The sequence below is a fragment of the Engystomops pustulosus genome, chromosome 4, assembly GCF_040894005.1.
Source record: "Engystomops pustulosus chromosome 4, aEngPut4.maternal, whole genome shotgun sequence".
NCBI classification, from domain to species: domain Eukaryota; kingdom Metazoa; phylum Chordata; class Amphibia; order Anura; family Leptodactylidae; genus Engystomops; species Engystomops pustulosus.
The window spans coordinates 60642167-60714255 of NC_092414.1; the positions used below are offsets into that span (position 1 = coordinate 60642167).

The window sequence follows — 72089 nt, forward strand, 5'->3', positions numbered from 1 at the left end:
TGTTCAGATCAACACTGAAGACAGTACGGGCAACACTCAAAACCAGTCACACTGGTTTTGTCACAAATTAATACATGCTCTTATATAATCACTGGTTACAAAGCCTGGTGTAAAGCCAATAGGTACTTGTACATCACCAGTGCTAGAAGGCTACTGTGTCGAAAAAACTTTTAGTGGACGCAACTGACAACCATGTTTACGAACTAGTAATGTAACCAGTATATAGCAGTATCAGCAGGGCCGGGAAGAGGCATTTTGGTGCCCTAGGCAGACAAGCAAAATTGCCCCCCCCCCCCCATTCACAAGTCCGAATAAGGCCTGATCCTACCATGAAAAATGAAAAGCCCCCCATTAAAAATAAAAACAAAGGCCAAGTGGTATGGAAACATCTACAATAAGACCTCGCAGACGTCAATATAGCGTAAAATAGAAAATGATGTACATCCAGTGAAAATACCTGCGATGGTAGAATGTAGCAAACACATGAAAATATATTCCAGCAATGAATATACATATATATTGATATATACAATATATATCAGCATTAAATATATAGCACATCTGGGCTGTACTCGGGCATAGCCATCACTTACTGTTAGGCTGCTGCTGTCTTCTTCTATGTTTGTGTTGGCCTGCTCCATCCCGCTCTTCTTCCGGTAGTCTCCTCCTTGTTGCCAATCCATATCCACAGCTAGAGAACGTCATGGAAACTTCTTCTGGTCATGACTTATCTCTGCAGAATTTGCCACCCAAGTGACTGTGACCTCTGGAGAACATCTCCACACTCCTAAAAAAATCACAGTCAATATAATGCCCTAGATAACAGCTAGGGACAACAGCTAGGGCATATACAGATAATACACTGCTACCCAACAATATACTTTAACACTATAATATATACTACCGTATACTTCCCCCTCATTAATCCAGTAGCCCCAGTACATTTCCCCAGTATATAGGTAGCCCATGCCCTCAGTATATAGCCAGACAATATATATTCAGCCAGATCCATGGTACATAGCAAGCAGACCCCTGCACCCCCCCCCCAGTATATAGCCAGCATGCCCCCCTGGTAGTAAATAACCATCCTGCCCTCCCCTGTAGTATATAGCCAGCTTCTCCCCCCTGTAGTATATACCCAGCCCGCCCCCGTGTAGTATATAGCCAGCCTGCCCCCTGTAGTATATAGCCATCTTTTTCCTCTGTAGCATGTTGTCAGTTCCCCACTGTAGTATATAACCAGCCCCCCTGTAGTATGTAGCCAGCCTGCCCCCCTGTAGTATATAGACAGCCCCCCTGTTCTATATAGCTAGCCTCCCCTCATGTAGCTAGCCAGCCTGCCCCCCTGTAGTATAGCCAGCCTGCCCCACTGTCTTATATATCCAGCCCCCCTGTAGTATACAGGCAGCCTGTCCCCCTGTAGTATATAGCAAGCCTGCCCCCCTGTAGTATACATCAGCCTGCCCTACTGTAGTATACAACCAGCCCACCTGTAGAATATAGCCAGCCTTCCCTCTATGTAGTAGCCAGCCTGCCACCCCCTCTAGTATATAGGCAGCCTGCCCCCTATAGTATACAGCCAACCTGCCCCCTGTAATATATAGCCAGCCTGCCCCCAAGTGATATATAGCCAGCCTGACCTCCTTGTAGTATACAGCCTGTCTGCCCCCCCCCATAGTATATTGGCAGCCTGCCCCCTGTAGTTTAAAACCCACAAGCCTGCCCCTTGTAGTATACAGCCAGCCTGCCCCTTGTAGTATACAGCCAGATTGCCCCCTGTAGTATACAGAAAGCCTGCCCCAGTAGTATATAGCCTGCCCCGTGTAATATACTTATATATACTTATATATACTTAATATATTTTCAAGTTTGGAAATATAATGCCAACCCTGAAAATAAGGCCAACAGCTCCCTCATGTCACACATTAGATCTATACATAGATCATTTAGTTACCACAAGTGGTTGTGACATGGGTCAAGAATTCATGGGACAAAATCACTATGCTACAAGCAGACACCTGGACAAGAAGGCCTCATGTAAGGAAAATGCTATTTCTAAACATGATAGACTGGGGCCAATGATTCCAATAGAAATTGAGTCAAAAGAAATTCAGCATGAAATACAGAGTTTGGAGAATTATAAAAGGTTAAAAAGTTAGAAATGTTGTTGATTTTTTTGTTTATGGAAACTTAAGATATCCCCTGAAAATAAGACCTAGTACTTCTATCGGAGCAAAAATTTATATAGGACACTGAACCACATTTATTAAGGAATTGGAAGCAGTTTTATGTCTGACTTTGCATTGAAAAAAATGTGCAAACTACTTGCACATCATGTATTTATGAAGTGTCACGTCATGGCTGCACTGTGTCTGCTACAAAATTAACATAAAAGGACGTTCCGGTGCCAATTTGACCATGCACCACATTAATTGACTCGACAGTGCTGCAGGCTTGTTAAACTGAATGCAGCAAAAAATAAATAAATAACTGTTGCTTTTTTCTTAAGCGTGGTGGGAACATGCAGGGGGCTCCAGATTATTGAAGACTGTGCGCCAGTAATTAATAATCTGCCACACTCTGCACAGTAGTAAGGCAAAGTGCACAGTTGGCTCCCCCACATCATCAGATGTGTAAAGAGTGCCCTATGAATAGTGTTGGAGACCTGCAGAAGACATGACCCCCCCCCTAACACAGTTGCAGGAGTATCATCTGTCTATCTAGGGTTGCTTTCTGACTGTCTAGCTGGTATGCAACATAGCCTCTGGGACTAGTATGTCCATAAAGTACAAACTGGGTACAACCTGGTGACTTTTAGGGGACTTACAGTGGCCTATCAAACTATTGTTTCACCAAACACTGCTGGCCATATGCTGCCATTTTACATTGGTGGTTCGTAAATTACGGTTGTCAGCTGTGTGCAATAAAAGTTTTTGGACGTAAAAACCTTTTGGTTTATTATAAACTGACTTGTTGGCCTTACATCAGGTCACAAAACCATTGTGATTGGTATAACAATGCTATTGTTAACTCAACAAATATGTTTCAAATTTTCTTTAGTCAAATAAAATTAATAAATGTATCAAATAAAGTTCTAAAGATACGATTTCCAATGCATGAAGAAGTCAGTAATTTTCATTGAGTAATAACAGGCTAAGAGATGTGAGTAATATCAGGCTGAGACATGTGAGCAGTATAACACTGAGAGACATGAGTAACATCAGACTGAGAGAGACATGAGTAATATCAGGCAGAGAGACATGAGTAATATCAGACTGAGAAATGTGAGGAGTATCACACTAAGAGACATGAGTAATATTAGACTGAAAGATGTGAGTAATATCAGGCTGTGACATGTGAGTCGTATAACACTGAGAGACATGAGTAATATCAGACTGAGAGACATGAGTAATATCAGGCTGAGAGACCTGAGTAATATCACACTGAGAGACATGAGTAATATCAGGCAGAGAGACATGAGTAATATCAGACTGAGAGATGTGAGGAGTGCAACACCGAGAGACACGAGTAATATCACAATAAGATACATGAGTAATATTAGACTCAAAGATGTGAGTAATATCAGGCAGAGAGACATGAGTCGTATAACACTAAGAGGCATGAGTAATATCAGACTGAGAGACATGAGTAATATCAGACTGATAGACATGAGAAATATCACACTGAAAGACATGAGTAATATCAGGCTGAGAGACAGGAGTAATATCAGGCTGAGAGACATGAGTAATATCAGGCTGAGAGACATGAGTTATATCAGGCTGAGGGACATGAGTAATATCAGGCTGAGAGACATGAGTAATATCAGGCTGAGAGACATGAGTAATATCAGGCTGAGAGACAGGAGTAATATCAGGCTGAGAGACATGAGTAATATCAGACTGAGAGACATGAGTAATATCAGGCTGAGAGACATGAGTAATATCAGGCTGAGAGACAGGAGTAATATCAGGCTGAGAGACATGAGTAATATCAGGCTGAGAGACATGAGTAATATCAGGCTGAGAGACAGGAGTAATATCAGGCTGAGAGACATGAGTAATATCAGACTGAGAGACATGAGTAATATCAGGCTGAGAGACATGAGTAATATCAGGCTGAGAGACAGGAGTAATATCAGACTGAGAAATGTGAGGAGTACCACACTAAGAGACATGAGTAATATTAGACTGAAAGATGTGAGTAATATCAGGCTGAGACATGTGAGTAGTATAACACTGAGAGACATGAGTAATATCAGACTGAGAGAGACATGAGTAATATCAGGCAGAGATACATGAGTAATATCACACTGAGAGACATGAGTAATATCAGGCAGAGAGACATGAGTAATATCAGACTGAGAGATGTGAGGAGTGTAACACCGAGAGACACGAGTAATATCACAATAAGAAACATGAGTAATATTAGACTCAAAGATGTGAGTAATATCAGGCAGCGAGACATGAGTCGTATAACACTAAGAGGCATGAGCAATATCAGACTGAGAGACATGAGTAAAATCAGACTGAGAGACATGAGAAATATCACACTGAAAGACATGAGTAATAACAGGCTGAGAGACATGAGTAATATCAGGCTGAGAGACAGGAGTAATATCAGGCTGAGAGACAGGAGTAATATCAGGCTGAGAGACATGAGTTATATCAGGCTGAGGGACATGAGTAATATCAGGCTGAGAGACATGAGTAGTATCAGACTGAGAGACACTGAGTAATATCAGACTGAGAGACATGAGTAATATCAGGCTGAGAGACATGAGTAATATCAGACTAAGAGACATGAGTAATATCAGACTGAGAGACATGAGTAATATCAGACTGAGAGACAGGATTAATATCAGGCTGAGAGACATGAGTAATATCAGGCTGAGAGACATGAGTAATATCAGACTAAGAGACATGAGTAATATCAGACTGAGAGACATGAGTAATATCAGGCTGAGAGACATGAGTAATATTAGACTGAGAGACATGAGTAATATCAGACTGAGAGACATGAGAAATATCACACTGAGAGACACGAGTAATATCAAAATTAGAGACATGAGTAATATCAGACTGAGAGACATGAGTAATATCAGACTAAGAGACATGAGTAATATCAGACTGAGAGACATGAGTAATATCAGGCTGAGAGACAGGAGTAATTTCAGGCTGAGAGACAGGAGTAATATAAGGCTGAGAGACATGAGTAATATCAGGCTGAGAGACATGAGTAATATCAGGCTGAGAGATATGAGTAATATCAGGCTGAGAGACATGAGTAATATCAGGCTGAGAGACAGGAGTAATATCAGGCTGAGTGACATGAGTAATATCAGGCTGAGAGACATGAGTAATATCAGGCTGAGAGACATGTGTAATATCAGGCTGAGAGACATGAGTAATATCAGGCTGAAAGACATGAGTAATATCAGGCTGAGAGACATGAGTAATATCAGGCTGAGAGACAGGAGTAATATCAGGCTGAGAGACATGAGTAATATCAGGCTGAGAGACATGAGTAATATCAGGCTGAGAGACATGAGTAATATCAGGCTGAGAGACATGAGTAATATCAGGCAGAGAGACATGAGTAATATCAGGCTGAGAGACATGAGTAATATCAGGCTGAGAGACAGGAGTAATATCAGGCTGAGAGACAGGAGTAATATCAGGCTGAGAGACATGCGTAATATCAGACTGAGAGACATGAGTAATATCAGGCTGAGAGACAGGAGTAATATCAGGCTGAGAGACATGAGTAATATCAGGCTGAGAGACAGGAGTAATATCAGGCTGAGAGACAGGAGTAATATCAGGCTGAGAGACAGGAGTAATATCAGGCTAAGAGACATGAGTAATATCAGACTGAGAGACATGAGTAATATCAGACTGAGAGACATGAGTAATATCAGGCTGAGAGACATGAGTAATATCAGGCTGAGAGACACGAGTAATATCAGGCTGAGAGACACGAGTAATATCAGGCTGAGAGACATGAGTAATATCAGGCTGAGAGACATGAGTAATATCAGGCTGAGAGACATGAGTAATATCAGGCTGAGAGACAGGAGTAATATCAGGCTGAGAGACATGGGTAATATCAGACTGAGAGACATGAGTAATATCAGGCTGAGAGACAGGAGTAGTATCAGGCTGAGAGACAGGAGTAGTATCAGACTGAGAGACATGAGTAATATCAGACTGAGAGACATAGGTAATATCAGACTGATAGACATGGGTAATATCAGACTGAGAGACATGAGTAATATCAGGCTGAGAGACAGGAGTAATATCAGGCTGAGAGACAGGAGTAATATCAGGCTGAGAGACAGGAGTAATATCAGGCTGAGAGACATGAGTAGTATCAGACTGAGAGACAGGAGTAATATCAGGCTGAGAGACAGGAGTAATATCAGGCTGAGAGACATGAGTAGTATCAGACTGAGAGACAGGAGTAATATCAGGCTGAGAGACATGAGTAGTATCAGACTGAGAGACATGAGTAATATCAGACTGAGAGACATAGGTAATATCAGACTGAGAGACATGAGTAATATCAGGCAGAGAGACAGGAGTAATATCAGACTGAGAGACATAGGTAATATCAGACTGAGAGACATGAGTAATATCAGGCAGAGAGACATAAGTAATATCAGGCTGAGAGACATGAGTAATATCAGACTGAGAGACATAGGTAATATCAGACTGAGAGACATGAGTAATATCAGACTGAGAGACAGGAGTAATATCAGGCAGAGAGACATAAGTAATATCAGGCTGAGAGACATGAGTAATATCAGGCTGAGAGACACAAGAACTGACTTTTATTATAATGAATATTGACTGGTTTTAATAACTGGTTATTACATCTTGTTTTTAGAATAGGAAATCAAACATTATCTGTTCTCATGGCTTTCATACCACTGTACATTATGGGGCACATTAACTAACCAGGCCCTGTCTGATCCCTGCTATGTGGTGTCTGACGATAATGCACTCTGATTCACTAAGATTGTGCACCTCATTTCCTGCATGTGTCGCTTCCCCGCACGGGACCACCGGAGTTCACCTTCTTCTTCCTGGTGCATGTAAGTGCATGTCTTGTGACACAATTTAAAAGTTAAATCCTGAGCTCAGTCCGGATCCGCTGTATCGTCCGACAGCACACCCACCAATTTCTGTCGCATGAAAGTCGGCGCAATTGCGCCAAAATCTGATCCCGTAAAATGTAAAAAAAAAATCTATGAAAGTGCGATCCGCGCAACCCTTAGTAAATAAGCCCCTATGTATATAATAAGCCAAGCTTTTTAACAAAGCCACGTAGTAACGTAAATGGGTATGCTAACTATCCTATTTATGGCTGCTACTACAAGGATGCAGGAAATGGTGAGGAAGATGTGAAGTGCAACCTCTGAAAATGTATCCCACATTCTATTCTAACCTCAGTGAAGATGAAATTGTGAGTTGGTCATATGGACCTTATACCTTAAATATTATGTAGTCTCAGCATTCTAAAAGCAGGATACAGTTCCAGGATACGCCGGTCCTGAGTTTTTTTTGTTTTTAAAAAAGGAACAAAGAGGTCACTTCATAGAGAGGCACCACATGGGGCCACATTTATAAATAGTAAAAAAAAAAACTGCACTATGTGCACAGTGTGACAGATCATTGAATACTGACTCAAGGTCTTCATTAATCTGTCACACCCTCTATGTACCTCATATCATACTTCATACTGAGTGTACCAGAATCGGCACCAGGGTGGCCCTTTAGTTCTAGACACTACATAAATACACATTCATGCACTTTACACATGTGATGTGTTTAAGTGCAAGGTACTGGTGCAGCCAGTTTTATGAACGCAGCATAAACGGCGTAAAGTGTAAATGGTCACTCTTGGAATGTATGAGTAAGACACAAAACTTATTATCTGGGCAGCAATAAAAACCATTACTGACATATGTCCTGGGGTTTTCCTCCAGATACTGGTCTGATAGGATGAGAGGGACATATGAGGTCAGTCTTCCACTTTTGATCTGGATCTACTGTACCCCATGTTAAAGGAAGGTCCAAAGTTTTATTTACTCACTTACCTCCCTAATCCATGTGCTCCTATTTTATCTCTTAAATGTCTGAAAGTCAGCAAGAAATAAGTTCCTAGCTTTTATACTTATTCCTACAGCAGTTATGAGTCTGAAATTTGCAACAACTTTCTCCAACATCCATCTTGGAGGATTTACCTTATAGAGAGAGAGAGAGGTGCATAATATGGAATGTCTAATGGCTTAATTATATAATAACTTAGTGGCTTGATAAGGTATGTGATGGGTATTGGATCACCCAAGCCGCTTACTTCTGGGGCCCATTGGTGATTTAGTTTCTCACATTGGCAATATCACTCACTGCAAGACGTATTAGTGGAGATTTGTCAAAAGTGTCTGAAAGCAAAACCGTTCTAGTTGATCATGCCAACCAATCAGATCTCAGCTGTAGCCAAATAAAATGAAAGCTGAACTCTCACTGGTTTCCATGCAACTAGAACAGTTTTGGTCTTATACATTTTTGTAATAAGGCCCATTGTGCTGAACTAGCTATGCACCTGTCCTTGTACTCTTCTTTTGCTCTTGAAGATGTAGTTGTGTATATGTTATCTAAACCAGTGAGGTTTATGATATGGACAGTGTCATAAGTAGAAGCTGATGAGCTCTAGGGCAAAGTGTGTGCCAGGCCCCTGACTATAATGTACGGTTTATATTCCTAGTCTTCTCATATGGGAAAGTGACACCTTATGGCCCCCCTAAGCCTCTTGTGCCTTGTTGCAACCAAACCTGCTTCCCCGCCTCATTTCACACCCCTGCTTATGGAATATTCTTCACATACTGTTTTAAATTTTTCTATTATTTGTATTTTTCAACCCTACCAAAAAGTGTCACTGCCTTGTGAGTGTCATTTCTGTATCACCATTTTGAGAACTATTCAATTCTTCCATGGATAAATTCTTCAAGAACAATATGGACCATATCATGTTTTTATTCTTTTGAAAGTTGCAATAGCAGTGATATAATAATTCATAAAGATAACAGGGAAGAAGTGTCTGAGAGCAGAACTGTTATAGTGCCTTGGTAACCAATCAAAGCTCAGCTTTCATTTTCCCACAGAAAAGCTGAGCTCTGATTGGTTTCCATGAGCAACTAGAACAGTTTTACCTCAGACACTTCTAATAAATCTCCCCCAATGTGAGCAAAATAAAGGTAAAAGAATTGAATCTATCTACTATCTTGAATATCTTCATTCACAGATTTCCAGTCTTTCCAGGAAATAAAAAAATACACAAATTTACGTAGGTAATGCTATATATTTATTTATAACACATAGATGAAATAGGATGGGATTGAGGGACATGTACGACTGACAGAATATGAGATTTTGAAAATGACCAAATATTATACGAATGATTCTGAGTGAAACCTCTTCCTGTCTTCTTAGGTGGAAGCAACTGTAAAATAATGGAGAATATAGAAAAAGTTATTATACATCCACTTATACAAATACAATTCTATAGTTCGAGTTATCTTTAATTTGTAGATGAATGCTTGAAAGCAAATCTAGACATGTAAAAGGAGGTAGAAATTCCAAAATCAATTTGATATATGCTGATATTTTCTCCAAGAGGGTCATTTGGGACACTAAACAAATCACAGGTCCATATGGTGTTCCAAATCACCCTATAGCAGTGATGGCGAACCTTTTAGAGACAGAGTGCCCAAATTACAACCAAGACCCACTTATTTATCGCAAAGTGCCAACACAGAAATTTACTTAGTGATTTAAACGCCCTTCTCTGTCAAGGCTTTCATTGATACCAGCACCCTGAGGACACCAATGAAGCAGAAAATAGAAGAAATTTGGATGATTATTGTAGCTTTCCTCTAGAGCTACAATGATAACCCAGATCTGTCCACAAATTCCCACTCCTCCAGTATTCCCAGGTAGCTCTGTCACTTTAAAATACCTCTGTGCACAGCAAGTCCTGGGCTGTCTGGGACTGCAGGAAGATACCTGGAGTCATCTCTGGTGATGGCCTGAGTGCCCACAGAAAGGGCTCTGAGTGCCACCTCTGGCACCAGTGCCATAGGTTAGCCACCACTGCCCTATAGTAAGTCCCTATGTGCCACTATTAAAACAAAAAATCTTACCCCTTTCTAGTGATCTTGTGCCTGCACAATGAAGCTCACGTACTACCCCCCAGCTTAACTGTGCAAGCGCCATGAGTGTACTGTTCCATTTTCATTGCATTAGAGAGTTCAGCAGAATTCGTTTCAATGTGCCACATTGGACCCATCTCAAGGAAAATAAAGAGGATTTTTTTTTCTTAATAGCAGGCACAGACAGAATTGCCTAAGGGTGATTTGGGACACTAAACCACTGATTCATAACGCCATGAGGGTGGTTTAGCGACCCAAATCATCCTGTCTTCTTTAAGTAATAAAGGGCCAGTGTTCCCTTCTAGGCAAGAATACCCAGGTACAGCTGCTTGGAAAAGTCTTAGATAATTTGATATCAAAATCTTGTAGGCAAAGAGTTTAATTGATTTGAATACACTATGGGGGACATTAATCATAGTGGGTCTCAGGTTCGCCTATTTTTGCGCCTGGTATGTTCTTTTTGGCTTGCGATCTATGAATAATCTAATTTTGCCTTAGTAAATGCGTTTTGGAATTGTTTCATGTCCGATTCATTTGCACCAAATTTGTCTTAAATTATTAGATCTCATTTGTGACCAGTAAGAAAGGGGGACAGAACCTTCATTTTTTCACAAAAAAAGTATCAGCATGTACAATGTCTGGACTACATTGTGCTGTAAATGCAGCTACAGATATGTTAAAACATTTTTTTTTTAATTCTTGCTCAAATGAGTCTTTTTTATTATAATGTACAAGAAATGGAGTCTGATAATATTTTCAATCTGTACGATAAGAAAATAATCACTCACAGAGATGATCCTATAGAAAATGAAGTCGTTACTTGAGAAATTTTACATTTTAAAACTGCGCTGAAGTATTTTCCATGTTGCATGGTGTTATTTTTTCATTTGGGAAGTGAAGACCTTCGTTTTCAGTAATGAAAAGAAAAGTTTTTTTCAAGTGCAAATGCTCAGAGTAGGTGTAATTTTGCAACATTTTTTCAACTATTTATGTGCAAAACAGTGATAGATGTCGTGCAAAAATTTGTATAACAGCCACTCCCTATGTCAGATAAGGTGGAGAAACTGAAAACCACTAAGTGCCGGAATTTTGCTTGCACCCAAAAAAGTCACAAATTAGAGACAAATTTACTAACTGCGCCAAAAAATTGTGCAAAAATCGTCAAAAACAGTCTAAAAAACTCTGATCAATGCCCCCCTATATATTGTTTATAGAACTGGTCTCTTCCTACCGAAAAGAGATACTCAGTTAGCCACTTATGAAAGTGGTTGTGTGTGGACAGGAAATAGTCCCTGCGCCAGCTAAAAGCAGGTCTAAAAGTACTGTTGGAGCGGAAGACACATTAATGAATTCTCTCCCTCTGTGCTCTCTTCAGATACACCCATGCTAGATACACCCATGGTTGTGATCTACACTTCTCTTATAATAACAATGAACTGGTCATCATGAGTCTGGGTGGCTAACCCTGCCCTTCCTACCAGACATCAATTCACAACAATTTCAACATTTTTTCCTTTTTTTAACTCCTTTTATTTTCACTGATTCATGGTAAATTCTTACAAGAAATTATAGTATTTTACTAATTTACAAAAACAATAATGTGGCATATTTAACCCCTTAAGGACGGAGGGTTTTTCGGCTAATTTCTCGCTCTCCAACTTCAAAAATCCATAACTTTTTCATTTTTACGTGTACAGACCTGTGTGAGGGCTTATTTTGTGCGAAACAAATTTTACTTTCCCGTACTGTTATTTATTTTAACATGCCGTGTACTGCGAAGCTGAAAAAAAATTCCAAATGTGGAAAAATTGAAAAAAAACCGCACGTGCGTCACTTTCTTGTGGGCTCAGTTTTTACGACTTTCACTCTTTGCTCCAAATAACACGCCTACTTTATTCTTTGATTTGGTGCGATCGCGGGGGCGGGGGATGACGCGGGGGCGGGGGATGACATTCGGGGGCGTGGCGATTGAAAAAAAGATGGCGGCGCCCGCGCGCCACCGTCTTTTAAACGCCGCCGGCGACTTTGCCGGCGGCGTTTAGAGGGTTAATAGCCGCGATCGGTGCAAGCACCGACCGCGGTTATTGGCGGGGGGGGGGGGGTTTGTGCAAAATGCAAAAACCCCCACCTCTGTATGAAGAGGACTCAGCCCGTGAGCCCTCTTCATACATCCCTTTTACCTCTGCGCCGTAGAGCTACGGCTAAGGGGTTAACAATGCTTGCAGCCGTATATACGTCCCCCCATCGGTCGTGTGAATTCAGCCTTAGGTTTATCATCCAGCATCAGATACGGTGGTATATTTGGCATTTGAAGGCTAACTTCTACAACTTTACACCATTGTTCATTGGATACTTTTTGGCAAGGAATTGCCCATACATTTTTGTACATTTCTGCATGTTTTACAGACTCCAGTTGTCCTCTATTGCTGCGGTTATTAGTTCTTTGGCGGCCAATTTCCAAAACGCTTCAGGTCTGTCTTAAATTTCACCAAAAATACAAACAGGACTAGGTGGCGAACATTACAACACTTTTATGCCTCATTAGTTAAGGGATAGGGTGTTGTGAAAGTGTGTGTTTTCTGTAAAGATCAGGACTTCAGATGTAGCAAAGTAACACTTCTAGCGCAAAATTATGGTACAAAATAAGCCAGTGAATATGCAGTATAAACTATAGTGTCATGCATTTAAAAATGTAATGCAAAAGGCAAATTATATTGCAATGATCTAAATTTCAAAAATCTTGAATGGTAAGTACAAAATCCATGTGTAACGTACTTGGAGAGAATAAAACAAAATACATTTCATAATTGTTTTTTCATGACTCTATTTAGTTTAGTTGTTTTAAAACATTTGATAATAGAGATTACCTGTGATTAACCAAGGATGCCCTTTCCTCCAAGAAGGCCACCAGTAAGACCACCAGTAAGACCACCAACCAAACCACCAACTGCATGAGTAACACCACCAACCACTCCACCAGCTGCACCAGCAAGACCTCCCACAATACCGGTCAGACCACCAACGACACCACTAACAAGACCAAGTGCTGCAGTAATTCCACCATCCTATAAGAAGAAAATAAGACAAAGAATGACTCTTCATGTAAAATGTTAGATATTAATAGTTGTGTCATGAGTGATAAGAGAAATTCCATTATAGGATTCTGAAAAATATGTTTGTAAGTTTGCCATATTATTTTATCTTCACTCATATGAGAACTACTTATCATTTGCTACAGTTACTGTAACTGTGTACTACAATTAAGCAATTATTCTGTTCTTCCAGGATTTTGTCCTTCCAGTATCTTAAAGAAATGACTCTTGTCCCCTATTTATAGGATTGCCATCCCAGCCTTTTAATGGTGAGAGGACTACTGGCACTTCATCCACCTTATACACATTCTTCTGATCTCCTATACTTTCTTTTAATGGTATGCAAATGAATGTATATTAAAGATTTTATAAAAGAAAGTCCTACTACTTTATATGTAAAGTACTGCAATGCATATGAACTTTCTATAATCTCATTCTGTTTTAGTAACCAAATTTATAGTTGGTAGGTTAGCAGGAAATAGATAAATAAGTTATAGATTATTTCTAGAACAAAACAGAAGACTTAAAGGGGTTGGCCACTTTATCTTATTTTTTTGTAATGTATGTGTATGTGGGGGCAGGATATTAGGTTATTTCCCAATAAACATCTATTAATTGTTCTGCACCACTTTCTTGATATGTAAAGTGAGGCATCCTGTCTTTTACCTCATCAGCCAAATATTCCTGTCCATAAAATGGCTGCAGATGGTGGGTCATGGAGCTGTAGCCCACCTTCGTGTCCTTGAAACTACTTCTTGCTGCTGGCTTCTTCAAGCTCTGCGCTTTAGCAGTAGCACCTTCAGTGTCAGCAGCTAGCACAATACGCACGTATCCTGTATCCTATACTGTCGGCAGGAGCTACTGCACTCGAAGAAGCCTTCCAATGAGAAGGAGTGTGCCAAAGAGACGCCACAGTTCTTAAAGATCTTGAGAGTAAGTCTACAGTCACATAGCCTTTGGGGGACATCGAATATACGCCCCCCATTGGCCAGCAATGGGCGCACTGAGCCCAGGACATCTTTTGCCGTATTATTGCACCGTGCACCATGTATCTCTATGGAGAGGGGCAGGGAAGAGCAGCGCTCACCTCTTCCTCCTCTCCCGTGTGCCGCTGTGCTATGGTACGGTGGGCATGTGTGTGTGTGAATGTAGCCTCAGATTACATGAAGCTTTATTACACATCTATCACTTTTACAATAATATTCCAGCAGCCTTTTGCAGTGATAAATGGTAAAGATGTGAGTGCAGCTCTGATGAGAAAGATATTTTGTTCTTTCACTCTACTACTCCTCACAGAACAAAGACCTGAGCAGTAAACTCAATAGTTTAGCAGGAAGGTAAGAACCGACAACAGATAAGATATATAACAATGTGTTTTCTATGCAGCTGAATAATTCATTTACATTCATTTATAAATAATGAAGTGGCTGTGTCCACGAAATCAGCAATGAACTTTATGTATAGTATTGTGTGAGAACCAGATGATTTCCCAAAAGAATTGTACAAAGGGTTAAAGTTACAAGCTAAAATTGGATTATAAAATTAGAAGTATCTATTATTTGTTTTCATTTGCAAACGATTAACCGCCAAATAACCTATATGTAATATCTCACCAAAACGCCATTCATTGCTGTGAAAATACCTCCCAGGTCCACATTGGAGTCTTTAAGTGGTGAATTCTATAAAAAAAAAGAAAAGAAATATTATCAGCCATGACTTGCATGCAATGCAATCCTCATACTGTTGTGTATTAGCAATACATTTCTTACCATCATACCACAAACAGTTTGCACAAAGTGATTGATCAATCCATGATTTTGCAAACTCCTAGTCAGCTTTTCAGTGTCATCATGCTAAAAAATAAACACAATATTTTTTCAATCATGAATCCATGGCAGTGTGAAATACTGAGCTTGGGCACACCCAATGAAAAAAATATGATTGTCAGGTTTTTTTTAAAGTTTTATTGGCATCCAAACATACATGTAGAAAAAAAGACAAAAGCCAATGGTATAAATGTACAATATACATCAAAAAGCTATATATCAAAGTTTGCACCATTAATTTTTTTATGACTTTTGGCAGACCTCCCTTCCGCATGATTCCTAATGAAATAGGCATAACCAAGGAATGTTTTTTTTACCGTTTACTGCCTTGGAGTGACACACTGTCCCAACCTAGCACGTAATATATAAGACTAAAAGCTCAATGATATGTATAGAAAACTCATGGGTATTATATTATAGTGGGGTTTGCAACCTGCATTTTTAAGCAAGATAAAATTCACCTACACATCCAGTGGGGGTTTACCAGGAATGTGAGACATCTCACCATTGAACATACTGTATATGTGACCAGCAGGGTCACCATCGAAATCTCATCTAAAGGCAGAAGTAGAATGTACTAAAGCCTCCTTTCAATTTTACAGTTTTCTCCAAAGCATATCCGTTCACTCTAATGTTGCAATCACTAACATACACCACCATTGCATTCACATTTATTGGGGTCATTTATCTTTAGCTTTTGCATTTTCTGGGTTTTAGACTTGTTTCATTTATCTTAGAGGGTGATATTTCAGGCATTTGTACCTGTTGGGTTTTTCCCTGTTTTCCTTAAAATAAGACACCCCCCAAAAATAAAACTTTGTGGAATTATTTTCACACCTAAAAATATAAGGTCTCTCCTTAAAATTAGACCTAGTGACAGTCAATGCTACAGCTCCTGCCTCCACGCCAAAAATTAGAATTAGTAGTTAATTTACTTACTGCAAGAGGTTGTTACATGAGTGAAGAATTAATGGGATAGAATCACTGTTGTGCTACTAGCAGCTACCTAAACAAGAATTGCTCAATTAAAGGTGGTTTTCAACCAAACAAGTTAGGCCCCATCCACAGCATAGAGCCTAACTTGCTGATCAGTGTGGTCTCAGAGAACGACGGGTCCGATGGGAGGAAGGTAACCCCCTGTTCGCTCCCCGAGATGAATGGAGCAGACGGCCGTTCTGCTCCAGTCATCTCTATGGAGCTGACGGAGATTGTTGTACAGTGTTGATTTTTTTTTTTTATAAATAAAAATTAAGACATCCCCTTAAAATAAGACCTATTGGGGGAACATTTACTTACATATCTGTTGGAGTTCACTGAAAGTGCATTGTCCGTCTATAATGCTGCGTGGGCTGATTCACTAAGATTGTATGCCAGAAATCATGAATATGTCACTTCCCCGCTCAGGTCCGACAGAGTTCACCATCTTTTTTGTGGTGCATTTTAAACATACGGCTTGCGACACAATTTAAAAGTTAAGTACAGCACTCAGTCTGAATCAGTCGAACCGTCCAACCAGTCGCATGGAAGCCAGCGCAGAAAGGGTTGCGTGTGCCACAATCCCAGTGCACAAACTTATTAAATACCTGTGCAAGCCATCTTCGCCCCAAAAGAGATGCGCAGACAAAAGTGTGCAGTGCGACCCTTAGTGAATGAGCCCCAATGTGTCTTTAGCAGCAAAAATTAATACAAGACACAGGCTCACATTTATCAAGGTGCTTGTGCCAGTTTTCCGGTGACTTTGCACATTTTTTCAGTGCAAACTGCTTGCAGAGGTATTTAAGAAGTCTCCGTGCCACTTACGTATGACACAAGACTGTTTTGTGGCGCGTCTGCACTATTCTTAATGCAGCACAAATTTCTGCACTGAAATGCCCGTTCTGGTGCTTAGTCGGACTGTGCGGCAGATTTATCACGTAAAGTCGGACAGAAGTGTGTTGCAAGCCCTATGTTAAAGGTGCACCAAAAAAATGTTAGTGCACTCTGTCAGAGCAGCGCAGGGAGCACCAGATTCATGAAGAACGGGTGCCAGAAATACTTAATTTGGCTCACTCCGACCACTACACAGGCAAACTGCACATCAAGTCTAATCGTGTGCCAATAATTGTGGCAAAAAACAAGTCAAAAAAGTATTGGAAGCCACGCCATAATTTTGCACCCAAAAAAAAACTAGTCATGAGTGTTGGCAAAGCATCAATATTGTTGCACTGACACTTCATAAATAAGGCGCCGCAGGCCCGGCAAGGGGGAAAAAAATTCTAACAGTTTTCTGGTTTAAAGCCAGTAATAAATGGCTCCCATAAGTTTCACAAAAACAAATACCTCACTGTCGCTTGTGTAAATGTAGAGCAGCATCCTGCACACTCTATCATGCATTTGCACTCGATCCTTATGCCACTCATTCATATGATCATTTAGAGGACCTAGTGACCATATCCTAATAGATCCTAGCAGGGGCGTTACTAGGAGATGCATGGTTCCTGAATGGGGCCCCCCTTCCCACTTAAAAAATATACATATTTGTAATACTCACACTTGTGAGCTACAATCACACACTTATACACTCATGCGCACACATACCGAGCATATACACACACATAACATGCCATATACAAACATACAGCATATATGCACACATACAGTATATAAACACACAATACACATACAGCATAAACACATCACAGATACAGCATATATGCATCACATACATGTTATATACATATTATGCTGTGCATTATGTGCAGCATAATATGTATATGATGGTTCAGATCCTCCACTGTTTAGTGTGTCAGGTCGGATGATCGGGCCCCCTGACACGGTGGGCCCAATAGCAGCTGCTATGGCTGCTACCACTGTAGTTATGCCCCTGGATCCTAGTCAGAAACCCCTTTGGAAATGACTTCCACTTACCACAATTGCAATGATGACAATGTCAATTTGTATTTTGAAATCCTGAAAAAGTTATAGATTTATTTCAGTACGTTATCAAGTATCTTAATAAATAAAACTTTTATTCACTGGCAATAATGGAATAAATGCATAGATGAGCACCAGGATTGGAAAGTGTTTTTTTGGTAAAGTTTTGCACTGATGTGGCTTGGTGGTTGGTTCAAGCAGCAGAATTTTTATTTATTAAATTATGTTATACTGTTCGCTTATAAAGAATGGACCATTATACAAGCTCATATACCTACTGTGTCAACCCCTCTTACTCATTGACTGTAAGCTCTTGTGTCACCCCCTCATCCTCATTGACTGCAAGCTCCTGTGAGCAGGGCCCTCACTCCTATTGTTCCTTATGACTGTCTATACTCTGTAATGTAATATTATACTGTATGTGTATATATCCCCTATGATTTGTAAAGCGCTACGGAATTTGATGGCGCTATATGAAAACAGATTATTATTATGTGTATTTTTAGGGGTGGTGTGCCACTTTTCAGATGGCTGCTGCACAATGTTCGACTGAATGTAAATTTATTTTGGAAAGTGTCCAACCATTCTATGATCCACTAAAGTGTGTTTCCCTTATTAAGTGCAACATTTTGGTTATGTTACAGCACAAAACGTTTCAAATGCATTCACCATAACCATTTCATGCAAGGTTTTTTTTTCAAATTGAGTAGTTTTCTTGACAACCTCAAGAGGTGCTTTGTTTTTTTTGGTCCGTCGTTTGTACATACCTGATTTATACTTTCCTGTTAGCTCTGTCTGTAGGTATTTAATGTCGGGCATAGTGGCAATTGGCTAGTCTATTTCGACTTAGAAGTGATGTTTTAATTGAGTCTAACATGCCCCGAGACCGATCCAGGTCCTTTCTACCTAGCACTTTGTCCTTTGCAGGATATGTTTACATGTAGCTTTACTGTGGTTACACCCGGGCCTATGTAATCAACTTTTTGTCTGTATGTTACTCCTCTATCTGTTTGTCAATTTTTATATATTTGATATTATAATTTGAATTCAATAAAGTTGAAATATATTTTATGATGTTATCTGTCATTTTCTTGCTGCTGATGGGTTTAATCTGCATACTAGTAAAATAAAGTTTTATTAAGGCTACATTCACACAAACATATGGGGGACGTATATACGGCCGATGTATATACGTCCCCCATACATCGCAATGGCCTTACGGCGCCATATGGGAGCGTTACGGTGCCGCACACGTGCGGCACCATACAGTTCCATAGCCCGTAGAAAGCCTGTACTACGGTACGGCGGGCATACATCGTGTGCATGTAGCCTAACACTGACAATATACCAGGAAATCTAAAAATAAATTTAGGAATTACAATGGCATGGGGAATCCACCTAGTAAGCAGATTCCAGAACATTAGTGGATTATAATAAAGGCAGTTTTGGTGGTAGTTCAGGGACCAAGCCTTCTAGGGACCTAGGACATTCAAACCACTCACCAAATTTTATACTCAATAGGACCTTCACCCATGAAATCCTCATACATCTGTTCCTGCTCTCAATGCACATGTACAAAAGAGCCATTTGGAATCTTTGAAGGTCCTCCAAAGGTCCTGATACCTCAGATTAAAAGCAGGTAGAAGTGATGCATCCTTCACTCCCCAAAACATGCATTCCTCTTTCAGCCCAGGGCCCATGGTTGGCGTAATCTGCCCCTGGTCCGGCAGTAGGTAGGCAGTCATGTTACAAAAGTTTTTAATAGTTATATATTTATAATTGTTGTTTTATTTTATTTTACAGATTTTTTTAATGTCAAATAATTTAATATATCAATTATCAAACAATAATGAAATACTGTTTCCTTACCAATTTGGCCAGTAACTGTTGTGGTGTTCTTCCCATGTCATTTGCCATCAATTTCTGGAATAATGAAATCATGTTTTATCATTGTTTCGTAAAGCACTGTATTACACCCCTGAATGTAAACTGAACATAGCTGTTTTCATCACCATTGCTTTAGGTGATCCCTCCCCTCTCCATAGAGTTGCATGGCATACGGTTTATGGCCGTACACACCTCTCCCATACGATCACTTGACTTCAGCCTTATACCGTATATATATAAGGAGAAAGATTTTTAGATTATTTTATTTTATTTTATTATCCATAGCATAAAAGAAATCAGAAATATAATAAGAGACAAAGGGGATGTAATGGATAGAATGCAATAATAGCAATACAACAATAGATCACAAAGCAAAATAAGATTTTGTGAATAATTTGTATTAATTATTTTGTACATAAAAAAACACAGTGGGGAGAATGTATAAATGCACTTGCACCACAATTCTGGTGCTTTTGCACCAAAAACACTGTCTAAAATGCCTTTCACCACAGTTGCCAAGGTTTTTAGCCATTTTTTGCCACTTTTCCGACTTGTCCAAATAAGGGGGTGTGGCCTCTGTGAGAAAGGGGTGTGTCTTGTGGGAAACCGTCCGTGCGCCCAAAATTCTGTCGCACAGTTTAGACCAACTAAAAGTAGGTCTAAAGTAGGAACCCACGGGTTTTCGTTCGGCCACGCCCCCCGATTTCCGTCGCGTGCATGCCAGCGCCGATGCGCCACAATCCGATCGCGTGCACCAAAATCCCAGGGCAATTCAGGGGAAATCGGCGCAAATCGGAAATATTCGGGTAACACGTCGGGGAAACGCGAATCGGGCCTTTAGTAAATGACCCCCATTTACTTACCTGTCCGACTGAATTCACCTAAAGGGCATTGTCCGACGATAATGAACTCTGCCCCAATTCACTAAGATCGTGCACCCGATATCCTGCATGTGTCGCTTCCCCGCTCAGGTCCATCAGAGTTCACCGGCACGTCCCCTAATTTCCGTTGCATGAAAGCCGACGCAGCTGCGTCAAAAAACAATCGTGTGCGACACAATCCCAGTGCAAACCCCTGTTAAATACCTTTAAAAGCTGTGCAAATGCCGAAAACGGCGAACAGTCTAACGAAAGTGCATCTGCGGACTCTTAGTAAATAAGCCCCATTGTTAAATCCCCCCCAGTATCTTACCATAATAAAGCAAGAATCTTCCACAATGGCTTTCTCCATGCAGGATCTTTCAATGTTTGAACATTCGTGGCATTTCTAGATAAGAGATGGAGGACAAATTACAATAAGGAGCCAAGGACACAGAGATTCTAAATCAATCTCTGGAATTTTCCTTCATATTTTATCATCGTATAAAACCAAATTTCATGTTGATGAGCTGCAGTTCTGTGTGCAGTCACACCGAGAAATAAAAAAAATGTATAGGAATGCAGCAACTAGTCTTCGCCATTTTAAAGTTGATGGCCTTTTAAGAGTGTTAAAATTAGATAAGCCAGATACAAGGAGATTTTTAACCCCTTAACGACTTGGCCCTTTTTGATTTTGCTTTTCCATTTTTCACTCCCTACCTTCAAAGATCTATAACTTTTTTATTTTTCCATGTAAAGACCTCCGTGATGGCTTTTGTTCTGCGTAATAAATTGCACTTCATAGTGACGGTATTTAATATTCCATGCCGTGTACTGGGAAGCGGGAAAAAAATTCCAAATGCAGTGAAATTGATGAAAAAAAACGCATCGTTTTCTTGTGGGCTTGGATTTTACGGCTTTCACTATGTGCCCCAAATGACACGTCTACTTTATTCTTTGGGTCGGTACGATCACGGAGATACAAAATTTGAATAGTTTCATAATGTTTTCATACCATTACAAAATTTTAAACCTCCTGCGCAAAAAAAATCTTCATTTTGCCATTTTCTGACGGTAATAAGTTTTTTATACTTCAGTGTATGGAGCAGTGGGTGGTGTCATTTTAGCAACTTTTGATGACGTTTTCAATGCTGCCATTTAAGTCCTGTCCTGTACAGCCTTTTAATATATTGAATATTTTGGTACGCAGCGATACCTCATGTGTTTATGATTTTTACTGTTTATTTATATTTATATCAATTCTAGAGAAAGGGGAGTGATTTTAATTTGTACAGTTTATTTATTTATTTATTCATTTTTTAACTTTTTTTATTTTATTTTTTACTGTTTTTCAGACTCCCTAGGGTTTTTTACCTGGTTGTCTGTTTGATCCAACCATATACTGCTATACTTCAATATTATATGAGAATTTTGCTCATCATTCATTACAATGTGCAAATTGCTCATTGTAATGAAATGGTTAAAACAATACAGCCTGTCATGTGACCAGATCGCTGCTTCCCGATGACATCACGGGGAGCAATGATCTTTACCAAGATGGCAGCGCCCATGAGCTGACACCTTTTTGAAGCAGCCAGCAGCTTTGCCGGTGGCGTTGGACGGGTTGACATCCTAGCACCTATTGCAAAACGCAACAAACACTTACCGACTATGGAGAGGGCTCTCTCTATGTCTCTGTCTCTGAATGTCTTTCTGTCTATCTCTCTCTCTCTGTCTGTATCTCTATCCATATCACCTCATACAAAAGATGTCTTATACTCATTGCCTATAGTAACCAATCAAAACTCAGAACTCATATTAATGACCTTTGGCAAAATAGCAACCAATCACGTCTCAGCTTCTAACTGCCACAGCAGGCAGCAGACAATGGCTCCTGTATACAGTAGTTAATAAGTGTATTTTGGAAAGAGAAAGCACAGGGTGAAAATTTAGACTCAAAATCTAGTCTATGATGTTCCCTGAGTCACAAAGAGTGACTCTGCAAAATTTTTTGATTGTGATGGTGCGATGGTGCAGATTCCTTTAGTGGAAATACATAGACACATATAGATATATATTTACTATATAAATATATGGATATAGATACAAAGATATATCTTATAAATAAAGCTGAGTGTGTGTGGGTGTATGTTTATGTATGTCCACTAAAAGAAGCCCACACTTTCTAAAATACACTTATTAACCACTATATACAGGATCCATTGTCTGTGGCAGTTATAAGCTGAGCTGTGATTGGTTGCTCTTTTGCCACAGGTCATTAATATGAGCTTTTATTGGTTACTATAGGCAATGAGTATAAGGCAGCTTATTTGTGAGCTAATATGGATAGGGATACAGAAATAGGTAAAGCTGTTCCCATTGCCTATGGAAACCAATCAGAGATTAGCTGTAATATTATAAACAGTGGTAGGAAAATGAAATTTGAGCTCTGATTGGTTGCCTTGGGCATCTAGAGACAGACAGTTTGAGATAGAAACAGAGACAGTTGGAGACAGAGACAAACAATCAGAGACACTCAGAGACAGAAACTGTTAGAGACAGTCAGAAACAGAAACAGTCAGAGACAGAAAGAGTGAGAGACAGACAGACACAGTCAGAGACTTTCAGAGAGAGAAACAGTCAGAGGCAGAGACAGTAGGAGACAGAGACAGTAGGAGGAAGAGACAGTCAGAGACAAAGACAGCAGAGACAGTCAGAGACAGAAACGGTCAGAAATAGACGTCACAGACAGTTACTGACAAGGACAGTCTGACACAGAGATGGTCAGTGACAAAGACAGTCAGAGCCAGAGACAGTGAGAGACATATAGACATGGACAGAGACAGTCAAAGACAGAAAAGGTCAGTGACAGTCAATGAGAGAGAAAGATACAAATAAACTTTTTGTTAACCCATTCTATTTTGTCATAGCTAAGAGTATTTATTTACTATCCTGGACAATGCCTGGAGCTACAGTTAATTTATTATATTTTGGATATATTGCTGTTTTTCCCATATGTATATAAATATACAGTCAGAGACAGAAATGGTCAAAGGCTGTCAGAAACAGAGACAATCAGAGACAAAGACAGTCATAAACAGTCAGAGAAAACCAGAGTCAGAGATAGACAAAGATAGTGAGAGACATGCAGAGACAGATAGAGAAACATAGATAGTCATTGACAGAAAGTCAGAGACAGACACAGTCAGAGACACTCAGAGACAGTCGGAGACAGAGACAGTCAGAGGCAGAGATGACAGAGACATATGTTTTTTTTCCATATGTATATATATAGACAGTCAGAGAAACTCAGAGACAGGTCAGAGACTGTCAGAAACAAAGACAATCAGAGACAGTCAAAGACAGTCAGAAACAGTCAGAGAAAACCTGAATCAGAGACAAACAAAGACAGACAATGAAAGACAGTGAAAGACAGACAGAGACAGACACAGAAACAGAGACAGTCAGAGACAGAAACAGTCAGAGACAGACACAGTTAGAGACAGACACAGTCAGAAACACTCAGAGACAGAAACGGTCAGAGACAGTGAAAGACAGCCGGAGACAGAGACAGGCAGAGGCAGAGATGACAGAGACAATCAGAGACAATCAATAGACAGACGGAGACAGTGAGAGACAGAGACAGTCACTGACGGAGACGGAGACAGAAACAGCCAGAGAGAGATGGATAAAAATAAAATATTTTTTGTTAATCCATTCTATTTTGTTATAGCTAAGAGCAGTTATTTACTATTCTGGGCAACACCGGGAACTACAGCTAGTTTATTATATTTGGATATAGTGCTGCTTTTTCCGATATATATATATATATATATATATATATATATATATATATATACAGTATATACACTCACCGGCCACTTTATTAGGTACACCTGTCCAACTGCTCCTTAACACTTAATTTCTAATCAGCCAATCACATGGCAGCAACTCAGTGCATTTAGGCATGTAGACATGGTCAAGACAATCTCCTGCAGTTAAAACCGAGCATCAGTATGGGGAAGAAAGGTGATTTGAGTGCCTTTGAACGTGGCATGGTTGTTGGTGCCAGACGGGCTGGTCTGAGTATTTCAGAAACTGCTGATCTACTGGGATTTTCACGCACAACCATCTCTAGGGTTTACAGAGAATGGTCAGAAAAAGAAAAAACAACCAGTAAGCGGCAGTTCTGTGGGCGGAAATGCCTTGTTGATGCCAGAGGTCAGAGGAGAATGGGCAGACTGGTTCGAGCTGATAGAAAGGCAACAGTGACTCAAATCGCCACCCGTTACAACCAAGGTAGGCAGAAGAGCATCTCTGAATGCACAGTACGTTGAACTTTGAGGCAGATGGGCTACAGCAGCAGAAGACCACGCCGGGTGCCACTTCTTTCAGCTAAGAACAGGAAACTGAGGCTACAATTTGCACAAGCTCATCGAAATTGGACAGTAGAAGATTGGAAAAACGTTGCCTGGTCTGATGAGTCTCGATTTCTGCTGCGACATTCAGATGGTAGGGTCAGAATTTGGCGTCAACAACATGAAAGCATGGATCCATCCTGCCTTGTATCAGCGGTTCAGGCTGGTGGTGGTGGTGTCATGGTGTGGGGAATATTTTCTTGGCACTCTTTGGGCCCCTTGGTACCAATTGAGCTTCGTTGCAACGCCACAGCTTACCTGAGTATTGTTGCTGACCATGTCCATCCCTTTATGACCACAATGTACCCAACATCTGATGGCTACTTTCAGCAGGATAATGCGCCATGTCATAAAGCTGGAATCATCTCAGACTGGTTTCTTGAACATGACAATGAGTTCACTGTACTCAAATGGCCTCCACAGTCACCAGATCTCAATCCAATAGAGCATCTTTGGGATGTGGTAGAACGGGAGATTCGCATCATGGATGTGCAGCCGACAAATCTGCGGCAACTGTGTGATGCCCTCATGTCAATATGGACCAAAATCTCTGAGGAATGCTTCCAGCACCTTGTTGAATCTATGCCACAAAGAATTGAGGCAGTTCTGAAGGCAAAAGGGGGTCCAACCCGTTACTAGCATGGTGTACCTAATAAAGTGGCCGGTGAGTGTATACACATATACAGGCAGTCCCCAAATTAAAGGAAATCTACCATAAAAGTCAAGCATAATAAACCAGGGACACAGATACAGGCACCATGACTGTGGTCACTTTCTTATATTTTATAATTCAAATAGAAAGCGGATGTCCAAGGAAGGATCTGAATTCATATATTATCTTTATTTAATCCATCAAAAAAGCAGGAATAAAAGCATTTAAAAAGCAAAATTTAGTGCTGTAAACACACTATTTACTCCTAACCCCTGTAGCATGCCATTAACCCTGAGGCAGCCTGGACACACAGGCGAAACGTATGGGGCTTATTGCCCCCAGTACCCAGCTTTGATTCTATCATCATACAGGTAAATTGATGGCTTCTTTAATATTGATACACTAATTATATTTATACCACACTTGTGGCTGTGATTTCAAATTTATGTACTTACTGGTAGTTTACATCGCCTTATATATCTGTGAACTTGCCTGTTTGCAACTTTATATTGTACATTCTGCTGCACTGGGGACATTAGTTTGTTTACAGCACTAAATTGTGCTTTTTAAATTGTTTTATTCTTGCTTTTTTGATGGATTAAATAAAGATAATGGGGGTCATTTATTAAGGGCCCGATTCGCGTTTTCCCGACGTGTTACCCGAATATTTCCGTTTTGCGCCGCTTGTACTTAAATTGCCCCGGGATTTTGGCGCACGCGATCGGATTGTGGCGCATCGGCGCTGGCATGCGCGCGACGGAAATCGGGGGGCGTGGCCGAACGAAAACCCGACGTATTCGGAAAAACCGCCGCATTTAAAAACCGAAAATGTGTCGCATAAGGACCGCTTACCTTCACCTGGTCCAGCTCGGTGCATTCCGGCGCGATGAGTTTACTTTCAGCGCAGCAGCGCCACCTGGTGGACGGCGGAAGAACTACCTTATTAAATCCCGGCCGGACCCGAATCCAGAGCGGAGAAGCCGCCGCTGGAACGCGAATGGACCGGGTAAGTAAATTTGCCCCAATATATGAATTCAGATCCTTCCTTGGACATCCACTTTCTATTGGATTATACTATATTGTTAACAAGATGTTCAGACGTTATTTAAGACCCTAACCCTTATACATATTAGTTAACTTTCTTCTATTTGTTATACATGATCTCCTGCCTTTTAAAATCAATTTTTATAACTATGCTTATGTGCCTGAATGGCTCCTGGGGATGGTATCAGAGCTCCTCCATGCTACAGCATCACATGTTGTTACAGTGTCTCACCCTCCTCTGCCTGATGTAATCACCCTGCAGCAGAGCAAGTTTCAGCACCCAAGAGCTCTTCAGACTCATAAGCATAATTTTAAAAGTTTATTTGAGATGGAGGAGGCAATCAAATATAAGAAGATTACCAGAATCACATTGTCTGGATGCATGAGTAAGTGTCCCTGGTTTATAATGTTTGATTTTGATGGTAGACACCCCTGGACCTCTGGATGTTGGTAATTTTCAGAGTTATCAAAGTTATCTGTGATGAGGCTTTATTGTAATTCATTGTTCCCATGACAACACAAAATTAAAATCCTTTTGGTTGGTTAATACCAATAAATCATGAAGTTTTACAGATGCTGGATTCTCTCTGTTTCCTATTGAATTTTGAGTCTACGCTTGACTCTTGGTTATCTTGTTGTAATGTTTAAAAGAGATTCAGGAGTCCTCAGTATAGTGTCTGTCTGCTGGCAAATAGTATCCCTTCATGTACTTCATGTGATCTTTTAATCACCAGCACTTACTGCTAAATAATGCTAAGCATTCTAATAATCATATCATTTTTCATTGTTATTTTACCTGCCAATCATTCCATCTCTTCATGACCAAAGACATCATACAACCAAGGGAATATGCTTCAGACTCCTGAAAAACATAATGTGGGATACATAGCTCATACAAGTCCACTAGATGCTGTAACAAGCAGAAATAATGTATGATTATTGTTTTTAATTGTCACATACCGACATTTTCTTCTTTTTTTGTGGAACAAGGAATCCATTTGCTAAGGCTGTGGATATAAATGCACAGAAGTCATGGCATGGAGTGCTGTATGGAAGTGGTTAAAAATCCTCACCAACAGTAACTAATGTCAGGAAGGAAGATGATAAACATAGTCATCAAAATGATTTTTTTTCTTCTTTCCTAACAATAAGCCTAAAGGACCAGTAAATTATATATACATATATACCAATGCTTTCTAGGTAAGGTTCTTATTCTATGTGTCTAATATTTAAAAAATGGTCTTACCGAGGCAGATGCCAAAGAACAGAAAAGCTGCTGTGATCTTCATGGCTGAGAATATTGGTTAGTGGTTTTCTAGAATGAATACCCAACCAAATTTCTAAATATCACTACTGTTTAAAGAATCATATATACTCTGCAGAGTTGTGGTTCCTCCTACTCCGTACCCTGCTTGGCAGAGATTGAGTAAAGAGAATTATTGAATATCATTATTTGCTTTGAAACGTGTGCTTGATGATCCCTCTGTCATCATTTAGTAAACTGATGTTTCCTACCTTGTATTTGCGTATAACATGGGTGAATTGGTTTAGGTGTAGAGCAGGGGTCAGGAACCTTTTTGGCTGAGAGAGCCATGAACGCCACATATTTTAAAATATTATTCCGTAAGAGCCCTACAATGTGATCATGCCTCCCAGTATATAGGTAGTTCCAGCAGATAGGTAGCCCCAGCAGATAAGAAGCCCTAGCACATACCCCCATTAGATAGGTAGCCCCAGCACATACCCCAAGTAGACAGGTAGCCACAGCACATACCCTCAGTAGATAGGTAGCCCCAGCACATGACCCTCAGTAGATAGGTAGCCCGAGCACATACCACTAGTAGATAGGTAGCCCCAGCATATACCCCCAGTAGATAGGTAGCCACAGCACGTACCCTCTGTAGATAGGTAGCCAAAGCACATACCCTCAGCAGATAGGTAGCCTCAGCACATACCCCCAGTAGATAGGTAGCCCCAGCATATACCAACAGAAGATAGGTAGCCACAGCACATATCCCAGTAGATACGTAGCCACAGCACATACCCCAGTAGATAGGTAGCTACAGCACATATCCCAGTAGATAGGTAGCCACAGCACATACCCCCAGTAGATAGGTAGCCACAGCACATACCCCCAGTAGATAGGTAGCCCCAGCATATACCAACAGTAGATAGGTAGCCACAGCACATATCCCAGTAGATACGTAGCCACAGCACATACCCCAGTAGATAGGTAGCCACAGCACATACCCTCTGTAGATAGGTAGCCACAGCACATACCCCCAGTAGATAGGTAGCCACAGAACATACAGCCTGTAGATAGGTAGCCACAGCACATACGCCCAGTAGTTAGGTAGCCAAAGCACATAGCCCCAGTAGATAGGTAGCCACAGCACATACCCCCAGTAGATAGGTAGCCACAGCACATACCCCCAGTAGATAGGTAGTCACAGCACATACCCCCAGTAGATAGGTAGCCCCAGCACATACCCTCTGTAGATAGGTAGCCACAGAACATACCCCCAGTAGTTAGGTAGCCAAAGCACATAGCCCCAGTAGATAGGTAGCCACACCACATGCCTTCCAGTAGATAGGTAGCCACATCTCATGCCTCTTAGTAGATAGGTAGCCACAGCACATGCCCCTTAGTAGATAGATAGCCAAAGCACATGCTCCCCAGTAGATAGGTAGCCACAGCACACGCCTCCCAGTAGATAGGTAGCCACAGAACATGCCTCCCAGTAGATAGGTAGCCCCAGCACATGCCTCCCAGTAGATAGGTAGCCCAAGCACATGCCCCCCAGTATATAGGTAGACTCAGCACATGCCCCTCAGTATAAAGGTAGCCACAGCACATACCCCCCAGTATATAGCAGCCACAGCACATGGTTCCCAAAAGATAGGTAGTCACAGCAAAAAAATAATAATATTCACCTACCTGCGCTCCCTGTAGCCAGCTCCTCATTGCTCCAATGCTCTTCTCTTTGACCCAGGCTCAGACGATGGTGGCGATGGCGCCTGAGTTGCACAGAGGATGTAGCATTGCTGCTTGTGTCCAGTGATCAGTCAAAGACACACACAGCAGCCATCACTATTTATTAAAGATCTGTCTGGCTCCTGAGCCATAGGTTCTGTACCCCTGGTGTAGAGGACTTGTCCCAACTGGATGTTATGTAACACATTTTTTGTGTTTGCGCCTGTTTCCTTTTGGACTTTAGACTAGAAAAAAACGTGCAAACTGCTTGCACATTTATTTAAGAAGTGTTCAAATGTTTAAGAAGGAGCATGCAACACAATTCTGTCGAGTAGAGGTATTAAATGGGGCTCATGGTCCAACTCTGCACCAGAACACCCCTTCATGTGCAGAAATTTGTCACACGGCGGGCTTAGTCCAGCTACGATACAAATGTTTTACCAGAAGGTGCAACAAAAAATGGTTGGCACACACTTCCCGAGCAGTGCAGGGGGCGCCAGATTAATTAATACTGTTCATCACTTTTGATTAATCTGACGCACTCAGCACACTCCATGCACAAATTGCACATAGTACAGACTGTACTATATTTAATAAATGTGGGCCAATGTATTAATTTATCACACTTAGTGTTAATATCAAAAATCTTTATTAACACACTTAAGGTATTATAGCCTACTCATTAGATCTAAAACTCACTACCTACCTTACACTCAGAACCACCCTACAACTATACATACAAACACACACATATAACAATCCTTATACCCAACTTTCCTTCCTGTTAAAGATAAAGGCGTAAGACTGAAAGGGAATAGGGAAGAAGGAGAACAACTGGATTTACATTGAAAGAGATACTGGTACCAATCCAGCTCAGGGGAAGGTGGTATGGTGCCCTCTGTGTAGGGACCTCCTGGAGGGTCTTAAGGGGAGAACTTCCTTCTTGCTAATCCTCAACCACAATGCCCTTTTAAAGGGTGCTCTTTCTGCTCTCCCAAAGCTGGTAGGCAACAGATGTTATACACATTCTATTATGAATATCCAGAACAGGATGTGTACATAGTCACCTGTCCAGACCCCCACTGGTGGGAGAAGCCAAAGAACCTGGATTCCCATCCTGACATAGAGTTGTGAAGTGGATTTGGAAACCTGGCTACTTTCTTATAATAACAGGAGTTTGACATCCAGTTGCCCAAGGAGCAGAAGTGTGAGGTGGCTCTTAGCACATCCTAAGTGAAGGAAGCAGGGGAACGGAATATGGGAGAGGGACACAATTGTATATATATATATACACTCACCGGCCACTTTATTAGGTACACCTGTCCAACTGCTCGTTAACACTTCATTTCTAATCAGCCAATCACATGGCGGCAACTCAGTGCATTTAGGCATGTAGACATGGTTAAGACAATCTCCTGCAGTTCAAACCGAGCATCAGTAAGGGGAAGAAAGGTGATTTGAGTGCCTTTGATCGTGGCATGGTTGTTGGTGCCAGAAGGGCTGGTCTGAGTATTTCAGAAACTGCTGATCTACTGGGATTTTCACATACAACCATCTCTAGGGTTTACAGAGAATGGTCCGAAAAAGAAAAAACATCCAGTGGGCGGCAGTTCTGTGGGCGGAAATGCCTTGTTGATGCCAGAGGTCAGAGAAGAATGGGCAGACTGGTTCGAGATGATAGAAAGGCAACAGTGACTCAAATCGCCACCCGTTACAACCAAGGTAGGCAGAAGAGCATCTTTGAACGCACAGTACGTCGAACTTTGAGACAGATGGGCTACAGCAGCAGAAGACCACACCGGGTGCCACTCCTTTCGGCTAAGAACAGGAAACTGAGGCTACAATTTGCACAAGCTCATCGAAATTGGACAGTAGAAGATTGGAAAAACGTTGCCTGGTCTGATGAGTCTCGATTTCTGCTGCGACATTCGGATGGTAGGGTCAGAATTTGGCGTTAATAACATGAAAGCATGGATCCATCCTGCCTTGTATCAACGGTTCAGGCTGGTGGTGGTGGTGTCATGGTGTGGGGAATATTTTCTTGGCACTCTTTGGGCCCCTTGGTACCAATTGAGCATCTTGCAATGCCACAGCCTACCTGAGTATTGTTGCTGACCATGTCCATCCCTTTATGACCACAATGTACTCAACATCTGATGGCTACTTTCAGCAGGATAATGCGCCATGTCATAAAGCTGGAATCATCTCAGACTGGTTTCTTGAACATGACAATGAGTTCACTGTACTCAAATGGCCTCCACAGTCACCAGATCTCAATCCAATAGAGCATCTTTGGGATGTGGTGGAACGGGAGATTCGCATCATGGATGTGCAGCCGACAAATCTGCGGCAACTGTGTGATGCCATCATGTCAATATGGACCAAAATCTCTGAGGAATGCTTCCAGCACCTTGTTGAATCTATGACACGAAGAATTGAGGCAGTTCTGAAGGCAAAAGGGGGTCCAACCCGTTACTAGCATGGTGTACCTAATAAAGTGGCCGATGAGTGTATATATGTGTGTATATGTGCAAAAAAATATGGAGTGGCTTTACATGTGTATTGCAGTGTAACAAGTGATCAGATGAATGCTTGTTCGAGCCAATAATTGGAAAATGTAAAAAAAAGTTAAAAAAAAAAGTTAAAATCATTTTATAATAATTAAATAAATTAAAAGTCCCCTAATCAGCCCAATTACTTATAAAACCCAGATGAAGTATATAAAACACAAAAAACACACAAATAAGTACATATTTGGTATCACCGCATCCGTATCATTCTGTACTATAAATCTCAAACAATATTAAACCCGCTCGGTGAACGACTAAAAAAAAACACGATAAACTCCCTGTAATATACCATTTTTAATCAAATACCCTCACTAAAAATGTTCTAAAAAGTGATCACAAAAAGTTACGTGCCCTTATATGATACAACTGAACTCTTTTCGTTAAAATAAGCCCTCAACTAGACCTGTCAACACAAAAATACAAAAGTTATGCACCTAAAAAGTTGTTGATAGTAAAAACAATGCGATTTTCTCTAATATTGCTTTTGCTCAGTAAAATTGAACAAAGATAAGAAAAACTATATAAATGAGGTATCACCGTAATCATAGTGAACCAGAGAATAAAGATAAAATATTATGTTTTTGTTATGGAGAACAGGAGGGAAAAAGTGCTAAAGATCCAAAATAAAAATGGATAATTTTGTTTGTATCCCCCTTGAAATAGTTATTTAAAATAAAATCTCATGAATAAGCTATAGAAAAAATTAAAATTTTATAGCTTGCACATTGTGACAATACCAATCTGCTCTGAATGGTGCTGCTTTGATCCTATGCCCGGCCGTGCACCTGTAAAGAAGTTTACCATCACATATGGGGTATCGTGTACTCGGGAAATATTGGGCATCAAACTTTGCAGACCATTTCATCATTTTAGTCATTATGAAAGTGTTATTTTTGGCCTAAATGTATTTTCCCAAAAAAGTCAAAAGTTCTAAATTGCACTTCCATTTTGTTTTAACCCATGTGGAAAAACTTAAAGGGTTAATAGACTTAATAGAAATTGTTTTACATACGTTGAGGAGTGTAGTTTATATAGTGGGGTAATTTATGAGGTTTTACTATAATTTAAGTGTTTCAAAGTCACTTGGAAGCTGAGTTGTCCCTCAAAATGTGAGTTTAGGTGCGATTTTTAAAATTTTCATGAAAATCGTCCTAAAGTTCTAAGGCTCATAACATCCTAGAAAAAGGAGAGGATGAATAAAATATAATTCTAGCATAAAGCAGACATTCTGGAAATGTTAGTTATCTTGCTTTTGGGGTTCCTGTCTGGAATGTAGAACAATTCAAACTTTAAAAATGAAGATTTTTTCTGAAATTATGCCAAATTTTCATTTTTTTTCCAGAATGAAACGCATCACTTAAATTTTACCATTGTCACAAAGTTCAATGTGTCTCGAGTAAACAATCTCAAAATCACTTGGATATGTTAAAGCATTCCGAAGTTATAACCAATTATTGTCAGACAAGTCAGATTCGAAAAATCGAGTCTGCTCATTGAGCTGAAAACAAGCGTCGGTGATAAGGGGTTAAATACAGATTCCCAGATCCTAATATATCACAAAGAGCAAACAAGGACCTGTGAACTTTTGTGTGTGTCCGCTGGGGGAGCGGGGGTGGATTTGGTCCTCTATTAAATCTGTCTGCAGTATTAAACTATACTTCTGGACTTTTGCTTCTACAGGGCACATATACCAGAGGAGAACTGGAGTTACTTTGCAACTTTTTATTCAGAAATGATTCTTTAAGACTTGTACCACCCAACAGAATATAATTCTTTTAGTTAGGGCTTTTATTTTCAAGTGAGATTCAACTTTGCAACTTTGAAACCTAAGCAACTTTTTGATGCAAAAAGTTGTAAAGAATGATTCGCCTTTCTTTCCACTTATGTTTTATCCATGGGTGAGTTAGATTATGCATAAAGACTGTGGGGGACATTTATCATACACTGGCATTCTATTTGCAGTGGCAAACATCAAGAGGCGGAAGCCTCGAGGCAGGAGGCTACAAGGCTTCCGTCTCCCAGCCCACTCCTGGATGACCGCCCCCCCACCCCCCATCACGCGGGAGGGCAAAATAGTCGCATGTGCTAGCAATAGGCTAGCATTTGCAATCACATCATAGCTTTTTTTGGCAAAACAATTTATATTGTTTTTATATTGTTATATTGTCCTAGTGGCACCATTTAATTTAATTTCTGTGACATGTATTGGGAAGCTGGAAAAAAATTCCAAATGCGATGAAAACACAGTTGCACTATCTTTGTATGAGATTATTTAGTGGTGGGTGTCTGCTGTACATTACAACAGTAACCTGCCATGTATGAAGATGGTTCTGCATCTCCCTACAGGGTTAACAATGACGCACCATATTAGAATGGTATATTTTTTTAGTTTGAGGCTAAGTTAGCATCTGCATTTGGTTTCCATTATATATTTATTATAATGATTATATAACAGATTCTAAATTGAGATCATTGTCATTCTAAGGCCCCTTCTACAGTCATGGCCATAAGTTTTGAGAATGATACAAATGTTAATTTTTACAAAGTCTACTGCATCAGTTTTTATAATGGCAATTTGCATATAAAGAGTGATCAGCTTAACAGCAATTCATTGCAAAGTCAATATTTGCCTAGAAAATGAACTTTTCCCAGAAAAAACACATTTCAACTTCATTGCAGGCCTACCTTAAAAGGAGCAGCTAACATCCTTTCAGTGATTGCTCCAGTAACACAGGTGTGGGTGTTGATGAGGACAGGGCTGGAGATCAATCTGTCATGATTAAAGGGAGCCTACCACCACGTGCCCTCGTCCGGCACATCTGCTGTCTGCGCATGCGCAGAACAGCAGGCCCGCGCCTGCGCGGTCACTGCTACGGAGTCGGAGCTGCACAGGCGCGGGCCTGCTGTTCTGCGCATGCGCAGACAGCAGATGTGCCGGGCGAGGGCGCGCAGCTCCTCGTAGCTGCGCGCCGAAGATTTTTGGTAGGAGGAGAAAAGAGGCTACCGGGGCGTGGAGTAGCCGCCTCGTGTAACCTCAGATGCGGCTACTCCACGCCCCAGTAGCCGCATAAGAAAATTTTAATATTGGGGCAATAAAAGTTTTCAAATCATTGCGGGGAAGTGAGGATTAGCCCTTAAAAGGGCTATCCTCACGTCCTATTGATCCACCTACCACCCGATCTACCTTTTTAGGTAGATTTGTGGTGGTAGGTGCCCTTTAAGTAAGAATCACACCACTGGACACTTTAAAAGGAGGCTGGTGCTTGCAGGCTCGGACTGGCCTGCCGGGATACCAGTCAAAACCCCTTAAAGGAAACCTACCACCCCGATTCTACCTATAAAGGTAGAAGGGGTGGTAGGTGAATGGGACGTGAGGATAGCCCCGTGTTACGTGTGACCGCAGCCTCAGTATTAGCAGTATACCCTGCGTTACGTGTGACCGCAGCCTCAGTGTTACCAGCATACCCCGCGTTACATGTGACCAAAGCCTCAGTATTACCAGCATACCCCGCGTTACGTGTGACCGCAGCCTCTGTATTACCAGCATACCCCGCGTTACGTGTGACCGCAGCCTCAGTGTAACCAGCATACCCTGTGTTACGTGTGACTGCAGCCTCAGTATTACCAGTATACTCTGTGTTATGTGTGACCACAGCCTCAGTATTACCAGCATACCCCGCGTTACGTGTGACTGCAGCCTCAGTATTACCACCATACCCCGCGTTACATGTGACCGAAGCCCCAGTATTACCAGCATACCCCGTGTTACGTGTGACCGCAGCCTCAGTATTAGCAGTATACCCTGCGTTACGTGTGACCGCAGCCTCAGTGTTACCAGCATACCCCGCGTTACATGTGACCAAAGCCTCAGTATTACCAGCATACCCCGCGTTACGTGTGACCGCAGCCTCTGTATTACCAGCATACCCCGCGTTACGTGTGACCGCAGCCTCAGTGTAACCAGCATACCCTGTGTTACGTGTGACTGCAGCCTCAGTATTACCAGTATACTCTGTGTTATGTGTGACCACAGCCTCAGTATTACCAGCATACCCCGCGTTACGTGTGACTGCAGCCTCAGTATTACCACCATACCCCGCGTTACATGTGACCGAAGCCCCAGTATTACCAGCATACCCCGCGTTACATGTGACTGCAGCCTCAGTATTACCAGTATACCCCACGTTATGTGTAACCGCAGCCTCAGTATTACCAGCATACCCCGCGTTACATGTGACCACAGCCTCAGTATTACCAGCATACCCAGCGTTACGTGTGACCCCAGCCTCAGTATTACCAGCATACCCAGCGTTACGTGTGACCCCAGCCTCAGTATTACCAGTATACCCCGCATTATGTGTAACCGCAGCCTCAGTATTACCAGCATACGCCGCGTTACGTGTGACTGCAGCCTCAGTATTACCAGTATACTCCGTGTTATGTGTGACCACAGCCTCAGTATTACCAGCATACCCCGCATTACGTGTGACTGCAGCCTCAGTATTACCACCATACCCTGCGTTACGTGTGACCGCAGCCTCAGTGTTACCAGCATACCCCACGTTACATGTAACTGCAGCCTCAGTATTACCAGTATGCCCCACGTTATGTGTAACCGCAGCCTCAGTATTAACAGCATACCCCGCGTTACGTGTGACCGCAGCCTCAGTGTTACCAGCATACCCCGCGTTACATGTGACCACAGCCTCAGTATAACCAGCATACCCCGCGTTACGTGTGACCGCAGCCTCTGTATTACCAGCATACCCCGCGTTACGTGTGACCGCAGCCTCAGTGTAACCAGTATACTCTGTATTATGTGTGACCACAGCCTCAGTATTACCAGCATACCCCGCGTTACGTGTGACTGCAGCCTCAGTATTACCACCATACCCCGCGTTACATGTGACCGAAGCCCCAGTATTACCATCATACCCCGCATTACATGTGACTGCAGCCTCAGTATTACCAGTATACCCCACGTTATGTGTAACCGCAGCCTCAGTATTAACAGCATACCCCGCGTTACATGTGACCACAGCCTCAGTATTACCAGCATACCCAGCGTTACGTGTGACCCCAGCCTCAGTATTACCAGTATACCCCGCGTTATGTGTAACCGCAGCCTCAGTATTACCAGCATACCCCGCGTTACGTGTGACTGCAGCCTCAGTATTACCAGTATACTCTGTGTTATGTGTGACCACAGCCTCAGTATTACCAGCATACCCCGCATTACGTGAGACTGCAGCCTCAGTATTACCACCATACCCTGCGTTACGTGTGACCGCAGCCTCAGTGTTACCAGCATACCCCACGTTACATGTAACTGGGAGCCTCAGTATTACCAGTATACCCCACGTTATGTGTAACCACAGCCTCAGTATTACCAGCATAGCCCGTGTTACGTGTGACCGCAGCCTCAGTATTAGCAGTATACCCTGCGTTACGTGTGACCGCAGCCTCAGTGTTACCAGCATACCCCGCGTTACATGTGACCGCAGCCTCAGTATTACCAGCATACCCCGCGTTACGTGTGACCGCATCCTCTGTATTACCAGCATACCCCGCGTTACGTGTGACCGCAGCCTCAGTGTAACCAGCATACCCTGTGTTACGTGTGACTGCAGCCTCAGTATTACCAGTATACTCTGTGTTATGTGTGACCACAGCCTCAGTATTACTAGCATACCCCGCGTTACGTGTGACTGCAGCCTCAGTATTACCACCATACCCCGCGTTACATGTGACCGAAGCCCCAGTATTACCAGCATACCCCGCGTTACATGTGACTGCAGCCTCAGTATTACCAGTACACCCAGCGTTACGTGTGACCCCAGCCTCAGTATTACCAGCATACCCTGCGTTATGTGTAACCGCAGCCTCAGTATTACCAGCATACCCCACGTTACGTGTGACTGCAGCCTCAGTATTACCAGTATACTCTGTGTTATGTGTGACCACAGCCTCAGTATTACCAGCATACCCCGCGTTACGTGTGACTGCAGCCTCAGTATTACCACCATACCCCGCGTTACATGTGACCAAAGCCCCAGTATTACCAGCATACCCCGCGTTACATGTGACCACAGCCTCAGTATTACCAGCATACCCAGCGTTACGTGTGACCCCAGCCTCCGTATTACCAGTATACCCCGCGTTATGTGTAACCGCAGCCTCAGTATTACCAGCATACCCCGCGTTACGTTTGACTGCAGCCTCAGTATTACCAGTATACTCCGTGTTATGTGTGACCACAGCCTCAGTATTACCAGCATACCCCGCATTACGTGTGACTGCAGCCTCAGTATTACCACCATACCCTGCGTTACGTGTGACCGCAGCCTCAGTGTTACCAGCATACCCCACGTTACATGTAACTGCAGCCTCAGTATTACCAGTATACCCCACGTTATGTGTAACCGCAGCCTCAGTATTACCAGCATACCCCGTGTTACGTGTGACCGCAGCCTCAGTATTAGCAGTATACCCTGCGTTAGGTGTCACCGCAGCCTCAGTGTTACCAGCATACCCCGCGTTACATGTGACCGCAGCCTCAGTTTTACCAGCATACCCCGCGTTACGTGTGACCGCAGCCTCTGTATTACCAGCATACCCCGCGTTACATGTGACCGCAGCCTCAGTGTAACCAGCATACCCTGTGTTACGTGTGACCGCACCCTCAGTATTACCAGTATACTCTGTGTTATGTGTGACCACAGCCTCAGTATTACCAGCATACCCCGCGTTACGTGTGACTGCAGCCTCAGTATTACCACCATACCCCGCGTTACATGTGACCGAAGCCCCAGTATTACCAGCATACCCCGCGTTACATGTGACTGCAGCCTCAGTATTACCAGTATACCCCACGTTATGTGTAACCGCAGCCTCAGTATTACCAGCATACCCCGCGTTACATGTGACCACAGCCTCAGTATTACCAGCATACCCAGCATTACGTGTGACCCCAGCCTCAGTATTACCAGTATACCCCGCGTTATGTGTAACCGCAGCCTCAGTATTACCAGCATACCCCGCGTTACGTGTGACTGCAGCCTCTGTATTACTAGTATACTGCGTGTTATGTGTGACCACAGCCTCAGTATTACCGGCATACCCCACATTACTTGTGACTGCAGCCTCAGTATTACCACCATACCCTGCGTTACGTGTGACCGCAGCCTCAGTGTTACCAGCATACCCCACGTTACATGTGACTGCAGCCTCAGTATTACCAGTATACCCCACGTTATGTGTAACCGCAGCCTCAGTATTACCAGCATACCCCGCATTACGTGTGACCACAGCCTCAGTATTACCAGCATACCCCGCGTTACATGTGACTGCAGCCTCAGTATTACCAGCATACCCTGTGTTACGTGTGACTGCAGCCTCAGTATTACCAGCATACCCCGCTTAACGTGTGACCGCAGCCTCTGTATTACCAGCATACCCCGCGTTACGTGTGACCGCAGCCTCAGTGTAACCAGCATACCCTGTGTTACGTGTGACTGCAGCCTCAGTATTACCAGTATACTCTGTGTTATGTGTGACCACAGCCTCAGTATTACCAGCATACCCCGCGTTACATGTGACGGCAGCCTCAGTATTACCACCATACCCCGCGTTACATGTGACCGAAGCCCCAGTATTACCAGCATACCCCGCGTTACACGTGACTGCAGCCTCAGTATTACCAGTATACCCCACGTTATGTGTAACCGCAGCCTCAGTATTACCAGCATACCCCGCGTTACATGTGACCACAGCCTCAGTATTACCAGCATACCCAGCGTTACGTGTGACCCCAGCCTCAGTATTACCAGTATACCCCGCGTTATGTGTAACCGCAGCCTCAGTATTACCAGCATACCCCGCGTTACGTGTGACTGCAGCCTCAGTATTACCAGTATACTCCGTGTTATGTGTGACCACAGCCTCAGTATTACCAGCATACCCCGCGTTACATGTGACCACAGCCTCAGTATTACCAGCATACCCCACGTTATGTGTAACCGCAGCCTCAGTATTACCAGCATACCCTGTGTTACGTGTGACCCCAGCCTCAGTATTACCAGTATACCCTGCGTTATGTGTAACCGCAGCCTCAGTATTACCAGCATACCCCACGTTACGTGTGACTGCAGCCTCAGTATTACCAGTATACTCTGTGTTATGTGTGACCACAGCCTCAGTATTACCAGCATACCCTGCGTTACGTGTGACCGCAGCCTCAGTGTTACCAGCATACCCCACGTTACATGTAACTGCAGCCTCAGTATTAACAGTATACCCCACGTTATGTGTAACCGCAACCTCAGTATTACCAGCATACCCCGTGTTACGTGTGACCGCAGCCTCAGTATTAGCAGTATACCCTGCGTTACTTGTGACCGCAGCCTCAGTGTTACCAGCATACCCCGCGTTACATGTGACCGCAGCCTCAGTATTACCAGCATACCCCGCGTTACGTGTGACCGCAGCCTCTGTATTACCAGCATACCCCGCGTTACGTGTGACCACAGCCTCAGTGTAACCAGCATACCCTGTGTTACGTGTGACTGCAGCCTCAGTATTACCAGTATACTCTGTGTTATGTGTGACCACAGCCTCAGTATTACCAGCATACCCCGCGTTACGTGTGACTACAGCCTCAGTATTACCACCATACCCCGCGTTACATGTGACCGAAGCCCCAGTATTACCAGCATACCCCGCGTTACATGTGACTGCAGCCTCAGTATTACCAGTATACCCCACGTTATGTGTAACCGCAGCCTCAGTATTACCAGCATACCCCGCGTTACATGTGACCACAGCCTCAGTATTACCAGCATACCCAGCGTTACGTGTGACCCCAGCCTCAGTATTACCAGTATACCCCGCGTTATGTGTAACCGCAGCCTCAGTATTACCAGCATACCCTGCGTTACGTGTGACTGCAGCCTCAGTATTACTAGTATTCTGCGTGTTATGTGTGACCACAGCCTCAGTATTACCAGCATACCCCGCATTAAGTGTGACTGCAGCCTCAGTATTACCACCATACCCTGCGTTACGTGTGACCGCAGCCTCAGTGTTACCAGCATACCCCACGTTATGTGTAACCGCAGCCTCAGTATTACCAGCATAGCCCGCGTTACGTGTGACCACAGCCTCAGTATTACCAGCATACCCCGCGTTACATGTGACTGCAGCCTCAGTATTACCAGAATACCCCGCGTTACGTGTGACTGTAACCTCAGTATTACCAGTATACCCCGCGTTATGTGTAACCGCAGCCTCAGTATTACCAGCATACCCCGCGTTACATGTGACTGCAGCCTCAGTATTACCAGTATACCCCGCGTTATGTGTAACCGCAGCCCCAGTATTACCAGCATACCCCGCGTTACATGTGACCACAGCCTCAGTATTACCAGTATACTCCGTGTTATGTGTGACCACATCCTCAGTATTACCAGCATACCCCGCGTTACGTGTAACTGCAGCCTCAGTATTACCACCATACCACGCGTTACATGTGACCGAAGCCTCAGTATTACCAGCATACCCTGCGTTACATGTGACTGCAGCCTCAGTATTACCAGCATACCCCGCGTTACATGTGACTGCAGCCTCAGTATTACCAGTATACCCCGCGTTATGTGTAACCGCAGTCTCAGTATTACCAGCATACCCTGCGTTACATGTAACTGCAGCCTCAGTATTACCAGTATACCCCACGTTATGTGTAACCGCAGCCTCAGTATTACCAGCATACCCCGTGTTATGTGTGACCGCAGCCTCAGTATTAGCAGTATACCCTGCGTTACGTGTGACCTCAGCCTCAGTGTTACCAGCATACCCCGCGTTACATGTGACCGCAGCCTCAGTATTACCAGCATACCCCGCGTTACGTGTGACCGCAGCCTCTGTGTTACCATCATACCCCGCGTTACGTGTGACCGCAGCCTCAGTGTAGCCAGCATACCCTGTGTTACGTGTGACTGCAGCCTCAGTATTACCAGTATACTCTGTGTTATGTGTGACCACAGCCTCAGTATTACCAGCATACCCAGCGTTACGTGTGACTGCAGCCTCAGTATTACCACCATACCCCGCGTTACATGTGACCGAAGCCCCAGTATTACCAGCATACCCCGCATTACATGTGACTGCAGCCTCAGTATTACCAGTATACCCCACGTTATGTGTAACCGCAGCCTCAGTATTACCAGCATACCCCGCGTTACATGTGACCACAGCCTCAGTATTACCAGTATACCCCGCGTTATGTGTAACCGCAGCCTCAGTATTACCAGCATACCCCGCGTTACGTGTGACTGCAGCCTCAGTATTACTAGTATACTGCGTGTTATGTGTGACCACAGCCTCAGTATTACCAGCATACCCCGCATTACGTGTGACTGCAGCCTCAGTATTACCACCGTACCCTGCGTTACATGTGACCGCAGCCTCAGTGTTACCACCATACCCCGCGTTACATGTGACCGCAGCCTCAGTATTACCAGCATACCCTGCGTTACATGTGACCACAGCCTCAGTATCACCCCCCACCCGTCATGGTGTCCAAATTGCAGATTCATCACCATTTCAATGCACAAACATTTGAATAAAAAATGATGAAAAAACTTCTTCACTTCCCAAACTGATATCAATGAAAACGTCAGCTTCTCCAACTCCGTACATCAAAGTTTCAAAAAGTAAGAGGTGTGTGAAACCGAGCCTGTAATAAAAATAATGCAACTTGTTTTGTCATTTTTTGTACCACAGCTTCCTAGTACACTGCACGGAATATTAACCCTTAGAGGGTTAAAGGCCAGACCATTTTCATCTTTGATTTTCCATTTTTACCTCCCCGTCTTTATAAATCCATAACTGTCATGTCTTCTGGTCCGAAGTGCTGGAGTTCCTAAATCTACACTTTGATTTCCCACGCTTACTGTCTCCCTCTGTGTGTCTCCTCGGCATCATAAACGAAGTTATCAATGGCCACTATGATAAAATTTTCTTTAGGTTTGTCATATACCACCGGAAAGTGGTGGTGATGACCTGGAAGGACCAGGAGCCCCCTCCATTAAAAAGATGGATATTACTCATTAACAGCGTCATTCCCCACTACCGGTCCCTGTATGTCAACAGGAAGTGTCCCCAGAAGTTTGACTGCATCTGGTCCAGATGGTGCGCGACTCCCCATACTGCCTTATAATCACGTGTGATATACACTCCTCTCCATGATGAAGGAGACTGAGCGTGCTGGTATGTGTGTGTGTGTGACTGATTGTCTATGTGTCAACAGTTATTTTTGTCATAACAAGATGTCTGGCTACATTATCTGCTGTCATTTATCGCGATATATCCCTTAGTTAATATTGGAACGCAATAAGATCCTGTTCGTTACCACGGATGTTATTCAATTATTCTGTATTGTGGAGAAGAAAGTATGTAACAGACAATCTTGTTCTTTAGTTTTGTTTATTGTTATTGTTAAAAAATTTTCCAAAAATTTGCAAAAATAAATACTTTAAAAAAAAATAAATCCATAACTGTGTTATTTCCATGTACAGAGCTGTATGAGGCTTGTTTTCTGCATAACAAATTGTACTTCCTAGTGATGGTATTTAATATTCTATACCGTGAACTGGAAAGAGGGAAAAAAATCCCAATGATGTAAAATTGCCAAAAAACCGTACTTCTGCCATTTTCTTGTGGGCTACGTATGTACGGCTTTCACTGTGAGCCCCAAATCATACCTCCCCTTAATTCCTTGGGTAAGTGTGATCACGAGGACACCAAATTCATAAAGCTTTTTATTCAGTTTTTATATAAAAAATGAAAATCTTTGGTACAAAAAAAATGTCTTAAAGGGGTTTTCCCACGAAGACAAGTTAGGCCCTATCCACGGGCAGATAACAAGCCTCAGGCCCCATTCACATGTTGCGGTTCTTGATCTGTTTAAATTAAAAATGCAACAGGGAGGGGCTCATTCCAGAACAAAAGTGTTTCAGTAGAAAGGCATATGTGTTCTGACAAAGCCCTTCTCTTTTGCGGTTTCCAATGCAGTTAAAACTCATCAAAAAACAAAAAGTGTGCATGGGGCCTGAGGCCGTGGTCACACGTACTGCTAGGCATTCGTTCATAAAGCGACGCTAGCGCACAGGGGGAGGTCCTAGGCCCAAACGCATGTGCTTTTCCAGGGAAATGCATGCGATTGATTAGCCGATCGCATGGGGTTTCTCTGTAAAACGCATGTGCGTTCGGGCTGAGGACCGCCCCCCTCTGCGCTAGCATCGCGTTATGAACGGCCGCCTAGCAGTATGTGTGACCACGGCGTGAGGCTTGTTTTCTGCAGGATTGTTGTACACGTCCTCATTCACTTCTATGGGCTCCTGCACATGGCTGTGATTATGCCTGAGCTGCAAATGACAGAGCAGGTCCTAACCATGTTAGCTGTTCAGGCTATTATTATGTATTTACATCCCGATGACAAGCAACGCATGGGACCATTGTTTGCATACCAAGAACTGTAAAAGTGTAGTGTGCAGAAAGCCTGAGGCTGCGTTCACACATTACGTTTTTTTTGTTGCAGAAACTTAAAGTTTGTCTGCTGAATGGCAAAAAGACAAATGGAAGATGAACAGATCGTCTTTCCAAAGCGTTGAATATGCAACAAAAAATGCAATGTGTGAACATGGCCACAGGCTGCATTCACACCTTGAATTTCCAGCACGTTCAGAAATGCAATGAAAATATACAAGGGGGTGACTCACACGTATCCATGAAGCAGCTGGTGGGCCCCCAGAAATAATTTCACTGGTGGGCCCTTGGCACCCCAGTCCGACCCTGGGTGCTTGGCATCATTGTTTCTCTTCTGTTACCAGAATGTCCTCCAAGAGCAACTTCTCCCAACCGTCCAAGTGCAGTTTGGTGATCAACAATGCCTTTTCCAGCATGATGGAGCACCTTGCCATAAATAACTAAATGGCTCAGGGAACAAAACAAAGAGATTTTAGGCCCATGGCCTGGAAACTCCCCAGATCTTAATCGCATTGAGAACTTGTTGTCAATCATCAAGAGACGGGTGGACAAACAAAACCAACAAATTGTGACAAAATGCAAGCATTGATTGTACAAGAATGGACTGCTGTCAGTCAGGATTTGGTCCAGAAGTTGATTGGGAGCTGCCAGGGAGAATTGTAGAGGTCCTGAAGAAGAAGGGTCAACACTGCAAATACTGACTTGCTGCAGTAACTCATTCTAACTGTCAATAAAAGCTTTTGTTACTCATAATATGATTGCACTTGTATTTCTGTATGTGATGAAATCATCTGACAAACACACATAAAAACCAGAGGGCAACAGATTATGTGATAATATAATATTTGTGTCATTCTCAAAACTTAAGGCCATGACTGTACACTTGTATTTTTCACGCGCATGGTCTTATAATCAATGGGTTTTTTCAGACTTGCATTTTATTTCACGCAAAATTCATTTTTCACACATGATTGCCATAGAAAAGATAGAGCTCAGTCCTGAGTCCTTTTCACACGCATTACCTGCGCGTGAAAAACGCATTGTAATTGCATTGAAGTTGCATTGAAAACACGTGTGAAAAACTGAGACACTGAAGAAACTGAAAACTGATTGAACTCTGATGCAAAATGTCAGTTTTTCACTGAAAAAACCCTGATCGCACCCTGATCAGACTCTGAAGTCCCACTTCATACTTGCACTACATCTCTTATTAATAGCGGAAAAAAGAAGCAGGCTGGCATGCTGTGTTTACCAATATTTAACAACATTAATATATTTAAAAAAAAATATTAAATAAAAAAAGCCTACCAAAAACAGTTTACATTTTTTAATCATCCATGACACAAAAAGTTATTAACGCATAAAAAAACAAGATCCAAAAAGACAGCTACAATGGCATGAAAAATAGTATAGAAGTAATTGAAAATTAAAAAAATGCTTGGTTATTATGGTGCAAATCAGGTGCATTAGTAATGGGTTTTACCATGGGATAATTTATTTAAGAAAAAATAGGCCAAATCCTTTCTTCTATCGCCCTTTGGCCCCTTCCACACTCGCGTTGCATTTCACGTCAGGGTGCAATGCGTGAAAAACTGACGTTTTTGGCTGCGTTTTTGTTCCATTTTTCCTTGGAGTAATTAGCGTTTTTTGCGTTTTTCACGCGCGTGTTGTTAGCGTTTTCGTTGCGTTTTTGGTGCGTTTTTCACGCGCGTTTTTAAATCACATGATTCTTTTAATTTGGTACCCAGATGTCCCAGAATTCCACATAAAAGGGTTTTTTTTAATAGAGTCACATGATTGCACATGGTCTCCATTGCTTGGCTTGGCCTCTGTGTTTTTGCTTGTAGCATTTTTTGGTTGAACCATGTCTGATTCTGATACTTTGGAAGATGTAATTTTGTCTTGGAATATATCTCAGAAATATGGTGAGCGAAGTGATCTCTGGCGTTGCCCCCCCCCACCGGCGTAAGCGTAGGCGATGGGTTCATCCAATTGTATCTCAGCGATTCAGCAAAGGTGTCTTTCATACTTTGTTTTTGGACCTCCGCAAAGACCCAGACAAGTTTATTCGCTTTTGTCGCTTATCAATCACCTTGTTTGACCAATTGGTGGCGGAGCTTCGTCCTGCACTCACATTTCAGGATACCAGGCTACGGAAAAGTATTTCTGTGGAGGAGAGTCTTCTGGTTACCCTCCGGTATGTTTTTTTTTTAAGTTTAAAGGATTATTTTGAAAATGTGTATTAATTTTTTTTTATTTTTCATTTTAGGTTTCTGGCTACAGGAAATTCGTTTTCATCCCTCCATTTTACTTTTCTGATTGGGACTTCAACCATTGCAAGCATTGTGATTCACACCTGTGTTGTTATTTGGTCCCATTTGAGACGCACCATGATGCCTCTGCCAAATGCTCAGCAATGGCTGGATATTGCGCATGGCTTTCAGGAAAATGCAAATTTTCCAAATTGTATTGGCGCCCTGGATGGAAAACATATACGTGTACAGAAGCCACCAAACTCTGGATCCAGATATTTTAATTATAAACGGTATTTCTCTGTGGTTTTGTTAGCACTAGCTGACAGTAACTACCGTTTTATAATTGTAGATATTGGGGCCCATGGTTCTGCTGCTGATGCTGGTATATTCCGTGCTTCTCGAATGTCAAAGCGTTTATCAGACCGTCAGCTTGACATTCCTGAACCCCGTTTTTTGCCAGGTTCTTCTGGGCCCTCTTTACCATTTGTTATAGTGGCAGATGAGGGATTTGCACTTTCATATCATGTTATGCGCCCTTTCCCACGCCGTGGCTTGGATTTAAGGTGCAGAAATTTTAATGTTCGTCTGGGCCGGGCTCGTCGTTTTGTGGAGTGCGCATTTGGTATATTGGCTAGCAGATGGAGGGTTTTTCAATCATCAATGCAGCTATCTCCACAAAATGTCATTTGTGTCATCAAAGCATGTGTAATTTTACATAATTATTGTCGCATGTATGACCCGCCGGAGAACCCACAGCCAGAAATATATGCTGATGTTGCTACTACTGAACCCACTCATCATGCAAGACCTGCTTTAGCTGGAATGCGTATTCGAAATCAATTTGCAGATTATTTTCTGTCTAATGGTGGGGATTTAGTTGTGTAAAAGAATATTTATCTTTAATTTTTATTCCATCTGTTTGATGATACTTTTCGGTTATACTACGTATGTATCTGAATAAAATTGTTATATATTTCAAGACAATACACAAATCTATATAATTTTCGATTTATGAAATAAATGCTTAAAGACAAAAATACTATATACACATTTTTTTTTAATTACATCCAAAATGTTAAAAGCCACACTTTGGGTAAAAAAATAATAAAGAGAAAACAAATAGGCCGAATAGCCATCAAAAACACAAAGAAGAAAAATTAACAAACAACATTACAACTGCATAAAATTATGTGCAGGTGAATGGTGCCTCTCACCTCTTGGCGCAGGAAAACGAGGTGCTGGGGAAGGTGGGGGAACTAACACAGAGGATGCCCGGCCCTGAAAACTGTGGCTGCCACTCGCATACTGCTGGTGTGCTTGAGGCATATTATGAGCACCAGCACCAAAATAAACGTTGCTTTGCGAATGGCCAAATTCTTGGCCAGGGTATGTCCCCGAATAAAAACTATGGGGGGCCTGAGGTGGAGGAGGTGGTGGTGGTGGCAGCGGCTGGGGTCGGGGGACAATATGACCATACAACCGCCACTGCTCCAGGGCCTCAAAGACCGGAGTGGGGTTGTTGGGTGGACAGCAGGCCTCCAGAATGATGGAAAATGCCCCCTGACACCGGAGGAGGTGTTCCTGCAGCACACTGCGCATATGATCCGCAAGACTGCGCAGGTAGGTCACTATAGTGTCCTCCTGTGCCCTGCGGCCCAAATAATTAAGGACATTTTCATCCAGCACTCTGCCAGGGGGAGCCCTTCTTGCACGCCGTCCTCTGGGGACAGGAGATGTACTCTGTTCTTCCCCTGCTTCAGCCACCTGCAGGTGTTCGGGTTCTGCCGAGGTTGGGCCTGCAGTGGCGTCCTCTGCAGCAGCTGGCGTTTCCCTGTCCACAGTCGCCACATCAGCTGACGGCGCAACAGGGGGATGAATGGCTGCATCCTCTGCCTCCGTGTCTAAATTATCTTCAGTACTAATATTTGGATTAAAGCAAATGTAAAAGTATTATTTTTAACATGCTGATAAATCAATAAATCAAACACTAAACATAACGAACATATACTTGATGCAGAAAAAATAAAAATACAAACAACAAAAACAATAAATTATGCTGTGTTTGCACAAATGTTTGGTGTCCTCCATACACAAAAACAAACATGTGCAATTGCTCACAACTAAATATAGTGCAAAAACAATTATTAAGGCACATGCATAGACAGACAAGATCCCTTTCAAAAGAAAACAAAGGCTAACTTACGGGCCCATGGTAAATATGTCAGATAAAAAGCGCATCTGCTCCCGATAACAATATGGCCGCTTTCGTGAGCGACCAGAGCCACTGTGGCCTTCTTGGGCACGCATATCTTTTTTGCATTGGTCGCGGCAGCTCCGCCACCTCTGCTGCACGTCCTTGCCTAGTTAAAACAGAGGCAAAGTCATTAACACAAAATAGTTACACACTGCTAAAATTCACACTTTGAAATAGAACATTTGGAATAACCAAAAAAGATGATAAAACTTACATGCAAGTTCGCGCTCATCTGTGGACATTTTAGACCACTTTTGGCCCAAGAGGTCCTTGCTGATTTCCAGCCATAACTTTTCCTTTTTGCACCGGTCATGATAATCGCTCCTGCGATTATCCCACAGAGTAGGATGCCCATGAACCAATGAGATCAGCTTCTCAACATCCAGAGTTCTTGGCATCTTGAGAAGTTGAGGCAAAGCAGCACACTACTGTAATGGCAAATGTCCCAGACACTACTTCCTGTCTACTTCCTGACTTTTTTTTTTATATCACCTAGCAACCCATCCGTTTAAAACGCATTGCACTCGTATTGCACTTGCAATGTTCGTGAGTGCAATGCATTTTTTAATGCGTCCCCATAGACTTGAATGGGGCGTGAAAAACGCGCGTGAAACGCAAAAGTAGAGCATGCTGCGATTTTGACGCGCGTCAAAACAAACGCAAGCACGCGCGTGCAAAACAACGCAAATGAGGAAAGACCCATTGGAAACAATGGGACAGAGTGCAATGCAAGTTCTGCGCGTCAAATGCACGCGCAGAACTCGCGCGTGAAAAACGCCAGTGTGGAAGGGGCCTTTCTCTTATGCTTCTGTTGCAATATTTCAATGAAGTCAATTCCTGGACCTTGATCAGCCACTGAAACACTTTTATTTTTTTTTGTGGTTTCTGCAGTATGACCAAAGGAAATAGTTCCAAATGTTTCTATTTTTCAGATGCAACTTGCAGTTGTTGAAGCTGTAGTTTTCAGGCAACCCTTTAAAATATTCACTTCTTGTTCATTTTTGGGTTAAGCCCTTAAAGACCTTTTTTTTTTCGTTTTTGCGTGTCCATTTCTCACTCCCACCGTTCAAAAATCTATAACTTTTTTATTTTTCCATGTACATAGCTGTGTGAGGGCTTATGTTCTACTTGAGGAATTGTAGTTGATATTATTTACTATTCCATGCAATTTACTGGGAAGCCAATTTCTTGTGGGCTGGGTTTTTACAGCTTTTACTGTGCACTCCAAATGACAAATCTGGTCACGGGGATACCAAATTTATATAGGTTAATTATGTTTGAATACATAAAAGCAAAAATTCCTTCTGACCACCGGACAACACTCACAACCTTCGAAATGAAACAACTGTACTACAGACCTTTTAACTTTTTTTTTTTTTCTTTTTTTTTTTAAAGAAATATTTTATTGGAACTAAAAAAAGAAAGTATACATGCAATTGTATATAAAAACATTTTACATGTCTATCCCGATACATCAGTAGTTATGCTAGTTAGCAATTATGCTGGTTCGTTAGGTTAGAACATGTGTAGTGCTTCTTCATTTAACCAAAACTCGGACCTTTTAACTTTTTTGTCGGTCTTCGATCCAAACAACCAAATTCCAATTGTATCATGCCCTTACAACTAACGCCGCTGCTGAATTTCCCCTTTTGTACTTTGTCTGCTGCTCACTAATCCCCAAGCCAAAAAAACCCCAAAAATGCCCATAAATATGCCAAATAAAAAAATGACACTCATAAACCAACCTACACACTTCACCCAATTGTCCCAAAACTTCCCCCAATGGTGAAAAGACACCAGATGCCTACCATCAGCTCGGCTTAGCCCTTAGTATCTTGGCAGATTAAAAATGACTGGGCATGGAAGAGCGTCCCTCGATAAAAATCTGTCCAACTGCAAACAAGACAGCAAATCAGTAATAGTATTGTCTACACCTGGCACATGCACCACCCACAACATGACATTCCACTGCTGACACAGTAGTACAAACCGTTGTAACAACACGATAACTGGCGGGGAAGAAGCTGTCTACCTTAATGTGACCTCCACCACCACCTTATTGTCACAATGGAACACAACACACTGAATCGCCAGACGCATGCCCCAAAACTCCACCAACACTACAATAAGGAACAGCTCCAACATACAAAGATTTGCAGTCAAACCCCTTTCCATCCACCATGAAGGCTATGCCCTATGCTCCACTCTCCCTGAAAGTAAACCCCATAACCAACTGAACCGGCTGCATCTGTAAATAAATGCAGTGTCACGTTAGAAACTGGCTCACCCATCCATAACGTCCTATTATTATAACTCATCAAAAAACTGTCCCACACCCGCAAGTCATCTCTGTGTTCCTTCCTCAATCTTTTCAGGTACTCCAGCAACCTGACTTTAGCTTTCGCTTGTGCTCAGTATCTAAAGAAAACTCTCCCCATAGGCATAACCATCATGCAAAATTGAGTTTTCCCAACAATGATTGTAAAAGAGAGATTTTCGTCTTTACTAGTGCCTCCTGAACTCCCAACCTCAAATCACTCAACTTATCTGCCAGCAACCTGCACTCCATCACCACCAAGTCAAGTTCAATATCCAAAAAACACAACTCTGTAGTAGGCCCTTCAGTCTTGTCATGTGCCAATGGTACCCCAAATTTTGAGAATAGAATAGAATGTTTGCAATAGAATTTTGCAACCCCAAACTTTCCCTGGGCTAACGCACAATAAGTCATCCAAATAATGTGTGACCCTCTGTAGACCAGATTTATTCCGAATGATCCACTCCAAAAATGTGCAGAAAGCTTCAAAGTAGGCACATGAAATGGAGCAGCCCATTGGGAAGCACCATTCATATCGAATTCCCTGTCAAAGAAACAACCCACTAGGTCCATGGACTCCGGATGCATCCGAAAATCTGCTTCAATGGCCGCCTTGACCATCAACGTTCCCTGCCCAGCATCCCAAACCAAGGCCACCAAGGAGGTGTAAGAAACTGCCGCCAATGTAGGATCAATGTCATTATTCATTGAAAACCCGGCTGATGAATGAGCCTGAATTTTCCTGCCTCATTTCTTTAGGACCACGCCCAATGGGGACACCAGCAAGCCCTCAAGCAGCAGACCAGCATTCTCCCCAGGCTCTTTTCCTTCTTAATCTTTTCCTTGAAGCACTTTCGGGTGTGAAACTGATTTAACATTTTCAACAAACCCCACTCCCACACTTAAATGAAATCCTAAAGCCCACTTGAAACCTGTCCAACAACAACTGGGCCTTTTCCCTATTTGGGTACTTCTCTAGCCACAGAATCATTTAGCTGAGTAGCACCAGAGTCGCCCACTTTTTGAGCTCCATCCCCTGCTTGTTGCAGTGTGGTTTTTCTCCGCTTGAAGCATTTAACCAAGGTGAGATTAGTTCCTCCACATTCTGAGCATTCATGATTAAGAGCATTTAACGCGATCCAAACGTGTAGGCTGAAATATGTAGCCCACACTATTGACGCAGATGCTATATTGTACATCTTGGAGAAAATAAAAATGTGGAAGATCTTTAACCATATGTGCTGAATCATTGGTTTATTTGAAGTTTTCTGCCTCCTGCTGCCCACCGCTACTCACCGCACAGCGGGTAGTAGCTCTTCTAGTTCCTCTGGCCATCATGGCCACACCTCCTCTTCCGGCTCCTCTCATGCCTGGGCGCCGATCTTCCTCCACCATCTTTGCAGCCCCACACGCTGCCCCCATGTTATTCCTGCTGTCCCGGAGCACCAATGCTCCCCCGACCTGCTGACTCATCTGATGGCTTCGACCCCGCTATGGACCTATTCTGCCCGGCTGCGCCTACCAGCCCACTTGACTCCCCTGCTGCCAAGGCAAGGCTACGCCACATCATCCCCCCCTGTGGGGAGAGGGAAGGGCTTGGTCTCGCTGGTGGCCACCTGGCCTGTGCTGATCACTCTCCCAAACAAGTTACCACTTCTTCCGACCCCCACACTTTTAGCTGCTCCTCCACCCAGTCCGGGCCCCTTGCCGCCTCCTCCCGCATTCTCTCTTAAAGTTCCTCTAACGCCACCATCCCATTTTGCTTGCCTTCTCTACAATTTATTCTGCCCAGAATGAGGCTTGACCTTCCTTAAGTAGGGGACCGCCTGTATATAGTTCCCTTCCAGCTCAGTCAGTCATGCCTGCTCTCCGCCCACCTGTAAAAGGCTCCACGCTCAATATACAATTGTACAGAATTTTTTTTAACCTTAAAGAGGTATTCCCATCTGGGCATTCACATTTAATTTTACTCATGTAAACATTTCTTCAATTGGATGTTATTAAAAAATAAGTTCCTGTTTGAAGATAATTTCTCATAAATGTAGTCATGTTATCCCTTAGAAACGAGATGGTTTCCTCAGATATGACCACCCTGCACTCTGGCAGGGGTGGCCAGACATGCGCTATTGAGCCCTGCCTGACTACCTGGCTTCACCGTCATTACCACAGGACGGCTGTGGGATATACATGAACTCCTGGACATTTTATATACAAAAACTTCTTGTTTCTTTATGCAAAAACTCAAGCAGAGGTGGCCGCATCCAGGGACACAGTCTTGTTTCTAAGGGACCATATGATTACATTTATGAGAAATTATCTTTACACCGATAATTTTTTTTTAATAACATCTAATTGAAGGAATGTTTATATATGGCAGTTTAATGAAATTGAATATAAAATGCCCAGACGAGAATACCCCTTTAATAGGTTTTTCTTGTTATGTTCCAAGACATAAAGGGGAACATTTTTTAAGGGCTGTGCATCAGTTTTTTGTCGGACTTTGCACATTCTTTTAGGTGCAAACTGCTTGCACAGGTATTTAGGAAGTGTCTGCACCATAATTACGCAACCTTTTTGTGGCACAGCTGAGCTAGTCTTCATGTGACACAAATTTGGGGGTGTTCCAGCGCTGTCAGATCGTGCGCCAGATTTACCAAGCAAAGTCTGATAGAATTGTGTGACACAACTCATGTTAAAGGTGCACCAAAAAAGTTGGTGAACTCTGTTGGCACCAGATTTATGAAGAAAGGAAGCCAGAAATCCTGAATCGGAGCACCCTGCACACTACACAGGCAAAATGGATTTAGTCCAGTTTTCCCTGATCCTAGTAAATGTGCCCAAATGTGCCCTTTCTTTTTTCATGATTTTACATATCTAACTTTGCAGATCCTCTTGTTCTTTAACTACCTAAGTACAATTTTCCTAGATGCTCTGCATCATGCTGTATTCAGAAAGGACAATGGGGCAGAGTTTGTCATCTTTTTAAAGGCACAATTTTTGGCGCAGAACAGACCAGGAAAAAAAAAATGGCCTGAAATCAAAAGAAAAAGAAAAGCAGGCAAAGCCCATGTAAGATTTTGGCGCACATCTCATTTGTGTCGGAATTTCTATGGCACCCAACTGATTTGTTCCGTCTGCACATTAATTACTTACAGCCGTGCGCTACTTTAATACATCGGGCTATGCTTTCCATCATCAGACTGTCGAGGTTGCGAAAGAATTAATAAATCCCCCCCCCCCCAATGTGTAGCTCCCTTAGCTTTATGCCTTGCTACCTACACTTAAGTGCAAGTACTCTATATTTGACAATAACACTTGAAGAAAAGTAGAGGAATCCAGCACTTGTATTGCTGTATTAAAATATGTGACATTGAATAACTGTATATACTCAAGTACAACCACACCCGTATATGAGCCGAGATACCTAACTTTACTACAAAAAAACTCGAAAAACTTATTGGGGCACATTTACTAAGATTAGTGCAAACTGCACTAGGTGTGGTTTGCCTGTGTATAATCCAGGGGGTGCCAGATTCATGATGTCAGGTGCACGTTCTTCATGAATCAGGTTCTCCCTGAACTGTCCCGACAGAGTGCATCAATTTTTTTCTGGTTTATATTTAACATGGGGCGTGCAACATACTTCTGTCAGACTCCATGTTGAATCTGGCTCATGGTCCAACTGAGCACCAGAACTCTCCCTAATATGTGTCGTATGATGCTTAGTGCAGCTGTGCCACAAAAGGGCCGGGTGCAACACAATTCTGGTGCAGTCACTTCTTAAATACCTGTGCAAGTAGTTTGCGAAGTTCATCAAAATACTGGCGCAAGGACCTGAGTAAATGTGCCCTATTGACTTGAGTATAAGCCTAGGGTGGGAAATGAAATGTCCAGCAGCAACCTCCACTCTCTAATAAAATGGTAGCATGGTCCCAAATATTAATAAAATTCCCAGAATGACCCTCCACTCATTAATGAAATTCCCACAATTACCACAATAAAATTTCCAGCATAGCCCCCACTCATTCATGAAATGCCCAGCATGGCTCCCTTAAAAATAATAAATGTATATACTTACAACCCAGCGCTCAACCCCGTGTCCTCTTAACCTCGTCGCTCCTATGACGTGGTGGTGTCACCATCTGCTGACATCATAATGGGGCTCATTTACTAAGGGTCCAAACACCGCATTTTCCTTGTGTTTCCCAACTTTTTACCATTTTGCACTGAATTGCCCTGGGTTTGTGGCGCATCGGCTTGCATGCATGTGACACAAATAGGGGGGCGTGGACAACCCGACTGATTCGGACATACCGCGGAATGTAAAAACAAAATTGTGTCGCAAGATCAGCACTTAGGCTACATTCACACGAACGTATGGGGGACGTATATACGGCCGACGTATATACGGCCGATATACGTCCCCCATACACTCCTATGGGCACACGGCCCCCTACGGGAGCGGTACGGTGCCGCACACGTGCGGCACCGTACCGTTCCGTACCCGGGAGAAAGATAGGACCTGTCCTATCTTTCCCCGTAATACGGCGCCGTGCGCCATAGGTTGCTATGGAGAGGGGCGGGGGTGAGCTGCGCTCACCTCCTCCTCCTCTCCCCGTACACTGCCGTTGCCCGCTACGGTACGGTACGGGCGGGCAACGGCAGTGTGAATATAGCCTTACATGCACTGAGAAGAAGAAGGTGAACTCCGGCGGACCTCAGCGAGGGAAGCGAAAGATGCAGGAGCTATGTGAATCGCGGAAGATCCGTATCCTCATTGGACAACGCACAGCGGGATCGCGACGGGACGGGTAAGTAAATGTGCCCTAATGTGTGTGTGGATAAAGTGCATAGAAGTGCCTCTGACTACACTGCAGGGAAATTTGGTCTTTAAATATAGACTCTTTAATATTACATGAACAGAAATATTGCTTTGACGCCCTATTGCACAGAGGTCAGTCATGCTTGTGCTCATTAGTTAACATATATGAAAACATATTTCAGGGGAAATGCCTTAAAACAGATTTCCCCTTGTGTTTTGCATTTTGCTTCATCTCAATTCAACACCTTTTTTATTAAGTGAACCAGCCTCCATGTCCGATGATAATTTGGCAATACATTTGCTGGAGCAGAATGTTAAACATTTCAGATTAATATAATATAGCAATCTTTTTTACAATTCTCTTAATGCAAAACTTATTAATTCTGACACTGTATCTGTCACGCAATTGTTTCATTTCCCTTGTACAACACTGCCACTTAGAGTGAAATATTGTCCTGGCAGGGAATGTAGCGTCTCTGACATTACCAAGTCTCTAGTTTAATTTTCAGTCTATTTACTTTAGAGATTGTTCAGTATGAAAAGCGTTTACTTGGCAGCGGGAAGTGAGCACACATCCGGGAAAACTATCTACTGCGCCTTATGGACTTCGTATTCAAGTTTAGAAGGTTTGTTTTAAAGATTTATCAAATGTCCAACTTCGTATCCAGTATTAGTTTCTGAATGACAGTATTTGCTGTAATCTTTATTACAAATATATAAAAACATGCTGAGTTTTACATGCTATAGTTTTACTAAGAAAGCAATAGGCATAGCTCCAGTATAAATGTACACACGTATTAGAGAATGACATCAATAGTCCTGATGTTCTGTCACTGCTTTCAGATTAAGATTTGACAGGTCAGTGAACATGGAATAGTGACAAAATGAAAAAGAAGAAAATGATAGACAATCTACTGTTATGTCTTGTCTTATTTCTCTACTTTGCAAGGCTTTTGTTTCACAAAGATTACACTGCTCTAACATATTGGGGCACATTTATTAAAAATAGTGCAGTCTGTACTAGGTGCAGTTTGCCTGTGTAATGTGCAGAGGGCGCCAGATTCATGAATTGTGGTGCACGTTCTTCATGAATCTGCCCTCCCCCCGCACTACTCCATCATAGTCCGACTGTGCACCAGAATGCCCTTTCAGTGACTAAATTTATGTTGTATGAAGAATAGTGCAGCCACGCCAAGGTCACGTACGACGCAAATGTGGCACATGCACTTCTTAACCCCTTAACGACCTAGCCTTTTTTTGTGTTTTCATTTTCTTTTTTCACTCCCCACCATCAAAAATCTATAACTTTTTTTTTTACACGTAAAGAGCTGTTTTCTGCAAAACAAATTGCACTTCATAGTGATGGTATTGAATATTCCATGCTGTGTACTGGGAAGCGGGAAAAAATTTCCAAATGCAGTGAAAATGGTGAAAAACACATTTGTGCCTTTTTCTTGTGGGCTTGGGTTCTACAGATTTCACTGTTTGCCACAAATGACTTGTCTACTTTATTCTTTGGCTCGGTGTGATCACGGGGATACCGAATTTGTATAGGTTTTATAATGTTTTCATACATTTACAAAAATTAAAACCTCCTGGACATTTTTTTTAATTTTACGATCTTCTGACGCTAATAACTTTTTGATACTTTGGTGGACAGAGTTGTGGGTGGTGTAGTTTTTTGCGACTTTTGATCACTTTTTTAGAGTTTTTAATATTTTTTAAAATGGCAAAATGGGCATTTTTCAACTTTGGGCGCTATTTTCCATTACGGGGTTGAACGTAGTGAAAAACCGTTATTATATTATGATAGGGCATTTTCGGATGCGGCGATACCTAATGTGTTTAAGATTTTTACTGTTTATTTATATTTATATCAGTTCTAGGAAAAAGGGGGTGATTTGAGGTTTTTTTTAAATTATAATTATTTTTTTAGCTTTTTTTAGTTTTTATTTTTACAATTTTTCAGACTTCCTAGGGTACTTTGACCGTAGGTTGTCTGATTGATCCTACCATATACTGCCATACTACAGTATAGCAGTATATGGGGATTTTCCTCCTCATTCATTACAATGGGGCACCTTTACTTACCCGGTCCATTCACATTCCAGCGGCGGCTTCTAGGACGAGTGTTCGGGTCTTCCGGCAATTCATGAAGGTCCTGCGCCCGATGTCCACCCGGTGTTGCTGCTGCGCTGAAGTCCGCTGAGTTGCGTCGGAGTTCACTGATCTCTTCATGGTGCATGTGAGTATGGCCCGTGCAACCAATTTTTTGTTTTAAATGCGGCGCCTTTTCCGAATCCGTCGGGTTTTCGTTCGGCCACGCCCCCGATTTCCGTCGCGTGCATGCCAGCGCCGATGCGCCACAATCCGATCGCATGCGCCAAAACCCCGGGGCAATTCATGGAAAATCGGCGCAAATTGGAAATATTCGGGTAACACGTCGAGAAAACGCGAATCGGGCCCTTAGTAAATGACCCCCAATGTGCTAATAGCTAATAGCACATTGCATCGAAAGGGTTAAAATTAGACAGCCTCAGGTCTTTCAGCAAGTGAATGTTATTGTTTGTATTCTAAAAAGTTATGCAGTATACTTTTGTATCAATTCCTCACAGATGTCTAGATCTCTGCTTGCTGTCCTTCTATAGAAAGCTTCTGGTGGACAGAAATCTGAGGTGCACAGCTCATATAACTCAAACTCTGATTACTCTCTGTGCACCGAGAGTATCATGGTCAGCCACCGGTTTGAAAAGGAACCCGAAAGTGTCCAGAACCATCAGCGGTGCGCTTGCCCTCTAGATCTTCAAGTGTGCACGCCCTAGGGAGCGGGGAATCACACATGGCCTAGTCGGGACAGGAGCAGGAGTGGGTGGGCCAGAGGACAGGGCAGCCCCATGGAGAGGGGCATGGGTGTGCCTGTGATCCAAGGCATGGAGCGCAGGGACACCCATGACAATCCATATCCTCCTTTTTTCTAAAATAAACTTTTAAAATTATACTAATAAGCCAAACTAGCTCTGAGAGAAGTTGTCAGAGGTCCTCTATTTTGTGGCTATCACTAATATATTTACAGCACACAAAAAGAATGGCTACAACCTTAGGGCACTTGTAGCCCACAACTCTGTATCTTGCAAAGTACTTTTACAATCAATAATTACACTTTTTAATTAGTAATTAGGAAAATTAAAAAAAAAATGACAGGTAATCGGTGAAAGACTAATGGTATGCAAGCCACATAGTACAGAGTAACAGACAGTGGTGTAACTAAGAGAGAAGCGCCCCATCGTGAACTTCTGAATGGGGTCCCACTTACCCCTTAAAAAATATACATACAGTGTATACACAGATATACAGCATATACACATCACGTATACATTTAGATCATGTACACATCACAAATACAAACATACAGCATATTCACATGAAATATCGCAGATGCTGGGGCCCCATGACACTGTGGGTACCATAGCAGCTGCTATGACTGCTACCCCTGTAGTTACGTTCCTGGTAACAGAATAATGAGCATCCAAATGTAGTTAGAACTGGTAGCTAGGTAAAATACAGAAGAAAAATAAGGAAGGGAAAGGAAGCAGCAACTTAAAAGCAACCTCTTATTCTATCCTTGTTACCTTATTTTACGTATCATTTGTATCTGGTCTTAATGTGGGAATATTCCATAACTACAAGATCAGACCAGCACTTTACGAGGGATAACTTTATATTCTCATGATTATTTGTACCACTAATCTTGCATGCTGTTAGTCTTTCACTGATTCATTTTTTTGGATATTTTGTTTACTTTATATTCATAAAATATATTGATTTGTGAAAGTCTTTGGTGTATAACCCTATGATACTGTATAAGGTTTGCTAGTTAATCAATTTGTTAACGTTTTTTCACAAATCACTGTGTTTTATACTGGTAAACATGTTCCTAAAATCAAATGGATGTGAAATGAATCTGCTGTTTAGACTTTCTTTTACTATTGAATATATTTTGTATGTTAATCTTTGTTGCCATCTTGTGGTCATATTTCATATTGCAACTTTAAATGTTTGTATATCCCCTTAGGTCAGGGGGTGCACAACCCACAGCCCAAACGCAGGTTGCGGCCCCCGCCCTGCTGACTGCAGCTTCTAGTGCAGCAGCAGGGTTTGCGATTATATAACATTTTTGCCGTGATTCACAGCAAAAGTGTTATAAAACGTGTGCAGTAAACACATCGGGCTACAGAACCTATCCTGCTGTATGCAGAGGAAGCTCAAGGACCTTTGAAGATGTCATTATCACATGACTGTCTGGCTTCTCCTCTTTACAAGGAGGGAATGGAACTGGGGACAGGAGAGGGTGGCTAGAACTAGGGGCAAGGATGGATAGAGAAACGAGAACTGGGGGCAGTAGAGGGGAGGTTAGAACCGGGGGCTGGAGCAGAAGTAGAACTAGGGGCAGGAGGGTGAGGGGAACTAAAACTGGGGTCAGGAGAAGAACTAGATCCAGAGGTAGGTGGGAGGGGGAACTAGAACTGGGGGCAGGAGGGAGGCAGAACTAGAACTGGTGGCAGGAGGGGGAACTAGAAATGAGTGCAGGGGGAGAGGGGAATTAGAACTGGGTGGAGGAAGGGGGAAGGAATTAGAATTAGGGGCCGGGGGAGAGGGGACTTTGAAATGGCGGCAGGTGGGAGACGGTAACTAAAACTGGTGATAGGAGTGTAGGGGGGGAACTAGAACTGGGGGCACTAGGAGCAACTAGAAATGGGGGGCAGGAGTGGAGAGGGGTACAATAACTATGGTCAGCAAGAGAAGGGAACTGCTGCTTCTGCGTCTGTGTATACAGTCAGCTACACAGGTCGCGCAACTGACGCCTTTGTAGCAAGAAGGAGGCTGACACTTACCAGCTGTCAGGTCTCCTCTGTCCATGAAGCTCCACGGCTCGGTGTAAGAGGCGCAGAGCAGTGAGGCACTATCCCGCGCCTCTACACCAAGCCACCGAAGCCAAGGGAAGACGGGAAGAAACCTGCGCCAAATAGGTGAGTATAATGTTTTTTTATTATTATTACAGAACGGGGGGCATAAATTATATGTCTGGGGGGGCATTATTGTATATCTGGGGCTGGCAGGGGGCATTAATTATATGTCTGGGGCGGGGGGGGGGCATTATTGTATATCTGGGTCTGGCAGTGGGCATTAATTATATGTCTGGGGCGGGGGGGGGGGCATTATTGTATATCTGGGGCTGGCAGGGTGCATTATTATATGTCTGGGACGGAAGGGGGGCGTTATTCTATATCTGGGGCTGGCAGGGGGCATTAAAGGAAATCTACCACTTAGGATAGGGCTTCTAAGCAGCACATGCCGTGCATCAGCTCAGGGTGAGCTGGTGCCGGCGCTTATCTTCCTTATGTTTTTAAACATTTTTAAACTTTTTTAAAGTTTTAACACTTTATTAATCTTTACATTGGAACTAGCTTCCCTGCACCGTGGTCCGCGGCGACCACTTCCTATTTCGTGCACATGGTGTGTGGAAGCTAGTTCCAATATAAAGATTAATAAAGTGTTAAAACTCTTTAAAAACGTTTAAAAACATAACGGAGAGAAAGAAGAAATAAATTATCCTTACAATTACAGTATGTTACATTATGGGGCACTATTTGTGTGGTACTAATATTGTAAAGGGCTCTATTACAGTATTTGGGGCACAGTATTGGTGGTAGCAGAAGAAGGGACAATGGGAAAGTGCAGAACATAAGACGTCTGTGTGGTAAACTCTGCAGGAAAGCTGTGTACCTGGAGGAAGAGACAAGGTGATGGTGGAACTAATGGAGAAGAGGAACAAGAACAATCCAAGGAGACGTCACCTGCAATAGGTGAGGATCTCATGTGTTTACTGATTTTTTTCATGTTCGCTTCTGTGTATATATTTAGTATTATAGTAGTTATATTCCTGTACATAGGGGGCAGTATTATAGTAGTTATATTCCTGTACATAGGGGGCAGTATTATAGTAGTTATATTCCTGTACATAGGGGGCAGTATTATAGTAGTTATATTCCTGTACATAGGGGGCAGTATTATAGTAGTTATATTCTTGTACATAGGGGACAGTATTATAGTAGTTATATTCTTGTACATAGGGGGCAGTATTATAGTAGTTATAGTCTTGTACATAGGGGGCAGTATTATAGTAGTTATATTCTTGTACATAGGGGGCAGTATTATAGTAGTTATATTCTTGTACATAGGAGGCAGTATTATAGTAGTTATATTCTTGTACATAGGGGGCAGTATTATAGTAGTTATATTCCTGTACATAGGGGGCTGTATTATAGTAGTTCTATTCCTGTACATAGGGGGCAGTATTATAGTAGTTATATTCTTGTACATAGGGGCAGTATTATAGTAGTTATATTCTTGTACATAGGGGGCAGTATTATAGTAGTTATATTCTTGTACATATGGGGCAGTATTATAGTAGTTATATTCTTGTACATAGAGGGCAGTATTATAGTAGTTATATTCTTGTACATAGGAGGCAGTATTATAGTAGTTATATTCTTGTACATAGAGGGCAGTATTATAGTAGTTATATTCTTCTACATAGGGGCAGTATTATAGTAGTTATATTCTTGTACATAGAGGGCAGTATTATAGTAGTTATATTCTTGTACATAGGGGGCAGTATTATAGTAGTTATATTCTTGTACATAGGGGGCAGTATTATAGTAGTTATATTCTTGTACATAGGAGGCAGTATTATAGTAGTTATATTCTTGTACATAGAGGGCAGTATTATAGTAGTTATATTCTTGTACATAGGGGGCAGTATTATAGTAGTTATATTCTTGTACATATGGGGCAGTATTATAGTAGTTATATTCTTGTACATAGGGGGCAGTATTATAGTAGTTATATTCTTGTACATAGGAGGCAGTATTATAGTAGTTATATTCTTGTACATAGAGGGCAGTATTATAGTAGTTATATTCTTCTACATAGGGGCAGTATTATAGTAGTTATATTCCTGTACATAGGGGGCAGTATTATAGTAGTTATATTCCTGTACATAGGGGGCAGTATTATAGTAGTTATATTCCTGTACATAGGGGGCAGTATTATAGTAGTTATATTCTTGTACATAGGAGGCATTATTATAGAAGTTATATTCTTGTACATAGAGGGCAGTATTATAGTAGTTATATTCTTCTACATAGGGGCAGTATTATAGTAGTTTTATCCTTGTACATAGGGGGCAGTTTTATAGTAGTTGGCTTGTGTATGGGAGAAGGTATTGTTGTAGTTTTATTTTGTATGTAGAAGGCAGGATTGAATGTGTTATTGTAGCATTATTCTTGTACATAGGAGGCAGTATCAATATATTATTTCTCTGAATTGTACATGTATGGCGCAGGGGAAGGGTATTTAAGGCTTATCGGGTCATGTGTTTGCATCATTTACTGATCGACAGGTCACATTCTTTGCACATTAGATTCACTTCACTTCACTTCAAAATATGTTCCTGTTTTGCATTAAGGCCATCTACCAACAATTTGTCTGTTATAACTCCACCCACATTATCTGACCACACCCACTTGTTTTGATTCCACCCATAAAATGGGGCCACTTTTATATTTTTTCCAGGGCCATTTTGAATTCCCAGTCCGCCCCTGGACACACCCAGCTTTCCCAGAATCAGAAATGCAGCTGTCAATCACAGGCAGCTCTGGGTGTGGTTTTCCAGCAAGAAGCCTGAAACCTGATCCATTCAGTACAATTTGCGAGTCTTTTGTTAACTATTTTTCACAAATCACCGTGTTTTATATTGGTAAACATGTTCCTAAAAGCAAATGGATATGATGTTTAGACTTTCTTTTTCTTTTGAATATATTTTGTTAGTCTTTGTTGCCATCTTGTGGTAATTTTTCATATTACAACCTTAAATGTTTGTATATCCCCTTAGATCAGGGGGTGCACAAACCACGGCCCGACGACCCTCAGGTTACGGCCCCCGCCCTGCTGACTGCAGCCTCTAGTGCAGCAGCAGGGCTGCGATTTTATTAAATTTTTGCCACGAATTTTGGCAAAAGTGTAATAAATCGTGTGCAGTAAGCGCAAGAACCTTTGGTAATGTCATTATCACATGGCTGTCCGCCTTCTCCTCTGCAGCCTTCTGCTTAACAGGGCTGATCATGGTGAGGAGAGGGAAACTCGAGCTGCGGGGCAGCAGAGGGGGGAACTTGAACTAGGGGCAGTAGGTGAGAGGGGAACTAGAGCTGAGGGACAGGAGAGGAAAGGCTGGAACAGGTTGGAAGAGGGGAACTAGTAAAGGGAGCAGGAGGGAGAAGAAACTAGTAATGGGGCAAGAGGGGAGTGGGTAACTAGAACTGGGGGCAGGGAGCAAGGGGAACTAGAACTTGGGGGGAGAGGTGATTGATAACTGGGGGTAGAGAGGAAAGGGAACTAAAACTGGAGAGGAGGGGAACTAGTAATGGGGGCAAAAGGGATGAGGAACTAGAAATGGTGGCAGGTGGGTAGGGGGGACTACAACTGGGGGCAGGAGGAGAGAGGGGGACAAGAACTAGGATCAGAAGGAGATGGGAACTGGAGGAAGGCAGGAGGGGAAACTAGAAATGGGGGCAGGAGCGAGGAGGGAAAGGAACTGGGGACAGTAGAGGGTGACTAGAACTAGGGGCAGGGATGGATAGAGAAACGAGAACTGGGGGCAGGAGAGGGGAACTAGAACTGGGTGCAGGAGAGGGGAGGTTTGAACTGGGGGCAGGAGGGGAGAGAGGAACTAAAACTGGGGTCAGGAGAAGAACTAGAACTAGAGGCAGGTGGGAGGGGGAACTAGAACTGGTGGCAGGAGGGGGAACTAGAAATGAGTGCAGGGGGAGAGGGGAATTAGAACTCGGTGGAGGAAGGGGAAGGAACTAGAATTAGGGGCAGGGGGAGAGGTGAATTTGAAATGGCGGCAGGTGGGAGAGGGGAACTAAAACTGGGGACAGGAGTGGAAGGCGGAACTAGAACTGGGGGCAGTAGGGTAAACTAGAAATGGGGGACAGGAGTAGAGAGGGGAACAACAACTATGGTCAGCAGGAGAAGGGAACTGGAGGCAGGAAGGAGGAGGAACTAGAAATGGGGGCAGGAGTGAGGGGGAAATGGAACTTGGGGCAGGAGAGAGTGGCTAGAACTGGGGGCAGTATTTGTGGAGGTAAAAACGTGAAACCGCGCTTCTCAGAGTAAATAATGCTTTATTTCGAAATCGGACTACGCGTTTCGGGGGTGTAACGCTCCCTTCCTCAGGTGATACTGTAGTCTGTATACATTACATGGTAAAATTGAGATATGTAGAGTACTTGAACACATACAAAGCATAAGTATAAAATAGATACAAATTGATATAAAAACATAAATAAACCAGTAAACAAATGGTGTGATCATACATAGTTAAAAAATGTTATAAAAACATAAATAAACCAATAAATGATGTGATGAGAAAGAAGGGTTTGTAGATATATTGCACTAACCCGAGAGCCTCCTATGGGGATATAAGGGGTGAGTGATCCTCCTTAATTGCTGGTGTTGTTAACTGGGTATAAAAGGAAAATAACAATAAGCCTATTGTAGAAAGTGGATGTTCGTTGTTATGCTGGGGGTAAGTGAACCTACCCCGAGTATGAAGGGGTTAAGGATATTGCGGCCGTGGTTGGCTGGAGGTAGAGCCGGAGGAGGACTGTGCCTGTGTGGAGAGATAGTAGGTGAGGTTGGACTTACTGTTTGTGCTGGCTGGAGACGGAGGTTCTTTACTAGAACTGGGGGCAGGAGGGGAACTAGAACTGGTGGTAGGAGGGAGGGGGAACTAAAACTGGAGGCAGATGGAAGGGGGAACTAGTAAGGGGGCAGGAGGGATGGGGAACTAGAAATTGTGGCAGGATGGGAGGGGGAACTAGAATTGGTGGCAGGGAGACAGGGGATCTAGAATGTGGGTAGGTGTGGAGGGGGAACTAGAACTGGGGGCATTAGGGGAGAGGGGAGCTGGAACTGGGGGCGGGAGAGTAAGGGCTGGAACTGCGGCAGGAGGGGAACTTGCACTAGGGGCAGAAATGGGGGGCTAAAACAGAGGGAAGGAGGGAAGAGGAGAACTAGTATTAAGGTCAGGTGGGGAGAGGAACTACGACTGGAGGTAGGAGGGAGAAGAAACTAGAACTAGGGGCAGGAGGAAGGGGAATTAGAATTGGTGGCAGGAGGGAGGGGGAACTAGAACTGTGGGCAGGAGTGGAGAGGGGAACTAGAACAGGGGTCAGGTTGGGAGGGGAACTATAACTGGGGGCAGGAGGGCAGAGGGGAACTAGAACTGGGGGCAGGAGTCCCCCTCTAGTCTTGCTTGCTTTTAGTCTTTCACTGATTACCTGTCATTTTATATTTTGTGAATTACAAATAAAGATTGTCTACTTTACATTCATAAAATATATTGATTATTAAAATCTTTGGTGTGTAACCCTATGATATAAGGTTTGCTAGTTAATCCATTTGTTAACGTTTTTTCACAAATCACCGTGTTTTATAAAAGCAAATGGATGTGAAATGAATCTGCTGTTTAGACTTTCTTTTACTATTGAATATATTTTGTATGTTAATCTTTGTTGCCATCTTGTGGTCATTTTTCATATTGCAACTTTAAATGTTTGTATATCCCCTTAGGTCAGGGGGTGCACAACCCGCAGCCTGACGACCCTCATGTTGCAGCCCCTGCCCTGCTGACTGCAGCTTCTAGTGCAGCAGAAGGGCTGCGATTTTATTACATTTTTGCTGCGATTTGCAGCAAAAGTGTAATAAAACGTGTGCAGTAAGCACATGGGGCTACAGAACCTATCCTGCTGTATGCAGAGGAAGCTCAAGGACCTGTGATGATGTCATTATCACATGACTGTCTGGCTTCTCCTCTATAAAGCCTCCTGTATATCAGGGCTGCTCATGGTGAGGAGAGGGGAACTAGAGCTGGGTGGTAGGAGGGGAGAGGGGAACTAGAGCTGGGTGGCAGGAGGGGAGAGGGGAACTAGAGCTGGGTGGCAGGAGGGGAGAGGGGAACTAGAGATGGGTGGCAGGAGGGGAGAGGGGAACTAGGACTTTGGGTAGGAGGAGAGAGGGGAACTAGTACTGGGGATAGGAGGAGAGAGGGGAACTAAGACTGGGGGTAGGAGGAGAGAGGGGAACAAGAGCTGGTTGGCAGGAGGGGAACTAGAGCTGGGTGGCAGGAAGGGAGAGGGGAACTAGAGCTGGGTGGCAGGAGGGGAGATGGGAACTAGGACTTGGGGTAGGAGGAGAGAGCGGAACTAGGACTGGGGGTAGAAGGAGAGAGGGGAAGTAGAACTTAGGGCTGGATGGGAGAGGGCATCTAAGACTGAGGGCAGGGGGAAGAGTAGAACCAGAAATGGTGTCAGGAGGGAAGGGGAACTAGAACTGTAGGGAGGGTGAAATAGAACTGGGGGCAGGAGAGGAGAGGTTAACTTGAACTGGGGACAGGAGGGGAGAGGGAGCTAGAACTGGGGGCATGAGGGGAGGGAGGAACTAGGACTGTGGGGAGGGGGTAATAGACCTGGGGGCAGGAGGAGATGGGGGAAATAGAACTAAGGGCTGGAGGGAGAGGAAAAATAGAACTGGGGACTGGAGAGGGGGGCTAGAACTTGGGTCAGGAGCGGTACTAAACTTGCGGCATTAGGGCGGAAGAACTAGAACTGGTGGCGAGAGGGAGGGGGATCTATAAGTGAGGGGAGAGGTGAACTAACACTGGGGTGAAGAGAGGAAGGAGGAGATAGAACTAGGTGCATGGGGAAGAGGGGAACTAGAATTAACAGCAAGCCGGAGAGAACTTGGGGCAGGCGAGGTGGGAACTAGAACTGGGGCAGGATGGGGCATTAGAACTGAGGGCAGAAAGTGAGAGGGAAACTAGGACTGGGGTCAGGATGGGAACTAGAGCTGGAGGCAGGAGGGGAGACTAGAACTGGGGACAGGAAGGAAGAGGTGGAACTAGAACTGAGGGCAGGAGGGGAGGGGTAACTAGAACTAGGGGGCAGAAGGGGAGAGAGGAGCTATAAATGGGGTAAGGAGTAGAGGGAACTAGAACTAGAGGGAGGGAAAAAAAGAATTGGGGGCAGAAAGGAGGGGAACAAGAACTGGTGGTAGGAGGGAGGGGGGACTAAAACAATTTTATTTTTTGTGAATTACAAATAAAAATTGTCTACTTTATATTCATAAAATATATTGATTGTGAAAATCTTTTTTCACAAATCACTGTGTTTTATACTGGTAAACATGTTCCTAAAAGCAAATGGATGTGAAATTAATCCGGTGTTTAGACTTTCTTTTACTATTGAATATATTTTGTATGTATCTTTGTTGCCATCTTGTGGTCATTTTTCATATTGCAACATTAAATGTTTGTATATCCCTTAGATCAGGGGGTGCTTCTAGTGCAGCAGCAGGGCAGAGATTTTATTTTATTTTTCCTGCGATTCGCAGCAAAAGTGTAATAAAACGTGTGCATTAAGCACATGAGGCTACAGAACCTATCCTGCTGTATGCAGAGGAAGCTCAAGGACCTGTGATGATGTCATTATCACATGACTGTCTGGCTTCTCCTCTATAAAGCCTCCTGTATATCAGGGCTGCCCGTGGTGAGGAGAGGGGAACTAGAGCTGGGTGGTAGGAGGGGAGAGGGGAACTAGAGCTGGGTCGTAGGAGGGGAGAGGGGAACTAGAGCTGGGTGGCAGGAGGGGAGAGGGGAACTAGAGCTGGGTGGCTTGAGGGGAGAGGGGAACTAGAGATGGGTGGCAGGAGGGGAGAGGGGAACTAGAGATGGGTGGCAGGAGGGGAGAGGGGAACTAGAGCTGGGTGGTAGGAGGGGAGAGGGGAACTAGAGCTGGGTGGCAGGAGGGGAGAGGGGAACTAGAGATGGGTGGCAGGAGGGGAGAGGGGAACTAGAGCTGGGTGGCTGGTGAGGAGAGGGGAACTAGAGCTGGGTGGTGGGAGCGGAGAGGGGAACTAGAGATGGGTGGCAGGAGGGGAGAAGGGAACTAAAGCTGGGTGGCAGGAGGGGAGAGGGGAACTAGAGATGGGTGGCAGGAGGGGAGAGGGGAACTAGAGAAGGTTGGTAGGAGGGGAGAGGGGATCTAGAGCTGGGTGGCAGGAGGGGAGAGGGGAACTAGAGCTGGGTGGCTGGTGAGGAGAGGGGAACTAGAGCTGGGTGGTGGGAGGGGAGAGGGGAACTAGAGATGAGTGGCAGGAGGTGAGAGGGGAACTAGAGATGGGTGGCAGGAGGGGAGAGGGGGGCTAGGACTGGGGGTAGGAGGAGAGAGGTGAACTAGAACTTAGGGCAGGAGGGGAGAGGCATCTAGGACTGAGGGCAGGAGGGGAGGGGTAACTAGAACTAGGGGGCAGAAGGGGAGAGAGGAGCTATAAATGGGGTCAGGAGTAGAGGGAACTAGAACTAGAGGGAGGGAAAAAAAGAATTGGGGGCAGAAAGGAGGGGAACAAGAACTGGTGGTAGGAGGGAGGGGGAACTAAAACTGGGGGCAGATGGAAGGGGGAACTAGTAAGGGGGCAGGAGGGATGGGGAACTTGAAATTGTGGCAGGATGGGAGGGGGAACTAGAACTGGTGGCAGAAGGACAGGGGATCTAGAACAGGGGCAAGTGTGGAGGGTGAACGATAACTGGGGGCATTAGAGGAGACGGGAGCTAGAACTGGGGGCAGGAGAGTAAGGGCTAGAACTGGAGGCAGGAGGGATATGAAACTAGAACTAGGGGCAGGAGGGAGGGGAACTAGAATTGGTGGCAGTAGGGAGGTGGAACTAGAATTGTGGGCAGGAGTGGAGAGGGGAAGTAGAATAGGGGTCAGGTGGGGAGGGGAACTAGAACTGGGGGCAGGAGGGGAGAGGAGAACTAGAACTGGGGGCAGGAGGGAAGAGGCAAACTAGAACTGGGGGCAGAAGAGGGGGGGGCTAGAACTAGGGGCATGACTGCTACCCCTCTAGTTACATTCCTGGTAACAGAATAATGAGCATCCAAATGTAGTTATAATACAAATAAGGGGATGGAAGCAGCAACTGCAAAACACCCTCTTATTCTATCCTTGTTACCGTATTTTACATTTCATTTGTATCTGGTCTTAATGTGGGAATATTCCATAACTACAAGATCAGACCAGCACTTTACGAGGGATAACTTTATATTCTCATGATTCTTTGTAGCACTAATCTTACTTGCTTTAAGTCTTTCACTGATTACCTGCCATTTTATATTTTGTGAATTACAAATAAAAATTGTCTACTTTATATTCATAAAATATATTGATTGTGAAAATCTTTTTTCACAAATCACTGTGTTTTATACTGGTAAACATGTTCCTAAAAGCAAATGGATGTGAAATTAATCCGGTGTTTAGACTTTCTTTTACTATTGAATATATTTTGTATGTTAATCTTTGTTGCCATCTTGTGGTCATTTTTCATATTGCAACATTAAATGTTTGTATATCCCTTAGATCAGGGGGTGCACAACCCGCAGTTCGACAACCCCCGCCCTGCTGACTGCAGCTTCTGCGATATTATTACATTTTTGCTGCGATTCGCAGCAAAAGTGTAATAAAACGTGTGCAGTAAGCACATGAGGCTACAGAACCTATCCTGCTGTATGCAGAGGAAGCTCAAGGACCTGTGATGATGTCATTATCACATGACTGTCTGGCTTCTCCTCTATAAAGCCTCCTGTATATCAGGGCTGCTCATGGTGAGGAGAGGGGAACTAGAGCTGGGTGGTAGGAGGGGAGAGGGGAACTAGAGCTGGGTGGCAGGAGGGGAGAGGGGAACTAGAGATGGGTGGCAGGAGGGGAGAGGGGAACTAGAGCTGGGTGGCAGGAGGGGAGAGGGGAACTAGAGCTGGGTGGCTGGTGAGGAGAGGGGAACTAGAGCTGGGTGGTGGGAGGGGAGAGGGGAACTAGAGATGGGTGGCAGGAGGTGAGAGGGGAACTAGAGATGGGTGGCAGGAGGGGAGAGGGGGGCTAGGACTGGGGGTAGGAGGAGAGAGGTGAACTAGAACTTAGGGCAGGAGGGGAGAGGGATCTAGGACTGGGGGCAGGAGGGGAGGGGGAAATAGAACTGGGGGCAGGAGAGGGCAACTAGAACTGGGGGCAGGAGGGGGGATTAGAACTGAGGGCAGTAGGTGAGAGGGAAACTAGAACTGGGGTCAGGATGGGAACTAGAGCTGGAGGGAGGGGGAACACGGAGTTGGCAGCAGGATGGAGGGGGAACTAGAACTTGGGCAGGAGGGGTTCGGGGAACTAAAACTGGGGCAGAGTGGAACTAGTACTGGAGGCAGGTGGGGAGAGGGGAACTAGAACTGGGGGCAGAAGAGGGGGGACTAGAACTAGGGGAAGGGGGGAACTAGAACTTGGGCAGGAGGAAGA

General features: G+C 43.2%; 2 protein-coding genes across 2 annotated transcripts; both read right to left on the bottom strand.

Moving 5' to 3' along the window:
* Positions 1-9340: 9340 nt before the first annotated feature.
* On the bottom strand, positions 9341-28287 carry LOC140128971 (uncharacterized). The gene is made up of 10 exons (XM_072150644.1): positions 28146-28287; positions 27860-27906; positions 27696-27761; positions 21120-21194; positions 19911-19964; positions 18036-18077; positions 15072-15155; positions 14916-14981; positions 13078-13275; positions 9341-9501 (listed from the first exon to the last, which is right to left on the bottom strand). The coding sequence occupies exons 1-9, from the start codon at positions 28186-28188 to the stop codon at positions 13084-13086; spliced, it is 669 nt and encodes a 222-aa protein (XP_072006745.1). The 5' UTR covers positions 28189-28287; the 3' UTR covers positions 9341-9501; positions 13078-13083.
* Positions 28288-48411: 20124 nt separating this feature from the next.
* LOC140128449 (uncharacterized) lies at positions 48412-49956 on the bottom strand. The gene is made up of 3 exons (XM_072150156.1): positions 49710-49956; positions 49445-49601; positions 48412-49159 (listed from the first exon to the last, which is right to left on the bottom strand). Exons 1-3 carry the CDS (start codon positions 49891-49893, stop codon positions 48412-48414), a joined length of 1089 nt encoding a protein of 362 aa, XP_072006257.1. The 5' UTR covers positions 49894-49956.
* Between the last annotated feature and the right edge of the window lie 22133 nt (positions 49957-72089).

Coding starts and splice junctions, on each gene's coding strand:
- LOC140128449 (XM_072150156.1), bottom strand. CDS start 49,893: ATGCCAAGAACTCTGGATGTTGAGAAGCTGATCTCATTGGTTCATGGG. Junction 49,602..49,709: donor AGATGAGCGCGAACTTGCAT/GTAAGTTTTATC, acceptor TGTTTTAACTAG/GCAAGGACGTGCAGCAGAGG. Junction 49,160..49,444: donor GACATATTTACCATGGGCCC/GTAAGTTAGCCT, acceptor TCCAAATATTAG/TACTGAAGATAATTTAGACA.
- LOC140128971 (XM_072150644.1), bottom strand. CDS start 28,188: ATGAAGATCACAGCAGCTTTTCTGTTCTTTGGCATCTGCCTCG. Junction 27,762..27,859: donor AAAAAAAGAAGAAAATGTCG/GTATGTGACAAT, acceptor TATGTTTTTCAG/GAGTCTGAAGCATATTCCCT. Junction 18,078..19,910: donor AACAGTTACTGGCCAAATTG/GTAAGGAAACAG, acceptor TAACTTTTTCAG/GATTTCAAAATACAAATTGA.